Source organism: Anopheles stephensi (genome assembly GCF_013141755.1).
Source record: "Anopheles stephensi strain Indian chromosome Y unlocalized genomic scaffold, UCI_ANSTEP_V1.0 chrY22, whole genome shotgun sequence".
Lineage (NCBI taxonomy): Eukaryota > Metazoa > Arthropoda > Insecta > Diptera > Culicidae > Anopheles > Anopheles stephensi.
The window spans coordinates 40,928-113,016 of NW_023404994.1; the positions used below are offsets into that span (position 1 = coordinate 40,928).

The window sequence follows — 72,089 nt, forward strand, 5'->3', positions numbered from 1 at the left end:
GGTACTGGCTGCCAACCGGTCATACTACAGCCTGAAGAAACTTCTCCACTCTAAATACCTGTTGCGACGGATGAAGCTGGGACTGTACCGAGCATTTATAGTCCCAGTACTCACATACGACTCTGAGATATGGACTCTGTCCAAAACTGACGAAACCCTCTGAGCCGCGTTCGAGAGGAAGATGCTATACGAGCTGTACGATGATCTCACCATCGGGGAGCGGATCAGACTCGCCAGGCTGCGGTGGGCTGGTCATGCCATGAGAATGACACTTGACGACCCAACCCGTAAAGTGCTTTTAGGATTTTTGCCCCAAGCCGAGTAAGTAAGTAAGTAGTAAATAACAAGCTAAAACTAGCATTTATACAATCGAAATTGATGGCAGAACCTGTGTAGGGATACTAGAACCTGGAAATTCTCCTTTTGCAGATATTCGAACAACATAATAAATCGAATCGTACTAGTAAAGCTCCAGAGACTGATATACAGATATTACAGGGTGTTAGCGTTTATATAAAGTGTAACAATTCAGCCGGCGTTGGTAGCACTAGCATGCCATTTACCTTGGACTCATCCGCCTCTTTGTTGATGGAAGATTCACGCTGTAACTTTCGCGTCCTCGGTGAGCCGGGATTGGATACGACGCGCACAGGCTTGATTACCCGACTCGTCGCCACCGTCGTCGTCGTCGTTGCCGTCGCCGTTGCCGTCACAACCGCGGTCATTGTCGTGGTTGTCGTATAGGCGCAAGCGAGATGCAATCGATTGAATTAAGCACGACCTGGATGTGCTGCACAAATCAATCCCACCCGCGGATCACCGTGCAGACGATCGTTCAGCGCCAAGGCAACCGTTCCACCCGGCCCCGTTGTTACCTTTTCGCCTATCTTGAACTGTACGCCGGTAACGATCGAACTGCATTCCTCCGGGTTAGTACGCACGTGCCGTTCTTCCAACTGGGACACCAGCTCCTGCGTAAGCCGTTCGACCGACTGAAGCATTCGTTCGGGGTTTTTGTGTTTCGCGTACGTACCCCCATTGATAGTCTCGCTCACGGCCGGTTGCTCCATCATCAGTTCGTCAGACCTGATCAGTATCAGCCTAACGTCGTCATCTGTTGCCATCCGGTGTTGCTGGTAAACGCTTCCACGAAGTCTTCATCCGGTGTCGAGAGTCAACTTCCATTTCTGAAAATCAAACCCACGCACTATCGTCCGGTGCCGCCTATTCGTCGCATTTTTCAGATTCCACAGGTGAAAGATGACTGCCTTGTCTACGCCACTTCCGTGCGTGAACCATGAGTTGATGCCTACGTGCGTCCAACGTCCGTTCAGTTTTCCATATATATTCGCACATGGCCGTAGTGTTCGCGTAATGTGATGCTACCCTTTGCTGAACAGCTCCAAATCAAACCAAGCAGAAAGCGTCAGCTTGTAGTAATGTACCCAAGAAGAACACGCAACAACGCGCAACAATGTTCATATGCTGCAGACTAACATCTACAAACAATGATTGATGTATTTTTGTTAATTAACGAAACGCGAACAAATAAGAACTGATAGTTCGTTCGGAATCTAAGATTTAACTTCGAGCCCCGTCATTACTCGTCATCCTTGTTGGCATCCTTTGTGGGTGTTGGTGGGCGCCGTTTCTGCAGCCCCGATGGCCCCGGCTCGGGAGATTTTGGCTACTTCTGTCTGCGACGGAAGCACGACCAGAAAGAACTATTGTCATCATCGGACGAATCCGAAGATTGGCCCGGTGGGGGAGGATGTTTTACCGGTCCATCATCGAACGATACTTGACGCCTTTGCTTGGATGTATTTGGCGGCCATTTGTCGGCCGGGGTGTCCTCATCACTAACGCGTATCATCGATTTCGAGATCATGCCCAGAGTGCTACCTGAAATAGCAGGGCGTCTTGATTTCCATGATTGGTTGAGCATTCAAGACAGCTCATCATCAAGTGAATCTTTCACCAGCGTATCGTCTGCCGGAGCGTCGTCCATTTCCATGCCGTCATCCACTAAAGCAGACACAGCACCTTTCAAGAAAAAGCCGAAGAAGACTAGCGAGCTAGCATCGGTATTACCGGACCGCGCACACATTTCGCCATTCTAGCTACCAGCAGCCTGGTCCGGTTGAGCCGGTGCATTTCCCTCAGGCACGACGATTGCCTTCAGCGTGGAGTTGTCCTCTAGCGGGGCGCGCCGTGAACGAAAGGAACGAAAAAACCGAACGACATTATTGCATCCTTCATCACTTCACGTTCCACTTACCAGTAGCCTCCAGTTTTTCGTCCGTTTCCACGGGCACCACGGGCACCACGACCGTTGCCTGCAGCGGGGGTGTATCCTCCCCCGTTGAACTGTCCTACAGGACGGCCGTGCGTTCCATTTGGGCCGGATTTTCTATGGATTTTATCGGCGTGGAGGTCCGTGCGTTCAGCTTCTCGAAAGGCTCGATTACGTAATATAGTTTCAGTTCGGCGGGGCTCACCGTCTACGGCATACAATTTCCATGCCTACTAAGATTTTTCGAAATGTGACACTTCACAAATCCGCATGGCAAACGGTTCCATTTGACAGCTCGCGTTGACATCCCAACTGACATTTTATAGCAGGCTTATGGCGTTTTTCGAGTTCTTTTACCTAAATCTCGATACTAAATCTTGCCTTAGAGAGCAGCAGATTTAGCTAATTATAACAGTTCGAACGCGTGGTTTCACGTAGTTTTTTTCACCCATTTCCTTCGGATCCAAGCTGTCATAGGCCAGAGGCGCTATGGCAGCGCAAATGAAAACATATAAACAATAACACTCGGATTAGATTGTGATATTACGCTAAATTATTTTTTTAATTAACAAACCCGTTCAATGTTTCTCACTATTCCGTTGCACTCCTCGTGTTCGCCAGTGTTCCTTTAGGGGGAAAAACAAGACGGTGAGTTGAGAAATGGTGCTGTTCGTCGTACATGAGATGCTGAACCATACCTCATCTCTCGCAGAAAACATGTTACGGGAAGCGGCAAACACGAATTGATCATCACCGAGTGAAACTCCAGGCTACCGCAGCTCACCTACACGCAAAACACGAACAATCCATCTGCATTCAAACACCCGGTCATGCGCTTCGGCTTATCCGTGCGCGTGCGGCATCCTCCCTCCATCACATTCAGAACACGACTGTCGCTCAGCGTGCTCATGCCAGAGCGAATAAAGAAAGAGAGAAGCAAAAATTTGCAGGGATTTCCAGACGGTTTTATAATGCGCGCTGCATATCAGTACCAAAACGGGGCGCGAGAAACAGTTCGAGCGACCCTGCACACGTGTGTTCGCTCTCTCGCACTCAGGGGCTCTTAAACGAAAGATCATGGTTCGAGCAGTGCACGGCACATTGCGGAAAGCGAGAAAATGTTTGAGCGCCACTGCACGCGAGAGCGAACGGGTGTGTGCTGTGCTGCTCGTTCCAACGGCAAACTGGCATGGTGCTGAGCTGCTCTAAGAGCGTAACGAGCATTCGCGCATGAAGCGAGCAGTTATGGCGAGGATCGGGCAATTTTTTTTTGAAATTTAGCCTTTTTTGTATAACAGATGTCAGTTGGGATACCTTCAAACCGGTTCCGTTACAATGTAACTGCGCGACCAGGCAAAAAATATTCCGGCACAAACGGAGTACACCTTGCCGCCATGAGTTCTTCTTTTACGTCGCCATTTTGTTTTTTTTTTTCTTCCAGGGATAAATCCTTTTCCTTTGCGAAACGTTTCAAACATTTCAACACGGACTCCACTGGTGGTGTTACATGCACATTGTTGTCAAATGCTTATGGGAAAACAATCCGTCCGGTGGGGGGTGTGGATTCCAAGCTTTCACGGTGCTTACTAGTGAATTTTTCGTAATTAGTGGAAGGAAATTAATATCCGGCAAAAAATGTTCCGGTAAATGTCAAACAGATAATTAGTTTCTTCTTCTTTTTCTTCTTTTAGGCCCACATTTCTTGGCACGCAGCATCACCGGTTGTAACGGTTCTCTGGTAGGTGATTCCTTCCCATGTTCCACCACATCTTGAACGTAAACACGGGCTAGGGCAAGTCCTTGGCAGAACTCCGTGAGATTAACACTTTCTAACAGATAAACTGCTTCCAGAGAACGGTCTCTATTGCTGGTCATTACAACGGCCCGGTATTCAACGCATTCAACCTCAATTTAAATCCTAACAGCTGTGGGTCGTAGGTGTGAGACTCGCATACAATGTACGCAAACGATGACGAAGCTTTTGACTGTCGACAGCACACAAGTAGCATGGCAATTTTCCCGGAAGCGATGTTGAATAGGGAAAAGTTGGGATTTGTCTAGGGCAAGGGGGCAAGGGTCCGTGCTTACCACCAGTACTGCAGACGGTTAACAGTGGTTCCTCACAGTTGTACCAGCTAGATTCACATGGTATCTATGCTGCTGCATACAGGCCACCTTAAACACTGGGGCTAATAGTCGCCTGCATTTGTGAAGAATCGTTGGCGCTAAACTAGCTGCCTGCGTTTGTTGAGCAGGATCCATCAATCTACGTCCGTAAAAAGTGGTTTGGTAGGCCTGTAAGATGGAGAAAATTCTTTAAATTTTCTGGACGCTTACCATCTCCAGGAGTTGAACCGTACCATCATACCCTACCACACACAAGATCCAATTGAGCAGGCTGATTCACAAAAAAGATTTTAACCCAGTTTTGGGGGGAAATAGGACACGTATAGAGCATATTTGTTGCATAGATTTGAAGCTATAGGGTTTATTATTTTTCTTAAACCGTACGGCAAGGTCCATTAATAGATGTATATATATATATATATATATATATATATATATATATATATATATATATATATATATATATATATATATATATATATATATATATATATATTGTTTACGCGTAAATGTTTGTTTACGCTTAGACGTCAACCCATACTTGACGAAAGCTAGTTTCGTCAAGTTTATGAAAAATGAAAAATTTCAAGGATACAGTGATTAGGGATGAGTGTCGCTCGCGTGGGGAAAGTTTATAAATAGGGCAGAAAACACAATTATAACTCTCTTTGAATTTGGAATCTGAACACGACACTTGGTAAATATTGCAACACACATCGATCCGAAACTCCGCGAATTCTTCATGGTGCCGTGACCAGGATATATAGCTCGAATTTCTGGTGCTTTCGCGAGTTTGATCGACCCATCGTTCACCGTTTTCTCTGTCGTACCACATTTCGTTTGGATTTTAGTGCACCGTACAGCTGTTTTTGCCGCATCACGCATTACACTGCCGGTCACCCACTCACACACACACAGACGAGGGCACAATGCCCGTACCACCCGTCGTTTTGGCGTCCCGCCGGACAATTTTGTTGGCGTTCCTTACGCGGTACGAGAAGTTTTTGGATGATTTCGTTCACGCACGGGATGAAGTAGAGGTGGAGGTTCGTTTAAGGAAATTCGAAATATTATGCAAGGATCTGGAGAGTGTTCAACAAGGGTTGGAGGATTCCGCTTCCACGCTGGAAGAAACAACGCAGAATGCTGCATTACGAGAGAATTTCGAGGATAGATTGATTCACGTCCAATCTCAACTGCAGGCAAAGCTAGCTTCTACCGCGCACCCGAGCACTGGATCGAACCCACTTAAGGGCATCAAGCTTCCCACCATCGCGCTGCCAGAATTCACAGGCGACTATATGCAATGGTTGACTTTCCGCGACACATTTGAGTGCTTGATTCATAACAACGCCGATCTACCAGCGATACAAAAGTTTCATTATTTGCGCGCCGCAGTGAAGGAAGAAGCGGCTCAGGTGATTGAATCAATCACCATAAGCGCAGCTAATTATGAGTTAGCCTGGAACACTTTGGCGGAGCGATACTCTAATGAGTATTTGCTGAAAAAACGCCATTTGCAAGCAATGTTTGCCATTCCGGCTGCTCAAAAGGAGAGCGTTACAACACTGCACCATCTTGTGGATGAATTGGAGAGGCACAAAAAGATATTGCAACACTTAGGAGAAGAAACGGACTCTTGGGGCAGTATACTTGAGCCCCTACTATGCACTAAATTGCCAACTATAACATTACGCGATTGGGAAGAGCACGCATCTAGCAACACAGATCCTAGTTACGACAATTTGATTACATTCCTGCACCGTCGTATGCGTGTATTGGAGACGTTGTTAGTAAACAACCATCATACGTCACAGGGTCATGAACTGAATCACTCACGGCAAATAACCTTTCCGCGTCTAACTAGTTTTGGTACCACGTCACATGAAACGCCAAATTGCATTTTATGCAATTCCTCGCATTCATTGTTAAAATGCCCACGATTTGAAGGAATGGAGCCTAAGGATCGTTTCGCATCGCTATCGTTTCGCGATGACCGCGCGTTTATGCATTAATTGCTTACGCGAGAATCATATTGCTCGTGATTGTCCGTCGCACTACAAATGCCGGCATTGTAATTTGGCACACCACACAAAACTGCACTTCACACCGAATAGCCCTAGTTACACCGCTCCGCCACATCCCACACACAACACCGCTAACGATCACACGGCCACCGATAACACACAACGCACATTTGCAGCAGCACTACAGCAAGCACCCGAGCAGGTATTGCTCCAAACTGCTTTGGTGAATATCATTGATAATTTCGGAATTGCTCATCCTGCGCGCGCGCTGTTGGACAGCGCATCGCAGCCGAATCTAATTAGCGATCGACTCGCTAAACGGCTGAATTTGAAGAAGAGTAACGTACACGTTACCATTGTTGGAGCAGGACAATCTACGAAGACAGTACGGTAATCCGTACACGCCCAGATTGCCTCTCGGGTGACAGCGTTTACGATCAATACTGAGTTTTTGATGGTCGACAATTTGATAGCGAATCTTCCAACGCGCGATGTTTGCACCAAGAACTGGAAGATACCGCCTGGCATCAATTTAGCAGATCCGATGTTCGACAAATCTGCTCCCGTTGATATCATTCTCGGCGCTCGTCATTACCATGCATTATTTGAGAATGCCACTCAGCTTCGTCCCGCACCTCATCAACCCGTCATGATTTATAGTGCTTTCGGTTGGGTAGTGACCGGTACCACAGCTGATCAGAATGTGTCATCTAAAACCCATCCTACCACTTCCTATTCAATCGTCTGCATGGCATCATTGGAAGAATCCCTACAACGATTTTGGCAACTAGAAAATTTAACGGTTAATGATGCATACTCACCTGATGATCGGCATTGCGAATCATTTTATAAAGCAAGGTAGATATATTGTCCGTCTACCAAAACAGCCCGACTTCGGAGAAAAACTCGGCCTGTCCAGAGCTCAAGCCATCCGTCGGTTTGAACTTCTTGAGCGAAGACTAGAACGCGATCCAGCACTTAGAGAAGCATACCAAGCATTCATGAAGGAGTACTTAGAACTGGGACACATGTCTCCTATAAGCACTGATACCACTGATGATACAGCTGCTTATTATTTACCGCATCATCCTGTTTTCAAGGCTTCAAGCACCACTACAAAGGTTAGAGTAGTTTTCGATGGTTCGGCTTAACGTTGCGGGTTGGACCCATAGTTCAGGATGAACTAATAGACATCGTTCTACGTTTTTGCACATTTAAAATCGCTGTTGTTGCTGATATAGCAAAAATGTATCGCAAATCGTCCTGCACCCTGATGATCGACGTTTAGTTCGCATCTTTTTTCGATTCTCACCGGAATCGCCTATGGAATTGTACGAGCTGAATACCGTGACATACGGTTTGTCTCCATCATCGTTCTTGGCCACTCGTACTCTGTTGCAGCTTGCGGAAGATGAAGGTGCAGCTTATCCACTTGCCACACCTGCGCTTAAGCACAATTTCTACGTAGACGACTTCATTGGTGGAGCAAACAGCGTGGATGAAGCTCGTAGCCTTCGGCAGCAACTATCGGATCTGCTCTCCAAGGGCGGGTTCGAACTCCGAAAGTGGACTTCAAATTGTTTGGAAGTGCTCTCCGGTTTACCAGCGAAGCATATCGGTACACAATCCTCGCTGCAGTTTGTGCCAAACGAGAAGGTCAAGGCTCTTGGCATCATATGGAAACCCGAACTCGACGTGTTGTGTTTCGAATCACCAGCTGCAAACGATACAACCACCATCACCATGAGATCAATATTATCGAATATTGCTCGAATGTTCGATCCCCTTGGATTGATCGCTCCGGTCATCATACGTGCGAAGCTGCTCATGCAGGAATTGTGGCTGCAGAAGATCGGATGGGACGATCCGGTTCCCGCTCACATCTATAACAAATGGAAGGCTGTTAATGATGATTGGAAGGATTTGGCTAACTTCAAACGTGATAGGTATGTGCTCTTACCAAACTCTAAAATACAATTCCATACATTTGCAGACGCGTCAGAGGTAGCGTATGGTGCCTGTATTTACGCACGTTGTGAAGACCAGCAGGGGCACGTTCGAGTTAGTTTGCTCGCATCAAAATCTCGAGTGGCCCCACTGAAACGCGTCACGCTGCCAAGACTGGAACTGTGCGCAGCCGTGTTAGGAGCTCATCTGCATCATCGTGTTCGACAAGCAATGCAAATCGAAGTCACCGATTCGTTCTTCTGGTCGGATTCCACGGTCACGCTAAACTGGATTGCGTCACCACCCAACACCTGGAAAACCTTTGTGGCTAATCGTGTTGTTGAGATCCAGAACTATTCACATCCTCGTCAGTGGAAACACATTCCCGGCTCAACAAATCCCGCCGACCTGGTATCTCGTGGGATGTCAGCAGTGGACATGTTGAAAAGGTCGATATGGAGTTGTGGTCCCGAGTGGTTGGGGCTACCTGCTTTTGCTTGGCCAATATCGAATCCACTGCTGGCGGCCGAAGCTAATATGGAAATTCGTCAGGTGAGTGCTGTAGTCGCAAATGTACAGACCACTCACCCTTGGTTCGATTTGTGGTCGTCATACACCAAATTGTTACATGTAATCGCATATTGCACACGATTCATACACAATACCAAACACAAGACACGCACACAACAATCGTCACCAGTTACTTCATCCGCGATCACCCCTAAGTTCCTGGAAGCAGCTAAACTCGCATTATGCAAGCTGGCGCAACAAGACGAGTTTTCATCGGAGATCCGGCTGCTGAAAAAAGGAGAAACTGTAGGGCGGCGCTCACCTCTACGGCGCTTGAATCCATTCCTCGATGAGGAAGGAATAATGCGAGTGGGTGGCCGATTGAAGCTGGCACAGCTTCCCTACCAGTTCAAACACCCTATCCTACTTCCCAAGAAACATCCGTTTGCTCGTCTCATCGCATACCACTTTCATGAAAAGCTGATGCATGGCGGGGGAAGACTATTACTTTCCCAGATTCGAGAAGAATATTGGCCGTTCGACGGACGGAGATTAGTGAAAGGAGTAGTCCGTAATTGTTTTTGTTGCATACGACAGGATCCCGCCCTAGTGCAACAACAAACCGGCCAAATTCCGTATCAACGCATCACTCCGAGCCGGCCGTTTTCTGTTACTGGAGTGGATTACGCCGGCCCATTTTATCTTAAGCCGACGTACAAGAGAGCTGCCGCTGCCAAATGTTATTTGTGTGTGTTCGTTTGTTTTGCAACCAAGACGGGTCACCTGGAGTTGGTAAGCGATCTCACCACTGCAGGGTTCTTGGCCGCTTTACACCGCTTCACAGCCCGGCGCGGGCTACCGTCGGATATACACTCCGACAACGGGAAAAATTTCGAAGGTGCGTCACACGAGCTAAACGAATTATTTGAGTTATTTCAGAGTGAGCAACAACAAAACATCATCGCCACCAACTGCTCTGACATGGGGATTACCTGGCACTTTACCCCACCTAAGGCTCCACATTTCAGTGGATTGTGGGAGGCTGCGGTGAAGACAGCCAAACGACATCTCTACCGGCATCTGGGCAGCTCGAGGCTGTCTTATGAAGGGTACAGCACCGTTCTTCAGCAGATAGAAGCGGCGATGAACTCGCGTCCCTTGCTGCCGATGACGGATGACCCGAACGATTTGGCCGCGCTTACTCCTGCGCACTTTCTGATCGGTACTTCCATGTACGCCGTCCCCGTTCCCGACTACACGCGCCTGAAGACCTACACTTTGGATGAACTACAAACCTGGCAATTACTCGTGCAACGTTTCTGGAAGCATTGGACCACCGAGTATTTGCAGGAAATGCAGAAGGACAATAAGGTTGCGGTTCGATGCGAAATCGTTCCCGGCAGGCTGGTCATCCTTGTGGACGATTCCCTCCCCATCAACCGCTGGCCACTGGCGCGCATCATTGATGTACACCCTGGAGAGGATCAGCTTACTCGTGTAGTGAAGCTGAAAACGGCAAAGGGATTAGTCACGCGTCCTGTTACGAAAATTTGCGTTTTACCTGTTGCGAAACCGTCCTGTTAGTTACTTTGTTATGACATTCTGTCATGGGGGGGAGTATGTTTACGCGTAGATGTTTGTTTACGCTTAGACGTCAACCCATACTTGACGAAAGCTAGTTTCGTCAAGTTTATGAAAAATGAAAAATTTCAAGGATACAGTGAGTAGGGATGAGTGTCGCTCGCGTGGGGGGCACTCAGAAAGATTATAAATAGGGCAGAAAACACAATTATAACTCTCTTCTGGAATCTGGAATTGGAATCTGAACACGACGCTTGGTAAATATTGCAACACACATCGATCCGAAACTCCGCGAATTCTTCATATATATATATATATATATATATATATATATATATATATATATATATATATATATATATATATATATATATATATATATATATATATATATATATATATATATATTTAGAATTATTCGTCTACAGGGCCAGACCATTTTGCACGTATAATATTTAAATTACACAAGAGTATTATGCGCTGGTAAAGCGAAGTAAGGTAACTTAAATGATAAGTTAACTACTGATGTTCATAATATCGGTTTTCTTTATATTGTACGGCTACGTTTGCTCCTTCTTCTGGTATGTGTAAATCAATTCTTACTGGTTGCGTTGCGAGTACAAGTGAAAGCTCTACACCAGACTATGGGGTCGCGGTTAACTAAAAGCTTTAAAAAAAGCATATTCGTTCGTAAATTCGTACTATGCGATCAAAAAAGGGGATGGAGGGGGGGGGGCGGACTAGAATATATCGCTATAAGTATGATTATTTTATAATTCATTTCTATCCCTAACTCTATCAAGGTTTTGCAGGTTTGTGTGTGTCTGCTTGTTTCGGGTTAGTTGGTAATAGGTAACATGCGACGTAACAGAGACGAAAAGAAAGGAATCGAACACCCTCCGGGGCCCCGACTAACCGGCCAATGGATAAATCATCTGACCGATCCCGACCAGCAGCAAACGGTATCGCCTTCTATTAAGCAAGCCGGGCACATGTGTAAGATAGTAAAGTATTTGTTTCAATTGCTACCATCCATGAGATAAGCTAGCTAAGATTACGCGAAAGAGAGCGACAGAGAAAAGGAAGCTAGCTATGCGCCGTTACTTCTTAAGGGCACCATCAGGAGACGTTTTCAATGCACCGAGCTTTCCCGCCTGGAGTGTGGGCCGCTTCGGCGGTGGAATACGACTCGGTGGTGTGTTAGTTTTCTCACCCTTCGGTAGTGGGATTTTCGACATCGGTTTACCATCCGGCGGCTGCCACTGGCACCGCTGGTGGTTTGAGCTTCTGCTTGCTGCCGGGTGGCGTCACGTTGAAGCTTTTTCGTCGCCGAACGTTGAGCGTACGGTTTTGTGGCGAGTGGTTTCGCAACCGGACGATGGATGGGACTGCCGATGGAAGGTTTTGCCAGTGTTCTGCGGGTAGTAACGGCGCCACACTTTGGCACTACTGGTTGCCGAACGCTCGAAACCTTCGTAACGCTTTCTGGTTACGGTTTCTGGTTTGGTCTGTTGCTCTTTCTTCACACTTTTCACATCTTGGCTCTTTATGGGTTTAACCTAAAAATAAAAAAATAAACTAATTAATTAATAAATACAATCGGATAAATACTTCCGCGTCCGTGTGTGTGGGTGTAGTTTCTATAGAGTGAGTCTTAATTTTTAGAAGATTTCCCTGGTCTTTAACAATCTTTTTTAGCCAAAAAAGCTGTGTCCTTACGACTCGAAAGAAATTATAGTATCGAAAAAAAACTAAAAGTAAGTATTACAGTAACATTAAGGAAAATAGGTTTAAAACACATGTAAGTCAAAGGTTTCTAAATTGAAAACAAACCAATTATAAGTGTGTAAAAATTACACAAAAGCCTGACTTTTAATCAGTTAGATAACCCTTCTAATTTCGCATAAGTTCCTCAAATCTTTCCAACCTATCTTTCAACTATAGACGAGCAGAGACAGCCTCAATTTAGAAGGATTTACGAAAGGAAAGCAAAACATTTCAATCTGCAACTAAAGGTGAGACTGTTCTGTTTCTACCGGATAGCTAAAAACTAGATGGAAACTATCAGAGAGGATTTCCAAACGGAAAATCAACCACTTACAGGGTAAACCTCTCGACGCAATGAGCACTTTTGGAATGCCGGCCAAGCTTACCAGGCTTGTAAGTATGACAATGGCCAACATCACATGCCAGGTGAAGGTGGATGGAAAACTCTCAGGGCTCTTTGCTACCACCAGGAGAGATTTGCTTGCGCCAGGGAGATGGGCTTGCCTGCCTTCACTTCTATCTGGCGCTAGAGAGAGCAATCGGAGGTGGAAGCTTCGGGAACCATCTTGTATAAGTCAGTCCAGATCCACCGACAACCACATTGATATTGAGTTACGCGCAAGGGTACTGGCTGCCAACCGGTCATACTACAGCCTGAAGAAACTTCTCCACTCTAAATACCTGTTGCGACGGATGAAGCTGGGACTGTACCGAGCATTTATAGTCCCAGTACTCACATACGACTCTGAGATATGGACTCTGTCCAAAACTGACGAAACCCTCTGAGCCGCGTTCGAGAGGAAGATGCTATACGAGCTGTACGATGATCTCACCATCGGGGAGCGGATCAGACTCGCCAGGCTGCGGTGGGCTGGTCATGCCATGAGAATGACACTTGACGACCCAACCCGTAAAGTGCTTTTAGGATTTTTGCCCCAAGCCGAGTAAGTAAGTAAGTAGTAAATAACAAGCTAAAACTAGCATTTATACAATCGAAATTGATGGCAGAACCTGTGTAGGGATACTAGAACCTGGAAATTCTCCTTTTGCAGATATTCGAACAACATAATAAATCGAATCGTACTAGTAAAGCTCCAGAGACTGATATACAGATATTACAGGGTGTTAGCGTTTATATAAAGTGTAACAATTCAGCCGGCGTTGGTAGCACTAGCATGCCATTTACCTTGGACTCATCCGCCTCTTTGTTGATGGAAGATTCACGCTGTAACTTTCGCGTCCTCGGTGAGCCGGGATTGGATACGACGCGCACAGGCTTGATTACCCGACTCGTCGCCACCGTCGTCGTCGTCGTTGCCGTCGCCGTTGCCGTCACAACCGCGGTCATTGTCGTGGTTGTCGTATAGGCGCAAGCGAGATGCAATCGATTGAATTAAGCACGACCGGGATGTGCTGCACAAATCAATCCCACCCGCGGATCACCGTGCAGACGATCGTTCAGCGCCAAGGCAACCGTTCCACCCGGCCCCGTTGTTACCTTTTCGCCTATCTTGAACTGTACGCCGGTAACGATCGAACTGCATTCCTCCGGGTTAGTACGCACGTGCCGTTCTTCCAACTGGGACACCAGCTCCTGCGTAAGCCGTTCGACCGACTGAAGCATTCGTTCGGGGTTTTTGTGTTTCGCGTACGTACCCCCATTGATAGTCTCGCTCACGGCCGGTTGCTCCATCATCAGTTCGTCAGACCTGATCAGTATCAGCCTAACGTCGTCATCTGTTGCCATCCGGTGTTGCTGGTAAACGCTTCCACGAAGTCTTCATCCGGTGTCGAGAGTCAACTTCCATTTCTGAAAATCAAACCCACGCACTATCGTCCGGTGCCGCCTATTCGTCGCATTTTTCAGATTCCACAGGTGAAAGATGACTGCCTTGTCTACGCCACTTCCGTGCGTGAACCATGAGTTGATGCCTACGTGCGTCCAACGTCCGTTCAGTTTTCCATATATATTCGCACATGGCCGTAGTGTTCGCGTAATGTGATGCTACCCTTTGCTGAACAGCTCCAAATCAAACCAAGCAGAAAGCGTCAGCTTGTAGTAATGTACCCAAGAAGAACACGCAACAACGCGCAACAATGTTCATATGCTGCAGACTAACATCTACAAACAATGATTGATGTATTTTTGTTAATTAACGAAACGCGAACAAATAAGAACTGATAGTTCGTTCGGAATCTTAGATTTAACTTCGAGCCCCGTTGGCATCCTTTGCGGGTGTTGGTGGGCGCCGTTTCTGCAGCCCCGATGGCCCCGGCTCGGGAGATTTTGGCTACTTCTGTCTGCGACGGAAGCACGACCAGAAAGAACTATTGTCATCATCGGACGAATCCGACGATTGGCCCTGTGGGGGAGGATGTTTTACCGGTCCATCATCGAACGATACCTGACGCCTTTGCTTGGGTGTATTTGGCGGCCAATTGTCGGCCGGGGTGTCCTCATCACTAGCGCTTATCATCGATTTCGAGATCATGCCCAGAGTGCTACCCGAAATAGCAGGGAGCCTGGATTTCCATGATTGGTTGAGCATCCAAGACAGCTCATCATCAAGTGAATCGTTCACCAACGTATCGTCTGCCGGAGCGTCGTCCATTTCCATGCCGTCATCCACTAAAGCAGGCACAGCACCTTTCAAGAAAAAGCAGAAGAAGACGAGCGAGCTAGCATCGGTATTACCGGACCGCGCACACATTTCGCCATTCTAGCTACCAGCAGCCTGGTCCGGTTGAGCCGGTGCATTTCCCTCAGGCACGACGATTGCCTTCAGCGTGGAGTTGTCCTCTAGCGGGGCGCGCCGTGAAATAAAGGAACGAAAAAACCGAACGACATTATTGCATCCTTCATCACTTCACGTTCTACTTACCAGCAACCTCCAGTTTTTCGTCCGTTTCCACGGGCACCACGGGCACCACGACCGTTGCCTGCAGCGGGGGTGTATCCTCCCCCGTTGAACTGTCCTACAGGACGGCCGTGCGTTCCATTTGGGCCGGATTTTCTATGGATTTTATCGGCGTGGAGGTCCGTGCGTTCAGCTTCTCGAAAGGCTCGATTACGTAATATAGTTTCAGTTCGGCGGGGCTCACCGTCTACGGCATACAATTTCCATGCCTACTAAGATTTTTCGAAATGTGACACTTCAAAAATCCGCACGGCAAACGGTTCCATTTGACAGCTCGCGTTGACATACCTTCAAACCGGTTCCGTCACAATGTAACTGCGCGACCAGGCAAAAAATATTCCGGCGCAAACGGAGTACACCTTGCCGCCATGAGTTCTTCTTTTACGTCGCCATTTTGTTTTCTTTTTTCTGCCAGGGATAAATCCTTTTCCTTTGCAAAACGTTTCAAACATTTCAACACGGACTCCACTGGTTGTGTTACATGCACATTGTTGTCAAATGCATGTGGGAAAACAATCCGTCCGGTGGGGGGTGTTGATTCCAAGCTTTCACGGTGCTTACTAGTGAATTTTTCGTAATTAGTGGAAGGAAATGAATATCCGGAAAAAAATGTTCCGGTAATGGGGTTATTACACGAGGGATTTTTTGGTTGGTGATTTTCTGTCAAATAGGGCGTTTGACAGAAAAAAACCCGCTGTCCGTGTAATAACACAATATGCTGCACAGATTTTTTTTGCCATCATCCGAATTATTTTACTTTTGAATTGTCCGTTATTCTAAAATGGAATGAAATATTTATCATTAACACGTATCGTACCATGCCGGGCACCGAATGACGATGCCATTATGATAGGGATACTTTTTCGTGACCGACAGCGCTTTGGTCAGACGAACATTCGGTTAGAGATTTTTCGGTTCAAACTGGTCCCACATCACTTTCTAAGCATGATTGTTCAAATGTTTCAAAGAACATATACAGAACAATACAGTCTGGCGTGGTTTTCGTGCTTGTTCTATTCTCTTCGGTCACAGCGTAATGTTCCGCTGGTTACGAAGAATTGCGGGCCGAACGAAAAGCGAAATTGCTGTTTGAAAACGGAGGCACTGGTTGGAGCTGCCGCTGATGATAAATCTCAGTGTAGCACTGAGCCGCTCATGTGGTGACACAGCTGGTCTCATAATCGTGTCTTCCTTCACGATCTGCGGTGTGACCTTCTCCAAAAGCCACATATATGATTCCTCATCCATTCTGGCGTAATTTAGCCAATCCGTCGGCTCCAGCCTCAGCTCTTCCATCATGTTGAAATGCGATAGGGAACTTCTTTTCAAATACTTGGTTTTTACCCATTTCGATCGCGGCTTTATTTCGCTTTGTGTAGCAAATAACGCTCCTAGCATTAGCAAAACATGGTCTTCAATATTCATTTGAAATCACATGAACTAAACTGGACAATAATATTCAATAAAAATTGCGAGGCAAAACAACGCTTCCAAAATGTAAACAATCCTCACTTTGACAGAAAAAAACCAGCGCGATCCAGGAGTCGAACCGTACCACCATACCCTACCACACACAAGATCCAATTGAGCAGGCTGATTCACAAGAAAGATTTTAACCCAGTTTTGGGGGAAATAGGGCACGTATAGAGCATATTTGTTGCATAGATTTGAAGCTATAGAGTGAATTATTTTTCTTACAACATACGACCAGGTCCATTAATAGATGTATATATATATATATATATATATATATATATATATATATATATATATATATAAATATACATATATATATATATATACATCAATATATATATATATATATATATATATATATATATATATATATATATATATATATATATATATATATATATATATATATATATATATATATATATATATATATATATATATATATATATATATATATATTTAGAAATATTCGTCTACAGGGCCAGACCATTTTGCACGTATATTATTTAAATTACACAAGAGTATTATGCGCTGGTAAAGCGAAGTAAGGTAACTTAAATATCTATACTGATGTTCATAATATCGGTTTTCTTAATATTGTACGACTACGTTTGTTCCTTCTTCTGGTTTGTGTTAATAAATTCTTACAGGTTGCGTTGCGAAGACAAGCGAAAGCTCTCCACCAGACTATGGGGTCGCGTTTAACTAAAAGATTTAAAAAATGCATATTCGTTCGTAAATTCGTACTATGCGAGCAAAAAAGGGGAGGGGGGGGGGGGGGGGGGGGGGGGGGGGCGGACTAGAATGTATCGCTTTAAGTATGATTATTTTATAATTCATTTCTATCCCTAACTCTATCAAGGTTTTGCAGGTTTGTGTGTGTCTGCTTGTTTCGGCCTAGTTGGTAATAGGTAACATGCGACGTAACAGAGACGAAAAGAAAGGAATCGAACACCCTCCGGGGCCCCGACTAACCGGCCAATGGATAAATCATCTGACCGATCCCGACCAGCAGCAAACGGTATCGCCTTCTATTAAGCAAGCAGGGCACATGTGTAAGATAGTAAAGTATTTGTTTCAATTGCTACCATCCATGAGATAAGCTAGCTAAGATTACGCGAAAGAGAGCGACAGAGAAAAGGAAGCTAGCTATGCGCCGTTACTTAAGCGCACCACCGGGAGACGTTTTCAATGCACCGAGCTTGGATGACTGCTTTCCCGCCTGGAGTGTGGTCCGCTTCAGCGGTGGAATACGACTCGGTGGTGTGTTAGTTTTCTCACCCTTCGGTAGTGGGATTTTCGACACCGGTTTACCATCCGGCTGCGGATCGGTAGTCCCGCCAGTCGGTACAACCTTCGGCACGTGCACCGACAGCGTCGGTTTGTCCAGCACGAACGTATCCTGGCGTGCTATACCGATCCCGGCGGCTGCCACTGGCACCGCTGGTGGTTTGAGCTTCTCCTTGCTGCCGGGTGGCGTCACGTCCGGTTGAAGCTTTTTCGTCGCCGAACGTTGAGCGTACGGTTTTGTGGCGAGTGGTTTCGCAACCGGACGATGGATGGGACTGCCGATGGAAGGTTTTGCCAGTGTTCTGCGGGTAGTAACGGCGCCACACTTTGGCACTACTGGTTGCCGAACGCTCGAAACCTTCGTAACGCTTTCTGGTTACGGTTTCTGGTTTGGTCTGTTGCTCTTTCTTCACACTTTTCACATCTTGGCTCTTTATGGGTTTAACCTAAAAATAAAAAAATAAACTAATTAATTAATAAATACAATCGGATAAATACTTCCGCGTCCGTGTGTGTGGGTGTAGTTTCTATAGAGTGAGTCTTGATTTTTAGAAGATTTCCCTGGTCTTTAACAATCTTTTTTAGCCAAAAAAGCTGTGTCCTTACGACTCGAAAGAAATTATAGTATCGAAAAAAAACTAAAAGTAAGTATTACAGTAACATTAAGGAAAATAGGTTTAAAACACATGTAAGTCAAAGGTTTCTAAATTGAAAACAAACCAATTATAAGTGTGTGCTGGAACCGAAATTGACAGTGTAGAAGGAGAAATGTCATCGTGAGGCGGAGCCCTGTAAAGGTCCAAACAATTGAAGGGTTCCGTGGGAGGAAGAGAAAACGATGCACAAGCGAGCTATCAGGCAGTTATCGTTCAGTTGCCGCCAAGGAAGCACTATTTTGAAATTGTAAATCATTTATACGATCCGAATGTTTGCGTGAATAAAGTAGATTTACCGAACTTTGATTTGTAAAGAAAATGAGCGCGGCGGTGCCGCAACAAATTTTCAAAATAATTAGTGGCGCGTATTGAATGAAGTTGGACTCGTATGAAAAGTGCTAACATGGACAATCCTGCGAAGAATAGTCGGTGACTATAGAGAATCGAGGAAAGTGTTTATGTGCATAAGTTATGCGAGTAATTAGGAACATTTCGTTGATTGTAATCGGTGATTACAAGGATTCGCGGAAGAGTTGCATAATTGAGTTGACTAAATTGCGAGTGCAAGCCTGGTGGTGTAGCACGGTAAACTTCGCTAAAAGGAAAGAAACGGAAATTTGTGACTGCCTTCAGCACGCGCGTGCAAGAAATTCGGTGAATTTGCCTGATCTGGAAGTCGGTGCATGTGCGCGGCCGTGTGCGTGGACAGCTAGGAAGCAATTCCAGGAACTGTTTGCGTCGGTGGTCCGATCGTGGACATGTACTAACGTGTCCGTGTGTGTGTGCGTGCGCGTGGAAAGCTAAGAAGCAATTCCCGGAACTGTTTGCGTCGATGGTCCGATCGTGACATGCGCTAACGTGTCCGTGTGTGCGTGTGCGTGGAAAGCAAAGAAGCATTCCCAAGAACAGTTCGCATCGGTGGTCCTATCGAGGACATGTACTAACGTGTCCGTGCGTGCGTGTGTGTGTGTGTTCGTGTCGGTGGTCTGATCGAGGACATGTGCTAACGTGTCAGAGTGTGGAAAGCAAAGACGCATTTCCAAGAACAGTTCGTGTCGGTGATCCGATTGTGGACATGTGCTAATGTGATTGTGTGGGGATGTTAAGGGGTGGCATTGTTGTCCTCTGGCGTGGTACACAAGAGTACATTGTCTCCTGGAACAGCTAGCGTCGTGGTCCAATTGTGGACAAACGTTAACGTTTTGTGTTCGACCGTGTTCGAGTGAATACGAGTGTAAGAATATTGCACAATTTGGACTATAGTGCCGTGTTCTTGTAATTGTGTGAGTGTGCATGAGCATCAACAAACGCTACTTTTGGAAGCCAGCTTGGTGAAAGACGATCATATCAAGCGTGTGTGTGCAGTTCCGGCAATAAGCAGACGGACTGAAGAAAACATTGTCCAGAAACGAACTTCTGGGGAAGCGACAGCGACAAGTCAACAGCTTGGAATGCCGAATACACGCAGCAAGAAAATAAATGACGACGCTGAAGCCGGACCCAGCGGGTTACACATGAATCCTTCGTCAGAAAACAGCGATGAAGAGGGGCTCAGCTTAGATCAGACGGTCGTAAAAAACATGGCATTAGAAACGGCAGAAGAAATGTTACGACAGATTGCGGAGGAAAATGCTCGTCATAGTAAGGAAATAGCTCTACGGAAGGAACTTTATGAGCTGAAAAGGAAACATCAGAAAGAATTGGAAGAAATGGAACGAACATACCAGCAGCTTAATATCAGCCATCCTATTGTGGAAACTAAGCCAGCTTTGTCGAAGGCAGTGAGTATTACTCCCGAACAACATTTAGCTAGAAAATCCGTGAGTACAAGCTTGCCGAGGTTTAGCGGTAAGGCTGAAGATTGGCCGCTTTTCATAAGCAGCTATAATTACACAACGGAAGCCTGCGGATTCTCCAACCTAGAAAATCTCAAACGTCTACAAGATTGCTTAACTGGGGACGCTTTAGAACAAGTTCGAGGATCGCTTATGGTACCAGAAACCGTTCCAAGTGTCATTGAAGACTTGAAAAATCTTTTTGGAAGACCACAGAAACTATTGAAAGGGTTGCTCAAGAAAGTTCGCGAAACGAAAGCACCCACTGATGATCAGATTGATACATTCATAATGTTTGGAATGAAAGTTAAGCAACTCAACGAACATCTAGTAGCTTGCGATATGACTGAACATCTAGGAAATCCATTATTGGTCGAAGAATTAGTAGGAAAGCTTCCTACTAGCTATAAACGGGAATGGATTCGCTATAAGAACGGCAAAGCTGAGAGTGCCTTATGTTTGTTCAACAAATTCATCCAATCCGTGGTGAGCGAGCTAGTAGAAGTTGCCGAGTATGAAGCAGAGCCTCCAACGCGACGTGATAGTAACGAGTCTAATCATAAAGCATTTAACAAAAAGAAGCCAATGAACACCGGAAGATATAAGAAAGAATATTCCAATATCCACAATTCAAAGGATGCTGCTGTTACTACCAAGAACTCGAGCTGTTGGATTTGCAAGCAATTGGGACACACACTAAATAATTGCAACCAATTTCAAAAGATGACGGTGTCAGAGAGATTAGTTGCGGCAGAGAAAGAGAAGCTGTGTAAAACGTGTTTGAGCAAATTTTGTCGCGGAATATGTTCAAGATCTTTGCGGTGCGAAGTAGATGGCTGCGGAAAACAGCATCACACGTTGGTACATCGAACTGAAGAGCACGTTCAGCTACAGAAAGCTGATTCAAACGGAGACATGCAGCGATCACCAGTAGTGATCTATCGGACGATACCAATTACTCTTCATTCGGGCAGAAATAGTGTTGATATCACAGCATTTGTTGATGAAGGTTCATCTGCAACCTTGATAGACGAGAGTGTTGCGAAACAGCTGAAAGCGAATGGTCGAAACGAGCCGTTGCGAATTACATGGACCGGAAATATAAGTCGCATTGAAGACCGATCCAGGAAGTTGGATCTCTTAATATCAAGCCAAGGTTCATCAGAGAAATGGAAACTATTTGAAACTCGTACAGTTTCTGGACTAATGCTGCCGAATCAATCCTTGAGATTGGCTGATGTCGTGAAACGTTACAAACATCTGGAAAATATTCCAATAAGCGAAAATAGTCAACAAAAACCTTTGATGATAATAGGGCTTAATAACATTGAGTTGTTTGCTGCATTAGAAACCAGAGTTGGTAATTCTGGCGAACCGGTTGCGGTAAGATCCAAGATAGGCTGGACAGTTTACGGTGTAGACAACAGTGTTTCGGCTCCACATGTCATATTAAACTTTCATTGCATCACCACAATGACCAATCGAGAACTTCACGACGCGGTGGGCGACCAGTATAAATTGGAGCAAATGAGTGCTCCTGCCTTTGAAATGCCGATGGCTCCCGAGGAAAAACGGGCAACAGATATTCTCCGGAAAACAACTAGAAGAATAGGGAATCGATTCGAAACGGGGTTGCTTTGGCGAGAAGAGAATCGAGTTTTTCCTGATAGCTATCCTGCAGCAGAGAAGCGTATGCTGCAATTGGTGAGACGTCTGAAGAAGAATCCTGTGTTGGAGTCGAAAGTAGTTGACATGATAAAGGAATATGAACGAAAGGGCTATGCCCATAAGATTACCAAGGAAGAACTGTCCAAATTCTCCAAAGAAGAGGTGTGGTATCTACCCCTTAACGTGGTGCATAACGCGAAGAAACCAACAAAGATCCGTTTGGTTTGGGATGCAGCGTCAACAGTGGAAGGAGTCTCTTTGAATTCCCTGCTACTTAAAGGGCCAGATATGTTGGTTCCTTTGCCGAAAGTTGTTTGTAGATTTCGTGAACGAGCAATCGCATTCGGAGGCGATTTGAAAGAGATGTACCATCAACTGCGAATACGAGACGAAGATAAGCAGGCACAACGATTCTTGTTCGGCAGCAATATAGAGGGCAAGCCGCAGGTCTATGTAATGGACGTAGCCACGTTTGGGGCTACTTGCTCACCCTGTTCAGCTCAATTCATAAAGAACGTGAACGCCCTTGAATTCGTTAAGGAGTATCCCGAAGCTGCGCGAGCAATCATAGACAGGCACTATGTTGATGACTACTACGACAGCGTTGATACAGAAGCGGAAGCCATCAAACTGGCAAAGGAAGTTCGACACATCCACGCGCAAGGAGGTTTTCACATTCGAAACTGGATGTCTAATTCAGAGACATTCCTAGAGGAAATTGGAGAAAGAAGTGAGAAAACAGCGGTGCAGTTTTTGAGCGACACCACTTACGACCGTGTTCTGGGTATTGGCTGGAAATCAACGGATGATGTCTTTTGCTTCAGTGTGCTGACTGATGAGGATCATCGAAAGTTCATCGAAGAAGGATTTCAACCTACAAAACGGATTGTGTTGAGTGTGGTGATGACATCATTCGACCCGGTGGGTTTGATTACTCCAATCACTGTTCGAGGTAAAATGTTAATGCAGGACTTATGGCGAACCGGATGTGATTGGGACTCGAAGATTGATCCTGAGTCATTTGAAAAATGGAAGAGATGGCTGTTGCTGGTACAGGAGGTTGGGTCATGCCAGATCCCTCGCAGTTACTTCGGCGGAGTACTTTCAAGTGAGGTGGAACATATACAGCTGCATATATTTACAGATGCGAGTGAAACAGCGTTTGGTGCAGTTGCCTACTTTAGAGCGATCATCGGTGGAGCAGTAAAATGTACGTTGGTAATGAGCCGTGCCAAAGTGGCCCCTCTGAAACCAATGTCGATACCTCGTCTTGAACTTGAGGCGGCAGTTCTAGGTGTGCGGCTATCGACAAAGGTGTTGGAGACTCACTCTTTCAACATTTCTCGTACCTGTTACTGGACCGACGCAAGGGTAGTTTTATCTTGGCTATGCTCGGATACAAGACGCTATAAGCAGTTTGTTGGCCTACGAGTAGGAGAAATCCTACATACATCTAGCGTCGAGGATTGGAACTGGGTTCCCTCTAAATGCAACCCTGCTGACTTACTAACCAAGTGGGGAAATTCTGTAGACATGACACCGGATAGCCTTTGGTTAAAGGGACCTTCATATCTCTACAACGAAGAGGAATATTGGCCGCAACAGGAGATTCCACAGATGAATACAGCTGAGGATTTAAGAGTGCACCTCTTAATCCACGATGTGAACGTTCCTTGTGGTATTATTGATACTCATCGTTTTTCCAAATGGACAGTGCTAGTGCGTACTATGGCATGCGTATTTAGATTCATCTCTAACTGCAGACAAAAGGTAGAAGGAAAACCTTTAGAAATGTTGCAGGCCACTGATCGACAAAGGATATTGCTGCTCCAATTGAAGGTTGAGCAAAAACGAGTGCAGCTGCAACAACATGAATATGAAAAGGCAGAACGAGCTTTATTGAAGATGGCACAAGTTGATTGTTTCCTGGATGAGATGAAGATACTGATCAAGAACAGTGATCGCCCAACTGATCAATGGATTAGTTTTGATAAAAGCAGTGCTTTGTATAAACTGTCTCCGATGCTAGATGTGCATGGAATCATTCGGATGGAAGGTCGGATGGAACGAGCAGAATTTCTTCCTTTCAGTTTGAGATTCCCCGTAATATTACCGAACGATCATATGGTTACGCGATTGATAGTACGTCATCATCACGAGAAGAGTGGACATGGGTATCGTGAAGCAGTGAAGAATGACCTACGACAGCTCTACTACATCCTGCATCTCGACGCTACTGTGCGAAAAGAGGCAACAGCTTGTGTATGGTGTAAGGTGCGTCGTAATCATCCTAACGTACCCAGAATGGCGCCGTTGCCGGTGCAACGCCTTACACCCTATCTTCGGCCCTTCAGCTACACCGGAGTAGACTACATCGGTCCATTCGATGTAACCATTGGACGTCGTACTGAGAAGAGATGGATAGTTTTGTTTACGTGCCTGGTGGTTCGTGGAATCCATCTTGAGATTGCTCATGGCCTGACTACACAATCTTGTCTAATGGCACTGAAGCGATTCATCTGTCGACGAGGTTGGCCTGTTGAGTTCTTCTCCGATAACGGGACTAACTTCAGAGGAGCAAGCCGTGAAGTCACCGAAGCAGTTGGGAACATCCAGAACGAGTGTGCGGACCAGTTCACTAACGCGCGAACCAAATGGACCTTCAATCCTCCCATCACCCCTCACATGGGAGGAGTGTGGGAACGCTTGGTGCGATCGGTCAAAGGCGTCCTAGCAGCGATTGACGATGGAAGACGATTGACGGACGAGATTCTTCAAACGGTCATAGTAGAAGCTGAAGACATCATCAACGGTAGACCCTTGACTACGGTAACTCAAGATGGCAGCGATCAGGAGACCCTGACACCAAATCACTTCTTGCGTGGCGTGTCAGATGTAGATGCACGCACTTATCCACAGACGAACGTGAAAGAAGCTTTGCGTGATTCATATCGAAGGACTCAGCAATAGTCAGATGTACTGTGGGATAGATGGGTTAGGGAATACGCGCCCACTCTCAATCAAAGAACAAAATGGTTCGGGGAGACAAAACCGTTAGAGTGCGGAGATCTTGTTTACGTAGTAGATGGGAAGAATAGAAAATGTTGGGTGCGAGGAATTATCGATGAAGTAATAGTAGCAGGAGATGGTAGGATTCGTCAGGCTTGGGTCAAGACTAATAACGGAAGATTCAAACGTTCTACGAGCAATTTGGCGGTTCTTGAAGTAGAATAAGGTAACACCAGTTAGGAGATGGGGACTGGGTTACGCGCCGGGGATTGTTGGAACCGAAATTGACAGTGTAGAAGGAGAAATGTCATCGTGAGGCGGAGCCCTGTAAAGGTCCAAACAATTGAAGGGTTCCGTGGGAGGAAGAGAAAACGATGCACAAGCGAGCTATCAGGCAGTTATCGTTCAGTTGCCGCCAAGGAAGCACTATTTTGAAATTGTAAATCATTTATACGATCCGAATGTTTGCGTGAATAAAGTAGATTTACCGAACTTTGATTTGTAAAGAAAATGAGCGCGGCGGTGCCGCAACAGTGTGTAAAAATTACACAAAAGCCTGACTTTTAATCAGTTAGATAACCCTTCTAATTTCGCAAAAGTTCCTCAAATCTTTCCAACCTATCTTTCAACTATAGACGAGCAGAGACAGCCTCAATTTAGAAGGATTTACGAAAGGAAAGCAAAACATTTCAATCTGCAACTAAAGGTGAGACTGTTCTGTTTCTACCGGATAGCTAAAAACTAGATGGAAACTATCAGAGAGGATTTCCAAACGGAAAATCAACCACTGACCAGACCTTCACGATGCGGCAAATCTTGGAGAAGATGGCGGAGCAATAGATCCACTCCTATCGTCTCTTCATTGATTTTAAAGCCGCATATGACTGGATAGCCAGGGTAAACCTCTCGACGAAATGAGCTCTTTTGGAATGCCGGCCAAGCTTACCAGGCTTGTAAGTATGACAATGGCCAACTTCACATGCCAGGTGAAGGTGGATGGAAAACTCTCAGGGCTCTTTGCTACCACCAGGAGAGATTTGCTTGCGCCAGGGAGATGGGCTTGCCTGCCTTCACTTCTATCTGGCGCTAGAGAGAGCAATCGGAGGTGGAAGCTTCGGGAACCATCTTGTATAAGTCAGTCCAGATCCACCGACAACCACATTGATATTGAGTTACGCGCAAGGGTACTGGCTGCCAACCGGTCATACTACAACCTGAAGAAACTTCTCCACTCTAAATACCTGTTGCGACGGATGAAGCTGGGACTGTACAGAGCATTTATAGTCCCAGTACTCACATACGACTCTGAGATATGGACTCTGTCCAAAACTGACGAAACCCTCTGAGCCGCGTTCGAGAGGAAGATGCTATACGAGCTGTACGATGATCTCACCATCGGGGAGCGGATCAGACTCGCCAGGCTGCGGTGGGCTGGTCATGCCATGAGAATGACACTTGACGACCCAACCCGTAAAGTGCTTTTAGGATTTTTGCCCCAAGCCGAGTGTTGTGCGAGTTGCGCATTGCGTTTGCTGCTTGGGTAAATTGACATGTGTCACAGGGATTGGGTTGTTGCTTGGGTTTGCATATTTTTGTGACAGTAGAATTCGGAGTGCGACACGCACACATTGAAGTGATAATAAATGAACTTTAGTCTTGCATGCGACATCAACGAAGAAAGATCGTCTTTTCCGTGAGGGCTCCCGATTTATGGTGAAAGAAAACCTACTACCCCACCCCCTCAAGTTACAGTCCACCGCTAGAGACACAACATTGTGGTCCTTCGAACCGGATAAAGTTACCCAGTGTTGTGATAAGTGGTTTTTCTTTCTCGCGTAAAGTCGGTACAAAGGAACATCCGAGACCGGGTGTTAAGGGCTCTAGACGCCCTACAGTGACGTGACTTTTGGTGCGTTACTACTGACAAACAGATCGAACAGTATCCGTAAACGCGAGTGTTTTCGGTCAGTGCTGTTCGACGGAAGCTGCCTGAGGGCATTCCAGACAACAAGAAGGGAAAAGTGTTCTTTTCAGGAGAAGTGTTTGGCTTGGGTTTTAGCGGTTGCAAATGGCGTGCCGGTGCAAGTGAATGTGTGTTAGTGCGTTCAGCTTGGTATCGGTTCGTGTGCAATTGCGCAGTGGCGCAAGCGAATGTACGTGTACGTGTATGCGCGTGTGTGTGTGACAGCTTAGCTTGGCGCGGATTCTTGTGCAACGGCTCGATACGACGTTGATGGTGTGTGTGCATGTGTGACGAACGATGCCATCACCATTTACTCGATCGAAAAAGCTAAAACGAACACCAGTTAAGCGTGGGACGACATCACCGAAACCAACATCATCACAACAACAGCTAGTAGAAGACAATTCCGACGAAATGGAGGCACAGCTGAAAGTGTTGGAGAAGCAACGGGAAGCAGTGTGTGGAAAGCTTAGTCGTGTGTGTGCAGCTTTGTGTGACAGTGCAGAGCAGCCTAACCTCAACGTAAAAAACGTGCGCTTCCTTCAACTCCAGGAAAAGGCTTTAGAAAATATCTATAGCGAGTGCAACGAAATACAGAACAAAATCTACGAGTTAACGCTGCACGATGACCAAGACAAAGAGCAGAATGACAAATACATCGAATTTGAGACACGTTTCAATGACGTTTCGTTGAAACTGACCGCGTGTTTCGATGCCGTAACGAAAGTTGAAGTAGCCGTTCCACCTGCTCTCCCACTGACCCAGCAGCAGGCTCAGCCCTACCTCCCTCCGTTGCAAGTGCCCCTACCGACCTTTGATGGGTCATACGAAAAGTGGTATTCGTTCAAGGCGATGTTCACCACGGTGATGAACCGATACCAGCAAGAAGAACCGGCCCTGAAGCTTTTTCATTTGCGAAACTGCCTTGTCGGAAAGGCGGCTGGTATCATCGACGATGAGCTGGTAAACAACAACGACTACGAAGCTGCCTGGAAGGTTCTCACTCAGCGGTATGAAGACAAAAGAGTGGTTGTGGATAAGCACATTGAAAACCTTTTCAGCTTACCCAAGATCAACCAGGACAATGCTTCGAGCCTTCGTAAAGTGATTGACACCTGCACTAAAAACGTTGAGGCGTTGAAGAATCAGAACCTTCCGGTAGGTGGTCTCGGTGAGCAAATGTTGGTCAACCTTATAGCTGGTAAGTTAGACAAGAAGTTGCGAGTGGCTTGGGAGACGAAACAAAGGAAGAACTTACTTTCTTCCTACGCCGCTATGATGGAGTTTTTGGAGGAGCAGTGTCGAATTTCTGAGAAGCTCGATACCAGCGTGAAAACATCGACGGAAGGTACAAAGCCGAAAACAGTGGCAAGGAGCCTGGTAGTGAGTGAACCTAAACCGTTAGCGAAGTGTCCAGTATGCAGTGCTGCTCATGAACTCCGAGCTTGTGAACTTTTCAGGGCTAAAGGTGTTAAGGAAAGGTTCGAGATTGCAAAACGGTGCGGTGTTTGCTTCAATTGTCTCTCCAAAGGCCATCAATTGCGAGCATGTTTATCCAGTTCTTGCCGTCGTTGCGGTAAGAAACATCATAGCTTACTCCATGAAGATTCCCCAAGTCAGGTTGCAACTAACGTAGGTCAAACGACATCTAGTGAATCAGTGATAGAAGAATCCCAAACAGCCAACGTACAAACTGAAACACCGACAACCCTGTGCGCGAGTGACGTGGAACCGGAGAAGCAGACAGTCCTTTCGACTGCCATTGTTTTAGTGGATGGTTTGTGCGATTCTCCCTACCCTTGTAGAGTGGTATTAGACTCTGCTTCGCAGATGAACTTTGTCACCGAGCGATTTGCAAACCTTCTCTCCCTTAAGACAAAACCCGCTGACGTCACGGTCAGTGGTCTGAACGGCAATAGAACTCGTCTTTGCCGTAAACTGCGCACGACGATCAGGTCTCGTGCCAGTGACTTTACAGCTGAGTTAGACTTCCTAGTGACACCACGAAGCACTGGGGAACTTCCGACGAAGTCTTTCGACATATCACAGTGGCCCATCTCGAGCGAACAGGTGCTGGCCGACCCTACCTTCAACAGAAGAGGACCTGTCGATATGCTGATTGGCGCTGGAAGTTTTTGGAACCTGATGCTTGACGGCCGATGTGAACTCGGTCCGAACCGACCTGCGCTGCGATACACAAAGCTGGGTTGGATCGCTGGAGGTGTGATCGCGAGCGACACGACGGTCGTTGCGCGTACACTTTGCCAAACTGCTGACGATCAGCCGCTCATCGAACTGCTGAGGAACTTCTACAAGGTAGAATCCTGCGACGAGCTCCGCCCTTCCCCGAAGGCGGATGACGAAGCGTGCCTGGAACACTTCCGGCGCACACACGAGCGAACTGAGGAGGGACGGTATGTAGTACGATATCCGTTCAACGAACGTAAACGCGAGCTTGGCGGCTCGCGAGACACAGCGCTGCGACGTTTTCTGGCTTTGGAGCGAAAACTTGACAAGCAGCCGGACTTAAAGGAGCAATATTCGCGGTTCATCCGAGAATATGAGGATCTCGGACACATGCGCGAGATTGTGGAAACACCGAATGACGACCCAGGATCGGTGTTTTATCTACCGCACCACTGCGTGCTGCGGCCAACGAGTACGACAACCAAGCTGCGAGTCGTGTTTGATGGATCAGCGAAGACGTCAACCGGCGTCTCGATCAACGACGTTTTGATGACTGGACCGACGGTTCAGAACGATCTTACTGCAATTTTGCTTCGTTTCAGAGGATTTCAGTACGTCTTCACACTCGACATTCCGAAGATGTTTCGTCAAGTGGTGGTCCATCCGGATGACACAAGGTACCAGCGAATCTTTTGGAGGTACAATCGGAACGACCCACTTACGGTGCGAGAGCTGCTGACAGTTACGTATGGCTTGGGACCTTCCCCGTTTCAAGCAACCATGGCTCTGAAGCAAGCTGCAGAAGATCATCACGATGAGTTCCCAAGGGCCGCAGAGGTGGTCAACAGAGACATACATGGATGATATCCTGACTGGTGCCGATACCCTTGCTGAGGCTTGCCAACTACAGCGAGATGTGACAGGACTACTGGCGAAAGCCTGCTTCAGCGCTCACAAGTGGTGCGCCAACCATTCAGATATCGTTTTAGGTGTAGCTGAAGAACAACGAGGAGACACTTTCGAGGTTACGGACGACACCTCGAAGACCATCGTTAAGACACTGGGCGTGACATGGAACCCGTTGGAGGACTGGTTCTCGGTGTCCGTTCCTGACTTTGACAACCCAGAAGGAATGACTCGAAGGAAACTTCTGAGTCAACTGGCCAAAATATTCGACCCACTTGGATTCTTTGGCCCAGTAATCACCTACGCGAAGCTGATCTTGCGAGAAGTAGGTGAACTACAAATCGATTGGGACGACTCCATCCCAACCGAAATCGACGAGAAGTGGCGAAACTTTCGGACCGAGATGACATCACTGAGGGAAATCCGAGTTCCGAGATGGATTTCCTGGAAGGATGTGTTCCAGCTGAGACTACATGGGTTCGCTGACGCATCCGACCAAGCCTACGGTGCCTGCTTGTACGTGCAGGGCACTTTCACCGACGAGGAGTCCAAGATGCAGCTTGTTTGCAGCAAGTCGCGGATCCTACCGAAAAAACGAAGTCCGAAGGAGAAGGCCATCACGACCCCTCGAGCCGAACTGTTAGCGGCACTGTTACTGGCTCGAATGGTCGTGAAGTTCCTGAACGCTACGGAGCTTAAGTTTGAATCAGTACATCTTTGGAGCGACTCAAAAATCGTCTTGGCTTGGGTCAAGAAAACGCCAGAACTACTGCAGACATACGTATCAAATCGGGTAAGCGAGATCCAGCAGCTTAGCCAATCCTTCCATTGGCATTACATTTCCACACATGACAACCCGGCCGATTTGATTTCACGTGGAGTTACACCGAGGAAATTGATTGGTTCAACTATTTGGTGGCGGCCCCAACCAACACAACACCTCATCGAGGATGAGGACGAAGTGGAAATTCCGGATAGTGAGCTACCGGAAATGCGAGCTGGAGTGGCTTTAGCCATGACTGTTCCGATCGAACGTTTTCCGATCTTTGACAGGTTGAGCAGTTACACACAGATTGTAAGGAGTATGGCCTACTTGGTGCGACTAGCTAGGTTCATCAAGTCACGCAAAAGGGAGGTAGTAAAGGGCCGACTGACAGCGAAGGAAGTGCGTACAGCGACGCTCTTAATAGTACGACTGGTTCAACGCGAGACTTTCCAGCCCGAAATCATCGCACTTATGGACGGTGCGAATACAAAACATCGACTTAATGGACTACAAGCGTTTTTGGATCCTGACGATGGGATCATACGAGTTGGAGGCAGGATCAAGCGAGCCTTCATACCTTACGACAGTCGACATCAGATGCTGTTGCCGGCTAAGCATCCAATCACTGAAGCTCTCGTTCGCGAACTACACATCGACAACCTACACATCGGGCAAAGAGGTTTGCTTGCAGTTGTACGTCAACGGTACTGGCCACTGAATGTGAAGAATACTATTCGAAAGGTGATACGGAAGTGCATCGTGTGCTTCAAGGCAAACCCGTTGAAGACGACGCAACTGATGGGTGACCTACCGTCGTATCGCGTCCAGCCAGCCCCCGTCTTTTCGAATACCGGTGTGGACTACGCCGGTCCCTTCTGGATAAAATCAACGACTTCTCGCAAACCGCAAATCACCAAGGCGTACGTGTGCTTGTTTGTGTGTTTGCAGACTCGGGCGGTTCACTTGGAATTGGTTTCAGACTTGACGACAGACGCCTTTCTAGCGAGTTTGAGACGGTTCATCAGTCGACGTGGATGCCCGAAAACGATACGCTCTGACAACGCGACTAACTTTGTCGGAGCTAAAACCGAGCTACATGAACTTTGGCGTATGTTCGAGAACGATTGCGCTACGAAAAGGATCACCAACTATTGTGTCGACAAGGGTATTGACTGGTCGTTCATACCACCACGAAGCCCACACTTTGGTGGCATTTGGGAGGCTGGTGTGAAGCAGGTCAAATACCACCTAAAACGTATTGTTGGCGATAGGAAGCTGTCTTACGAGGAGCTTTACACGACATTGACCCAGATAGAAGCAGTACTGAACTCTCGTCCCTTGGTACCGAGTTCAGATGACCCATCCGACTACACTGCGATCACGCCTGCACATTTCCTGATCGGACGTGAGATGCAGACGGTTCCTAAACCTGACTACTCTACCTTGAAGGAAAATCATCTCTCACGATGGCAGTTAGTGCAGTCCATGCTGCAACACTTTTGGAAACGATGAACCGCCGAGTACCTGCCGGAGCTGCAGAATCGATCGAAATGGCTGAAGCGGAAGGTGATTAAAGTAGGATCACTTGTGCTACTAGCTGACCAGAATGCGCCACTACTGCAATGGCCACTTGCCAGAATCGTTGCCGCACACCCTGGAGATGATGGTACAATTCGTGTCGTTACCGTTAAGACAGCGAATGGAGCGGAATTCAAGCGTGCGGTAACTGAGGTCTGTTTTCTACCGTTAGACGAGGATGAAAATTGAAATGACATTTCAACGCCGGGGAGCATGTTGTGCGAGTTGCGCATTGCGTTTGCTGCTTGGGCAAATTGACATGTCCCGGCAAACAATTCGGGTCAGTTTGTAGGTGAGGGGTATGTAGAAATCGTGCGAAAATGGGTGAAACTCGTGGGGGGGCAATCTCGCTCGGGCGAACTAGCCGTTTTGCTCGTTGCAGCGCATGCGCTGTGCTGTCTTTGAATGTGTGCGTGCGTAAAAGCGAGCGAAACGCCGCTGTGTCAAAAAATGTGTAAACAAACTCAGTTGGAGTTCAGAAAGTAAACATGCGCAAACCGCTTGATTATGTGCAAAAATTCGTGAAATAATCTAAATATTCTTTATTTTGAACAGATCTTACTTATTACCGATATGTGCAGTGCCGTGGAAAAACAAAAATTGCTTCAAAAAAGCTGTGTGTGTGGCTGATACTCCAGCATCTTCCCAATATGTGTGTAAACAACGCCAAGAGTATTACTGTTTTGTGATCATCATATTTCATTCGAATTGCACATTACCGGGCAGAAAAAGGTAACGTATTGTTTTCCATACTACCGTGTTCATAGCAACGCCTACTGTTATTTCATTTGCGCTAATATTACACCTTGTTTAACCTATTTTTTTCCTACCTCCACCCATAGCTTCAAGCAACCAATTTTGTTTCGGCTGTCTTCTTTCTTGCACGGCTAGGTCAACATATATTATACATATCGAAGAGGTAAGATTATACAACTCATATCTATGTATATACGCGTTACTAGCTGTTGCTAACATTTGTTGTTGTAGAACTTTCCTTCTACCTACCATAATGTCAATTGGTAAGGAGGGAAACATGTACCTAAATCATGTACCTAAATTACACAACAAATAAATGTAAACAATTCTTCATCCGATACCTACGATAGCATATACCAAATTCTACTATTCTATTCGTTGGTCGTTGGTTATATACATATGCAAATGTCGTTTTCGTGTTCATTCGGTTCGAGTTATCGCTACAATCGGTGTCTTTATCTGCGCGCGTGACAGTGTTACAAACTTCCTGAGTGAAAAAAATAGTGAACAAGTGTGTAGAGAATTTGTTCTAGCTTTGCGTTAACTATCAAGCAACTTACATACGTTTGCGATTAAGTGACGCAAATTGCTTACATTTCTCAAGTGCATTCCTTGTAGTAGTGTTCGAAGTGTAACAATGTCGGTCAAAAGAATGCGTCGAACCGGCCAAACCAGCAAGATTATCAAAGCTAATAACGCTAAACTAGAGGCAGAATTATTTGGCGAGAGCAGTTCATTCGGTGCTAACATAATTCCTGCAGCAACCACGTATGAAGGTAAGAACAAGATTGACTACATGAAAGCATATTTAATTGCAATATTAATATCCATCTTTTGCATTCCAGATCCGGAACCAATTAGCCATCATTCGTCATAGCCGATAAGTTCATCCAAATACGCGTTAGAGCTATCATCGCAGATTCACCAGCGCGTGCGTTCATAAAAGGTAAGTTAGAGAAGCATTTACATAATGTAATTTTCGCATAACTAGCACAGTATATTAATTATCTTTTTTCTTTTAGGTGTTGCATACTTCAATCATAAACATGGGTGCCAAAAATGTACAGTAGAAGGAAAACATCACAGTGCGGCACGTGTTTCCTATTTTCTGGATATCGACGTAGTGGAGTAACATTGCATGTAAATTATAATATGCGTCTATATCCATGTACTCAAGGTAATTGGTTTTTAACTAAGGATTTATATATTGCTAAATATTGTAAGGCAGAAAAAATAGGATCAACGATTAACATTTATGGGACAGCATTTAACAAAATGACAGAAACTCATACATTCTTTTGTTCGCCTATGATGAAAGACATATATGAGGCAAATACAAGCGACCTTACCATAGAATCGATAGTTTTTTCATCAACAGATATCAAGTGTAAATTAGTAGCTATTAAAACGGACGACACGAACTATGTATTTGTACCTCTCATACAGACATTAGTTGAATGAATAACTGTAATATTTTGAATTATCAATTGTTATGTTATAATAAAAAGTAATATTGTAATTGTTTTCGAAAAAATAAATAATAATCACATATAATCTGGTGTATATTACATTGTATTTGCGGCAATCAGTATACTGATGAACCTTTCAATATTAAATATTTACTTTTATCACATACATAATTGACTTAGTTGTTTACGTGATTGTTTCAGGTTTTAGTCAGTGTTTAATTTATCACAGCTTGTGTTACTTTCGTATCACATTTTTTGTCATAATTTTATATGACAGCAGTCTTTCACGTGGCCGGATCGAACAACGTATCCCATTTGGATCGTTTTGCTATACGCAGGACGCAGCTACGAATAAAATTAAGATAGTCAGAATTAAATATATACACTACTTAAACCTATGTTTGGTAAATATGAAAAAGGCAATACGACCGTTCTAATTAAAAAAAAAAAACAAAAATTAAAACGTTAAGAGACTACAAAAGGAAATATAAAAACTAAATAAAACTTAAACTAAATAATAACTTAAATATAAATTTACATAGTGCGTCTTGTGCGACTGAAAGTTTTTCTAATGCCTTGCATTGCTACTCTTTTAGGAGCATATGCAAGCTTTTTTTTTATGTACATTTCTACGAAGTTTATATCTACTTCTACGCCCATGTGGTTTGTGGCTACATTTTTTAAAAATTGCATAGTATGTACATAGTTTTTGAAGGCTATTTTTCTTCCACCCGATCCGAGCCAGCTACACTTGGCTAAAAATTGTTTGTCGAACATTATATCCAACACTTCATGCAGTCGGCTTTTCGCGTTTTGGCTGGATAATTCAGCATCCGCACGCTGTATGAAGGTGTAAAACAAATTTTCATCTGTAAGATGCTCTTCAAACCTGTCCAGTGACTCTTCGTTGCTTATATATTGTATCGGGATGGTTTGAGCATTGCGTCGCACGCCTTTCATCGGGTGTATTGTGGCCGAAATTTCATTCACTATCGCAGCCGTTTGGGCGGTTCGGGCATCCAGTTTTAATAATAAACAGTGTGAACAAAAATCGTGCCCAGGACAAGTTGTTTTTGCTTGAACTAACTCTGTGTTCTTATTTACATTAATAGATACCGTGGACGGATGAATGCTGCTTGCTGACGACTGCTCTTCTTGAAATGTTGATCCCGGTGATGATGAAACACACGGTTCCGGTGTCATGCTTGGTGACGGCTGACGGAATCCTTGATGCACGACAGTCGTTTTTGCCGGTCGCGCAAAGTCATGCACGCATGAACCAGCAGCTGAAGCAACAGACGATTTCGGCGTCACACTTGTGGTCGCTAGTGGAACAACACGCACGGAACTAGCAGGCACAAGAATCATCCCACGTATCGCTTTCGTTGAGGGCTGCGATCCTCGCTTTTGTGCCATCGATCCTGCCGGACGCGTAGCGATATCCACGGAACCAGCATTGAGAGCAGTAGAAGATTCCGACGTCGCAGACGATCCTGCCGGCCGCGGAATGACACGCATGGAACCTGCAGCGGGAACAAATGCCGGTGCCGGCGTCGCACTAGTGGACGGCTGCGATCCTCGCTTTTGTTCCACCGATCCTGCCGGTCGCGTAGCGATATCCATGGAACCAGCATCGGGGGCAAAAGACGGTTCCGGCGTCGGTCTTGATGACGTTCGCGGTCCAAAAACACGGACAATTGCCCCTGTGGAGCATAATACAGCCGAAGGCAGTTGTTGCAGTGCAAAAAGGCACCCTTTCTTTGGTGGTTCCGACATTATATTTTGGCTGAAATAATCAATCGTTTTATTATTTTTTATGTAAGTATGATAATAATTTGATTCATTGTCATGCACTTAATCTTACTTACTTTTATTTATTTATTTTCCAGGTGAAACTGCTGAGTCGAATTTGAATGCTGCTTTGCGCCTTGAAATCTGAATGTTTATGTTTTCAGCTGTGACTTTGAATAAAGGGTAACAATCACACGCACAATGCCACATTCATGCTAGATGACACGCACACACTGAAAGAAATCGCGGCGAAACAGCCAAGGGGCGAAATGGAAGAAATGGGCGAAAAGCTGTCGAAATTTGAAAATCGTCATAAAACGCGTCTAAGTGATGGCTTTTATGACGGATTTTTGCTTCGGGATTTTTCCCCCATTTCGCTCGATTTCTACATACCCCTGGCCTTCAGTCGTGCTAGCCGGGGTGTCACAGGGATTGGGTTGTTGCTTGGGTTTGCATATTTTTGTGACAGTAGAATTCGGAGTGCGACACGCACACATTGAAGTGATAATAAATGAACTTTAGTCTTGCATGCGACATCAACGAAGAAAGATCGTCTTTTCCGTGAGGGCTCCCGATTTATGGTGAAAGAAAACCTACTACCCCACCCCCTCAAGTTACAGTCCACCGCTAGAGACACAACACCGAGTAAGTAAGTAAGTAGTAAATAACAAGCTAAAACTAGCATTTATACAATCGAAATTGATGGCAGAACCTGTGTAGGGATACTAGAACCTGGAAATTCTCCTTTTGCAGATATTCGAACAACATAATAAATCGAATCGTACTAGTAAAGCTCCAGAGACAGATATACAGATATTACAGGGTGTTAGCGTTTATATAAAGTGTAACAATTCAGCCGGCGTTGGTAGCACTAGCATGCCATTTACCTTGGACTCATCCGCCTCTTTGTTGATGGAAGATTCACGCTGTAACTTTCGCGTCCTCGGTGAGCCGGGATTGGATACGACGCGCACAGGCTTGATTACCCGACTCGTCGCCACCGTCGTCGTCGTCGTTGCCGTCGCCGTTGCCGTCACCACCGTAGTCATTGTCGTGGTTCTCGTGGTCGTCACCACCGGCGTCGTCCGGTCTTCTAAAGGCGCAAGCGAGATGCAATCGATTGAATTAAGCACGACCGGGATGTGCTGCACAAACGGCATCGACATTTGATACAGAATGGATGGTGGTTCTTCGCTCTCCCGATTGCCTTCATCGTCCACAATCAATCCCACCCGCGGATCACCGTGCAGACGATCGTTCAGCGCCAAGGCAACCGTTCCACCCGGCCCCGTTGTTACCTTTTCGCCTATCTTGAACTGTACGCCGGTAACGATCGAACTGCATTCCTCCGGGTTAGTACGCACGTGCCGTTCTTCCAACTGGGACACCAGCTCCTGCGTAAGCCGTTCGACCGACCGAGCATTCGTTCGGGGTTTTTGTGTTTCGCGTACGTACCCCCATCGATAGTCTCGCTCACGGCCGGTCCATCATCAGCTCGTCAGACCTGATCAGTATCAACCTAACGTCGTCATCTGTTGCCATCCGGTGTTGCTGGTAAACGCTTCCACGAAGTCTTCATCCGGTCTCGAGAGTCATCTTCCGTTTCTGAAAATCAAACCCACGCACTATCGTCCGGTGCTGCCTATTCGCCGCATTCGTCAGATTCCACAGAGTAAACATGAGTGTCTTGTCTACGCCACTTCCGTGCGTGAACCATGAGATGATGCCTACGTGCGTCCAACGTCCGTTCAGTTTTTCGTATATATTCGCACATGGCCGTAGTGTTCGCGTAATGTGATGCTACCCTTTGCTGAACAGCTCCAAATCAAACCAAGCAGAAAGCGTCAGCTTGTAGTAATGTACCCAAGAAGAACACGCAACAACGCGCAACAATGTTCATATGCTGCAGACTAACATCTACAAACAATGATTGATGTATTTTTGTTAATTAACGAAACGCGAACAAATAAGAACTGATAGTTCGTTCGGAATCTAAGATTTAACTTCGAGCCCCGTCATTACTCGTCATCCTTGTTGGCATCCTTTGTGGGTGTTGGTGGGCGCCGTTTCTGCAGCCCCGATGGCCCCGGCTCGGGAGATTTCGGCTACTTCTGTCTGCGACGGAAGCACGACCAGAAAGAACTATTGTCATCATCGGACGAATCCGACGATTGGCCCTGTGGGGGAGGATGTTTTACCGGTCCATCATCGAACGATACTTGACGCCTTTGCTTGGATGTATTTGGCGGCCATTTGTCGGCCGGGGTGTCCTCATCACTAACGCATATCATCGATTTCGAGATCATGCCCAGAGTGCTACCTGAAATAGCAGGGCGTCTTGATTTCCATGATTGGTTGAGCATTCAAGACAGCTCATCATCAAGTGAATCGTTCACCAACGTATCGTCTGCCGGAGCGTCGTCCATTTCCATGCCGTCATCCACTACAGCAGACACAGCACCTTTCAAGAAAAAGCCGAAGAAGACTAGCGAGCTAGCATCGGTATTACCGGACCGCGCACACATTTCGCCATTCTAGCTACCAGCAGCCTGGTCCGGTTGAGCCGGTGCATTTCCCTCAGGCACGACGATTGCCTTCAGCGTGGAGTTGTTCTCTAGCGGGGCGCGCCGTAAACGAAAGGAACGAAAGAACCGAACGACATTATTGCATCCTTCATCACTTCACGTTCCACTTACCAGTAGCCTCCAGTTTTTCGTCCGTTTCCACGGGCACCACGGGCACCACGACCGTTGCCTGCAGCGGGGGTGTATCCTCCCCCGTTGAACTGTCCTACAGGACGGCCGTGCGTTCCATTTGGGCCGGATTTTCTATGGATTTTATCGGCGTGGAGGTCCGTGCGTTCAGCTTCTCGAAAGGCTCGATTACGTAATATAGTTTCAGTTCGGCGGGGCTCACCGTCTACGGCATACAATTTCCATGCCTACTAAAATTTTTCGAAATGTGACACTTCACAAATCCGCATGGCAAACGGTTCCATTTGACAGCTCGCGTTGACATCCCAACTGACATTTTATAGCAGGCTTATGGCGTTTTTCGAGTTCTTTTACCTAAATCTCGATACTAAATCTTGCCTTAGAGAGCAGCAGATTTAGCTAATTATAACAGTTCGAACGCGTGGTTTCACGTAGTTTTTTCACCCATTTCCTTCGGATCCAAGCTGTCATAGGCCAGAGGCGCTATGGCAGCGCAAATGAAAACATATAAACAATAACACTCGGATTAGATTGTGATATTACGCTAAATTATTTTTTTAATTAACAAACCCGTTCAATGTTTCTCACTATTCCGTTGCACTCCTCGTGTTCGCCAGTGTTCCTTTAGGGGGAAAAACAAGACGGTGAGTTGAGAAATGGTGCTGTTCGTCGTACATGAGATGCTGAACCATACCTCATCTCTCGCAGAAAACATGTTACGGGAAGCGGCAAACACGAATTGATCATCACCGAGTGAAACTCCAGGCTACCGCAGCTCACCTACACGCAAAACACGAACAATCCATCTGCATTCAAACACCCGGTCATGCGCCTCGGCTTATCCGTGCGCATGGGACGTCCTCTCCCCATCACATTCAGAACACGACTGTCGCTCAGCGTGCTCATGCCAGAGCGAATAAAGAAAGAGAGAAACAAAAATTTGCAGGGATTTCCAGACGGTTTTATAATGCGCGCTGCATATCAGTACCAAAACGGGGCGCGAGAAACAGTTCGAGCGACCCTGCACACGTGTGTTCGCTCTCTCGCACTCAGGGGCTCTTAAACGGAAGATCATGGTTCGAGCAGTGCACGGCACATTGCGGAAAGCGAGAAAATGTTTGAGCGCCACTGCACGCGAGAGCGAACGGGTGTGTGCTGTGCTGCTCGTTCCAACGACAAACTGGCATGGTGCTGAGCTGCTCTAAGAGCGTAACGAGCATTCGCGCATGAAGCGAGCAGTTATGGCGAGGATCGGGCAATTTTTTTTTTAATTTAGCCTTTTTTGTATAACAGATGTCAGTTGGGATACCTTCAAACCGGTTCCGTTACAATGTAACTGCGCGACCAGGCAAAAAATATTCCGGCGCAAACGGAGTACACCTTGCCGCCATGAGTTCTTCTTTTACGTCGCCATTTTGTTTTCTTTTTTCTGCCAGGGATAAATCCTTTTCCTTTGCGAAACGTTTCAAACATTTCAACACGGACTCCACTGGTTGTGTTACATGCACATTGTTGTCAAATGCTTGTGGGAAAACAATCCGTCCGGTGTGGGGTGTTGATTCCAAGCTTTCACGGTGCTTACTAGTTAATTTTTCGTAATTAGTGGAAGGAAATGAATATCCGGAAAAAAATGTTCCGGTAAATGTCAAACAGATAATTAGTAAGAGGGAGAAAATGCTGTAAATTTTCTGGACGCTTACCATCTCCAGGAGTCGGCATATTTGTTGCATAGATTTGAAGCTATAGGGTTTATTATTTTTCTTAAACCGTACGACAAGGTCCATTAATAGATGTATATATATATATATATATATATATATATATATATATATACATATATATATATATATATATATATATATATATATATATATATATATATATATATATATATATATATATAGACCATTTTGCACGTATAATATTTAAATTACACAAGAGTATTATGCGCTGGTAAAGCGAAGTAAGGTAACTTAAATATGTAAACTGATGTTCATAATATCGGTTTTCTTAATATTGTACGGCTACGTTTGCTCCTTCTTCTGGTATGTGTAAATCAATTCTTACTGGTTGCGTTGCGAGTACAAGCGAAAGCTCTCCACCAGACTATGGGGTCGCGTTTAACTAAAAGCTTTAAAAAAAGCATATTCGTTCGTCAATTCGTACTATGCGAGCAAAAAAGGGGTTGGAGGGGGAGGGGGGGCGGACTAGAATATATCGCTATAAGTATGATTATTTTATAATTCATTTCTATCCCTAACTCTATCAAGGTTTTGCAGGTTTGTGTGTGTCTGCTTGTTTCGGGCTAGTTGGTAATAGGTAACATGCGACGTAACAGAGACGAAAAGAAAGGAATCGAACACCCTCCGGGGCCCCGACTAACCGGCCAATGGATAAATCATCTGACCGATCCCGACCAGCAGCAAACGGTATCGCCTTCTATTAAGCAAGCCGGGCACGTGTGTAAGATAGTAAAGTATTTGTTTCAATTGCTACCATCCATGAGATAAGCTAGCTAAGATTACGCGAAAGAGAGCGACAGAGAAAAGGAAGCTAGCTATGCGCCGTTACTTCTTAAGGGCACCATCAGGAGACGTTTTCAATGCACCGAGCTTGGATGACTGCTTTCCCGCCTGGAGTGTGGTCCGCTTCGGCGGTGGAATACGACTCGGTGGTGTGTTAGTTTTCTCACCCTTCGGTAGTGGGATTTTCGACATCGGTTTACCATCCGGCGGCTGCCACTGGCACCGCTGGTGGTTTGAGCTTCTGCTTGCTGCCGGGTGGCGTCACGTTGAAGCTTTTTCGTCGCCGAACGTTGAGCGTACGGTTTTGTGGCGAGTGGTTTCGCAACCGGACGATGGATGGGACTGCCGATGGAAGGTTTTGCCGGTGTTCTGCCGGTAATAATGGCGCCACCCTTTGGCAATACTGGTTGCCGAACGCGGGAAACCTTCGTAACGGTTTCCACTACCGGTTTGGCGATTTTGGTCTGTTGCTCTTTCTTCACACTTTTCACATCTTGGATTTTTATGGGTTTAACCTAAAAATAAAAAAAAAGTAAATTAATTAATTAATACAATCAGATAAATACTTCCGCGTGCGTGTGTGTGGGTTGGGGTTGTGTGTGGGTTGTGGGATCAGGTAGATAACCCTTCTAATTTCGCATAAGTTCCTGAAATCTTTCTAACCTATCTTTCAACTATAGACGAGCAGAGACAGCCTCAATTTAGAAGGATTTACGAAAGGAAAGCAAAACATTTCAATCTGCAACTAAAGGTGAGACTGTTCTGTTTCTACCGGATAGCTAAAAACTAGATGGAAACTATCAGAGAGGATTTCCAAACGGAAAATCAACCACTGACCAGATCTTCACGATGCGGCAAATCTTGGAGAAGATGGCGGAGCAATAGATCCACTCCTATCGTCTCTTCATTGATTTTAAAGCCGCATATGACTGGATAGCCAGGGTAAACCTCTCGACGAAATGAGCTCTTTTGGAATGCCGGCCAAGCTTACCAGGCTTGTAAGTATGACAATGGCCAACTTCACATGCCAGGTGAAGGTGGATGGAAAACTCTCAGGGCTCTTTGCTACCACCAGGAGAGATTTGCTTGCGCCAGGGAGATGGGCTTGCCTGCCTTCACTTCTATCTGGCGCTAGAGAGAGCAATCGGAGGTGGAAGCTTCGGGAACCATCTTGTATAAGTCAGTCCAGATCCACCGACAACCACATTGATATTGAGTTACGCGCAAGGGTACTGGCTGCCAACCGGTCATACTACAGCCTGAAGAAACTTCTCCACTCTAAATACCTGTTGCGACGGATGAAGCTGGGACTGTACCGAGCATTTATAGTCCCAGTACTCACATACGACTCTGAGATATGGACTCTGTCCAAAACTGACGAAACCCTCTGAGCCGCGTTCGAGAGGAAGATGCTATACGAGCTGTACGATGATCTCACCATCGGGGAGCGGATCAGACTCGCCAGGCTGCGGTGGGCTGGTCATGCCATGAGAATGACACTTGACGACCCAACCCGTAAAGTGCTTTTAGGATTTTTGCCATAAGCCGAGCAAGTAAGTAAGTAGTAAATAACAAGCTAAAACTAGCATTTATACAATCGAAATTGATGGCAGAACCTGTGTAGGGATACTAGAACCTGGAAATTCTCCTTTTGCAGATATTCGAACAACATAATAAATCGAATCGTACTAGTAAAGCTCCAGAGACTGATATACAGATATTACAGGGTGTTAGCGTTTATATAAAGTGTAACAATTCAGCCGGCGTTGGTAGCACTAGCATGCCATTTACCTTGGACTCATCCGCCTCTTTGTTGATGGAAGATTCACGCTGTAACTTTCGCGTCCTCGGTGAGCCGGACGCGTCGTAGTCATTGTCACCACCGTAGTCATTGTCGTGGTTCTCGCGGTCGTCACCACCGGCGTCGTCCGCTCTTCTAAAGGCGCAAGCGAGATGCAATCGATTGAATTAAGCACGACCGGGATGTGCTGCACAAACGGCATCGACATTTGATACAGAATGGATGGTGGTTCTTCGCTCTCCCGATTGCCTTCATCGTCCACAATCAATCCCACCCGCGGATCACCGTGCAGACGATCGTTCAGCGCCAAGGCAACCGTTCCACCCGGCCCCGTTGTTACCTTTTCGCCTATCTTGAACTGTACGCCGGTAACGATCGAACTGCATTCCTCCGGGTTAGTACGCACGTGCCGTTCTTCCAACTGGGACACCAGCTCCTGCGTAAGCCGTTCGACCGACTGAAGCATTCGTTCGGGGTTTTTGTGTTTCGCGTACGTACCCCCATTGATAGTCTCGCTCACGGCCGGTTGCTCCATCATCAGCTCGTCAGACCTGATCAGTATCAGCCTAACGTCGTCATCTGTTGCCATCTGGTGTTGCTGGTAAACGCTTCCACGAAGTCTTCATCCGGTGTCGAGAGTCAACTTCCATTTCTGAAAATCAAACCCACGCACTATCGTCCGGTGCCGCCTATTCGTCGCATTTTTCAGATTCCACAGGTGAAACATGACTGCCTTGTCTACGCCACTTCCGTGCGTGAACCATGAGTTGATGCCTACGTGCGTCCAACGTCCGTTCAGTTTTCCATATATATTCGCACATGGCCGTAGTGTTCGCGTAATGTGATGCTACTCTTTGCAGAACAGCTCCAAATCAAACCAAACAGAAAGCGTCAGCTTGTAGTAATGTGCCCAAGAAGAACACGTAACAACGCGCAACAATGTTCATATGCTGCAGATCAACATCTACAAACAATGATTGATGTATTTTTGTTAATTGACGAAACGCGAACAAATAAGAACTGATAGTTCGTTCGGAATCTTAGATTTAACTTCGAGCCCCGTTGGCATCCTTTGCGGGTGTTGGTGGGCGCCGTTTCTGCAGCCCCGATGGTCCCGGCTCGGGAGATTTTGGCTACTTCTGTCTGCGACGGAAGCACGACCAGAAAGAACTATTGTCATCATCGGACGAATCCGAAGATTGGCCCGGTGGGGGAGGATGTTTTACCGGTCCATCATTGAACGATACTTGACGCCTTTGCTTGGATGTATTTGGCGGCCATTTGTCGGCCGGGGTGTCCTCATCACTAACGCGTATCATCGATTTCGAGATCATGCCCAGAGTGCTACCTGAAATAGCAGGGCGTCTTGATTTCCATGATTGGTTGAGCATTCAAGACAGCTCATCATCAAGTGAATCGTTCACCAACGTATCGTCTGCCGGAGCGTCGTCCATTTCCATGCCGTCATCCACTAAAGCAGACACAGCACCTTTCAAGAAAAAGCCGAAGAAGACTAGCGAGCTAGCATCGGTATTACCGGACCGCGCACACATTTCGCCATTCTAGCTACCAGCAGCCTGGTCCGGTTGAGCCGGTGCATTTCCCTCAGGCACGACGATTGCCTTCAGCGTGGAGTTGTTCTCTAGCGGGGCGCGCCGTAAACGAAAGGAACGAAAGAACCGAACGACATTATTGCATCCTTCATCACTTCACGTTCCACTTACCAGTAGCCTCCAGTTTTTCGTCCGTTTCCACGGGCACCACGGGCACCACGACCGTTGCCTGCAGCGGGGGTGTATCCTCCCCCGTTGAACTGTCCTACAGGACGGCCGTGCGTTCCATTTGGGCCGGATTTTCTATGGATTTTATCGGCGTGGAGGTCCGTGCGTTCAGCTTCTCGAAAGGCTCGATTACGTAATATAGTTTCAGTTCGGCGGGGCTCACCGTCTACGGCATACAATTTCCATGCCTACTAAAATTTTTCGAAATGTGACACTTCACAAATCCGCATGGCAAACGGTTCCATTTGACAGCTCGCGTTGACATCCCAACTGACATTTTATAGCAGGCTTATGGCGTTTTTCGAGTTCTTTTACCTAAATCTCGATACTAAATCTTGCCTTAGAGAGCAGCAGATTTAGCTAATTATAACAGTTCGAACGCGTGGTTTCACGTAGTTTTTTCACCCATTTCCTTCGGATCCAAGCTGTCATAGGCCAGAGGCGCTATGGCAGCGCAAATGAAAACATATAAACAATAACACTCGGATTAGATTGTGATATTACGCTAAATTATTTTTTTAATTAACAAACCCGTTCAATGTTTCTCACTATTCCGTTGCACTCCTCGTGTTCGCCAGTGTTCCTTTAGGGGGAAAAACAAGACGGTGAGTTGAGAAATGGTGCTGTTCGTCGTACATGAGATGCTGAACCATACCTCATCTCTCGCAGAAAACATGTTACGGGAAGCGGCAAACACGAATTGATCATCACCGAGTGAAACTCCAGGCTACCGCAGCTCACCTACACGCAAAACACGAACAATCCATCTGCATTCAAACACCCGGTCATGCGCCTCGGCTTATCCGTGCGCATGGGACGTCCTCTCCCCATCACATTCAGAACACGACTGTCGCTCAGCGTGCTCATGCCAGAGCGAATAAAGAAAGAGAGAAACAAAAATTTGCAGGGATTTCCAGACGGTTTTATAATGCGCGCTGCATATCAGTACCAAAACGGGGCGCGAGAAACAGTTCGAGCGACCCTGCACACGTGTGTTCGCTCTCTCGCACTCAGGGGCTCTTAAACGGAAGATCATGGTTCGAGCAGTGCACGGCACATTGCGGAAAGCGAGAAAATGTTTGAGCGCCACTGCACGCGAGAGCGAACGGGTGTGTGCTGTGCTGCTCGTTCCAACGACAAACTGGCATGGTGCTGAGCTGCTCTAAGAGCGTAACGAGCATTCGCGCATGAAGCGAGCAGTTATGGCGAGGATCGGGCAATTTTTTTTTTAATTTAGCCTTTTTTGTATAACAGATGTCAGTTGGGATACCTTCAAACCGGTTCCGTTACAATGTAACTGCGCGACCAGGCAAAAAATATTCCGGCGCAAACGGAGTACACCTTGCCGCCATGAGTTCTTCTTTTACGTCGCCATTTTGTTTTCTTTTTTCTGCCAGGGATAAATCCTTTTCCTTTGCGAAACGTTTCAAACATTTCAACACGGACTCCACTGGTTGTGTTACATGCACATTGTTGTCAAATGCTTGTGGGAAAACAATCCGTCCGGTGTGGGGTGTTGATTCCAAGCTTTCACGGTGCTTACTAGTTAATTTTTCGTAATTAGTGGAAGGAAATGAATATCCGGAAAAAAATGTTCCGGTAAATGTCAAACAGATAATTAGTAAGAGGGAGAAAATGCTGTAAATTTTCTGGACGCTTACCATCTCCAGGAGTCGGCATATTTGTTGCATAGATTTGAAGCTATAGGGTTTATTATTTTTCTTAAACCGTACGACAAGGTCCATTAATAGATGTATATATATATATATATATATATATATATATATATACATATATATATATATATATATATATATATATATATATATATATATATATATATATATATATATATATATATATATATATATATATATATATATATATATATAGACCATTTTGCACGTATAATATTTAAATTACACAAGAGTATTATGCGCTGGTAAAGCGAAGTAAGGTAACTTAAATATGTAAACTGATGTTCATAATATCGGTTTTCTTAATATTGTACGGCTACGTTTGCTCCTTCTTCTGGTATGTGTAAATCAATTCTTACTGGTTGCGTTGCGAGTACAAGCGAAAGCTCTCCACCAGACTATGGGGTCGCGTTTAACTAAAAGCTTTAAAAAAAGCATATTCGTTCGTAAATTCGTACTATGCGAGCAAAAAAGGGGTTGGAGGGGGAGGGGGGGCGGACTAGAATATATCGCTATAAGTATGATTATTTTATAATTCATTTCTATCCCTAACTCTATCAAGGTTTTGCAGGTTTGTGTGTGTCTGCTTGTTTCGGCCTAGTTGGTAATAGGTAACATGCGACGTAACAGAGACGAAAAGAAAGGAATCGAACACCCTCCGGGGCCCCGACTAACCGGCCAATGGATAAATCATCTGACCGATCCCGACCAGCAGCAAACGGTATCGCCTTCTATTAAGCAAGCCGGGCACATGTGTAAGATAGTAAAGTATTTGTTTCAATTGCTACCATCCATGAGATAAGCTAGCTAAGATTACGCGAAAGAGAGCGACAGAGAAAAGGAAGCTAGCTATGCGCCGTTACTTCTTAAGGGCACCATCAGGAGACGTTTTCAATGCACCGAGCTTGGATGACTGCTTTCCCGCCTGGAGTGTGGTCCGCTTCGGCGGTGGAATACGACTCGGTGGTGTGTTAGTTTTCTCACCCTTCGGTAGTGGGATTTTCGACATCGGTTTACCATCCGGCGGCTGCCACTGGCACCGCTGGTGGTTTGAGCTTCTGCTTGCTGCCGGGTGGCGTCACGTTGAAGCTTTTTCGTCACCGAACGTTGAGCGTACGGTTTTGTGGCGAGTGGTTTCGCAACCGGACGATGGATGGGACTGCCGATGGAAGGTTTTGCCGGTGTTCTGCCGGTAATAATGGAGCCACCCTTTGGCACTACTGGTTGCCGAACGCGGGAAACCTTCGTAACGGTTTCCACTACCGGTTTGGCGATTTTGGTCTGTTGCTCTTTCTTCACACTTTTCACATCTTGGATTTTTATGGGTTTAACCTAAAAATAAAAAAAGTAAATTAATTAATTAATACAATCAGATAAATACTTCCGCGTGCGTGTGTGTGGGTTGGGATTGTGTGTGGGTTGGGGTTATGTGTGGGTTGGGGTTGTGTGTGGGTTGTGGGATCAGGTAGATAACCCTTCTAATTTCGCATAAGTTCCTGAAATCTTTCTAACCTATCTTTCAACTATAGACGAGCAGAGACAGCCTCAATTTAGAAGGATTTACGAAAGGAAAGCAAAACATTTCAATCTGCAACTAAAGGTGAGACTGTTCTGTTTCTACCGGATAGCTAAAAACTAGATGGAAACTATCAGAGAGGATTTCCAAACGGAAAATCAACCACTGACCAGATCTTCACGATGCGGCAAATCTTGGAGAAGATGGCGGAGCAGTAGATCCACTCCTATCATCTCTTCATTGATTTTAAAGCCGCATATGACAGCATAGCAAGGGTAAACTTCTCGACGCAATGAGCTCTTTTGGAATGCCGGCCAAGCTTACCAGGCTTGTAAGTATGACAATGGCCAACTTCACATGCCAGGTGAAGGTGGATGGAAAACTCTCAGGGCTCTTTGCTACCACCAGGAGAGATTTGCTTGCGCCAGGGAGATGGGCTTGCCTGCCTTCACTTCTATCTGGCGCTAGAGAGAGCAATCGGAGGTGGAAGCTTCGGGAACCATCTTGTATAAGTCAGTCCAGATCCACCGACAACCACATTGATATTGAGTTACGCGCAAGGGTACTGGCTGCCAACCGGTCATACTACAGCCTGAAGAAACTTCTCCACTCTATATACCTGTTGCGACGGATGAAGCTGGGACTGTACAGAGCATTTATAGTCCCAGTACTCACATACGACTCTGAGATATGGACTCTGTCCAAAACTGACGAAACCCTCTGAGCCGCGTTCGAGAAGAAGATGCTATACGAGCTGTACGATGATCTCACCATCGGGGAGCGGATCAGACTCGCCAGGCTGCGGTGGGCTGGTCATGCCATGAGAATGACACTTGACGACCCAACCCGTAAAGTGCTTTTAGGATTTTTGCCCCAAGCCGAGTAAGTAAGTAAGTAGTAAATAACAAGCTAAAACTAGCATTTATACAATCGAAATTGATGGCAGAACCTGTGTAGGGATACTAGAACCTGGAAATTCTCCTTTTGCAGATATTCGAACAACATAATAAATCGAATCGTGCTAGTAAAGCTCCAGAGACAGATATACAGATATTACAGGGTGTTAGCGTTTATATAAAGTGTAACAATTCAGCCGGCGTTGGTAGCACTAGCATGCCATTTACCTTGGACTCATCCGCCTCTTTGTTGATGGAAGATTCACGCTGTAACTTTCGCGTCCTCGGTGAGCCGGGATTGGATACGACGCGCACAGGCTTTATTACCCGACTCGTCGCCACCGTTGTCGTCGTCGTTGCCGTCGCCGTTGCCGCCACCACCGTGGTCATTGTCGTGGTTGTCGTGGTCGTCACCACCGGCGTCGTCCGCTCTTCTAAAGGCGCAAGCGAGATGCAATCGATTGAATTAAGCACGACCGGGATGTGCTGCACAAACGGCATCGACATTTGATACAGAATGGATGGTGGTTCTTCGCTCTCCCGATTGCCTTCATCGTCCACAATCAATCCCACCCGCGGATCACCGTGCAGACGATCGTTCAGCGCCAAGGCAACCGTTCCACCCGGCCCCGTTGTTACCTTTTCGCCTATCTTGAACTGTACGCCGGTAACGATCGAACTGCATTCCTCCGGGTTAGTACGCACGTGCCGTTCTTCCAACTGGGACACCAGCTCCTGCGTAAGCCGTTCGACCGACTGAAGCATTCGTTCGGGGTTTTTGTGTTTCGCGTACGTACCCCCATTGATAGTCTCGCTCACGGCCGGTTGCTCCATCATCAGCTCGTCAGACCTGATCAGTATCAGCCTAACGTCGTCATCTGTTGCCATCTGGTGTTGCTGGTAAACGCTTCCACGAAGTCTTCATCCGGTGTCGAGAGTCAACTTCCATTTCTGAAAATCAAACCCACGCACTATCGTCCGGTGCCGCCTATTCGTCGCATTTTTCAGATTCCACAGGTGAAACATGACTGCCTTGTCTACGCCACTTCCGTGCGTGAACCATGAGTTGATGCCTACGTGCGTCCAACGTCCGTTCAGTTTTCCATATATATTCGCACATGGCCGTAGTGTTCGCGTAATGTGATGCTACTCTTTGCAGAACAGCTCCAAATCAAACCAAACAGAAAGCGTCAGCTTGTAGTAATGTGCCCAAGAAGAACACGTAACAACGCGCAACAATGTTCATATGCTGCAGATCAACATCTACAAACAATGATTGATGTATTTTTGTTAATTGACGAAACGCGAACAAATAAGAACTGATAGTTCGTTCGGAATCTTAGATTTAACTTCGAGCCCCGTTGGCATCCTTTGCGGGTGTTGGTGGGCGCCGTTTCTGCAGCCCCGATGGTCCCGGCTCGGGAGATTTTGGCTACTTCTGTCTGCGACGGAAGCACGACCAGAAAGAACTATTGTCATCATCGGACGAATCCGAAGATTGGCCCGGTGGGGGAGGATGTTTTACCGGTCCATCATTGAACGATACTTGACGCCTTTGCTTGGATGTATTTGGCGGCCATTTGTCGGCCGGGGTGTCCTCATCACTAACGCGTATCATCGATTTCGAGATCATGCCCAGAGTGCTACCTGAAATAGCAGGGCGTCTTGATTTCCATGATTGGTTGAGCATTCAAGACAGCTCATCATCAAGTGAATCGTTCACCAACGTATCGTCTGCCGGAGCGTCGTCCATTTCCATGCCGTCATCCACTAAAGCAGACACAGCACCTTTCAAGAAAAAGCCGAAGAAGACTAGCGAGCTAGCATCGGTATTACCGGACCGCGCACACATTTCGCCATTCTAGCTACCAGCAGCCTGGTCCGGTTGAGCCGGTGCATTTCCCTCAGGCACGACGATTGCCTTCAGCGTGGAGTTGTTCTCTAGCGGGGCGCGCCGTAAACGAAAGGAACGAAAGAACCGAACGACATTATTGCATCCTTCATCACTTCACGTTCCACTTACCAGTAGCCTCCAGTTTTTCGTCCGTTTCCACGGGCACCACGGGCACCACGACCGTTGCCTGCAGCGGGGGTGTATCCTCCCCCGTTGAACTGTCCTACAGGACGGCCGTGCGTTCCATTTGGGCCGGATTTTCTATGGATTTTATCGGCGTGGAGGTCCGTGCGTTCAGCTTCTCGAAAGGCTCGATTACGTAATATAGTTTCAGTTCGGCGGGGCTCACCGTCTACGGCATACAATTTCCATGCCTACTAAGATTTTTCGAAATGTGACACTTCACAAATCCGCATGGCAAACGGTTCCATTTGACAGCTCGCGTTGACATCCCAACTGACATTTTATAGCAGGCTTATGGCGTTTTTCGAGTTCTTTTACCTAAATCTCGATACTAAATCTTGCCTTAGAGAGCAGCAGATTTAGCTAATTATAACAGTTCGAACGCGTGGTTTCACGTAGTTTTTTCACCCATTTCCTTCGGATCCAAGCTGTCATAGGCCAGAGGCGCTATGGCAGCGCAAATGAAAACATATAAACAATAACACTCGGATTAGATTGTGATATTACGCTAAATTATTTTTTTAATTAACAAACCCGTTCAATGTTTCTCACTATTCCGTTGCACTCCTCGTGTTCGCCAGTGTTCCTTTAGGGGGAAAAACAAGACGGTGAGTTGAGAAATGGTGCTGTTCGTCGTACATGAGATGCTGAACCATACCTCATCTCTCGCAGAAAACATGTTACGGGAAGCGGCAAACACGAATTGATCATCACCGAGTGAAACTCCAGGCTACCGCAGCTCACCTACACGCAAAACACGAACAATCCATCTGCATTCAAACACCCGGTCATGCGCTTCGGCTTATCCGTGCGCGTGCGGCATCCTCCCTCCATCACATTCAGAACACGACTGTCGCTCAGCGTGCTCATGCCAGAGCGAATAAAGAAAGAGAGAAACAAAAATTTGCAGGGATTTCCAGACGGTTTTATAATGCGCGCTGCATATCAGTACCAAAACGGGGCGCGAGAAACAGTTCGAGCGACCCTGCACACGTGTGTTCGCTCTCTCGCACTCAGGGGCTCTTAAACGGAAGATCATGGTTCGAGCAGTGCACGGCACATTGCGGAAAGCGAGAAAATGTTTGAGCGCCACTGCACGCGAGAGCGAACGGGTGTGTGCTGTGCTGCTCGTTCCAACGACAAACTGGCATGGTGCTGAGCTGCTCTAAGAGCGTAACGAGCATTCGCGCATGAAGCGAGCAGTTATGGCGAGGATCGGGCAATTTTTTTTTTTAATTTAGCCTTTTTTGTATAACAGATGTCAGTTGGGATCCCAACTGACATTTTATAGCAGGCTTATAGCGGTTTTCGAGTTCTTTTAGCTAAATCTCGATGCTTAATCTTGCCTTAGAGAGCAGCAGATTTAGCTAATTATAACAGTTCGAACGCGTGGTTTCACGTAGTTTTTTCACCTATTTCCTTCGGATCCAAGCTGTCATAGGCCAGAGGCGCTATGGCAGCGCAAATGAAAACATATAAACAATAACACTCGGATTAGATTGTGATATTACGCTAAATTATTTTTTTAATTAACAAACCCGTTCAATGTTTCTCACTATTCCGTTGCACTCCTCGTGTTCGCCAGTGTTCCTTTAGGGGGAAAAAACAAGACTGTGAGTTGAGAAATGGTGCTCTTCGCCGTACATGAGATGCTGAACCATACCTCATCTCTCGCAGAAAACATGTTTCGGGAAGCGGCAAACACGAATCGATCGTCAACTGAACTGAATCTCCAGGCTACCGCAGCTCACATACACGCAAATACACGATTAATCCTAACACCATCTGCATTGAAACACCGGGTCATGCGCCTCGGCTTATCCGTGCGCATGGGACGTCCTCTCCCCATCACATTCAGAACACGACTGTCGCTCAGCGTGCTCAGGGCAGAGCGAATAAAGAAAGAGAGAAGCAAAAATTTGCAGGGGTGTCCAGACGGTTTTAAAATGCGCACTGCATGCCAGTACCAAAACGGCGCGCGAGAAACAGTTCGAGCGCCCCTGCACACGTGTGTTCGCTCTCTCGCACTCAGGGGCTCTCAAGCGGAGGATCATGGTTCGAGCAGTGCACGGCACATTGCGGAAAGCGAGAAACTGTTTGAGCGCCTCTGCACGCGAGAGCGAACGGGTGTGTGCTGTGCTGCTCGTTCCAACGGCAAACTGGCATGGTGCTGAGCTGCTCTAAGAGCGTAACGAGCATTCGCGCATGAAGCGAGCAGTTATGGCGAGGATCGGGCAATTTTTTTTTTGAAATTTAGCCTTTTTTTATAACAGATGAAAGTTGGGATACCTTCAAACCGGTTCCGTTACAATGTAACTGCGCGACCAGGTAAAAAATATTCCGGCGCAAACGGAGTACACCTTGCCGCCATGAGTTCTTCTTTTACGTCGCCATTTTGTTTTCTTTTTTCTTCCAGGGATAAATCCTTTTCCTTTGCGAAACGTTTCAAACATTTCAACACGGACTCCACTGGTTGTGTTACATGCACATTGTTGTCAAATGCTTGTGGGAAAACAATCCGTCCGGTGGGGGGTGTTGATTCCAAGCTTTCACGGTGCTTACTAGTTAATTTTTCGTAATTAGTGGAAGGAAATGAATATCCGGAAAAAAATGTTCCGGTAAATGTCAAACAGATAATTAGTAAGAGGGAGAAAATGCTGTAAATTTTCTGGACGCTTACCATCTCCAGGAGTCGAACCGTACCACCATACCCTACCACACACAAGATCCAATTGAGCAGGCTGATTCACAAGAAAGATTTTAACCCAGTTTTGGGGGGAAATAGGGCACGTATAGAGCATATTTGTTGCATAGATTTGAAGCTATAGAGTGAATTATTTTTCTTACAACATACGACCAGGTCCATTAATAGATGTATATATATATATATATATATATATATATATATATATATATATATATATATAAATATACATATATATATATATATACATCAATATATATATATATATATATATATATATATATATATATATATATATATATATATATATATATATATATATATATATATATATATATATATATATATATATATTTAGAAATATTCGTCTACAGGGCCAGACCATTTTGCACGTATATTATTTAAATTACACAAGAGTATTATGCGCTGGTAAAGCGAAGTAAGGTAACTTAAATATCTATACTGATGTTCATAATACCGGTTTTCTTAATATTGTACGACTACGTTTGTTCCTTCTTCTGGTTTGTGTTAATAAATTCTTACAGGTTGCGTTGCGAAGACAAGCGAAAGCTCTCCACCAGACTATGGGGTCGCGTTTAACTAAAAGATTTAAAAAATGCATATTCGTTCGTAAATTCGTACTATGCGAGCAAAAAAGGGGATGGGCCGGGGGGGGCGGGGGGGGGGGGCGGACTAGAATGTATCGCTTTAAGTATGATTATTTTATAATTCATTTCTATCCCTAACTCTATCAAGGTTTTGCAGGTTTGTGTGTGTCTGCTTGTTTCGGCTTAGTTGGTAATAGGTAACATGCGACGTAACAGAGACGAAAAGAAAGGAATCGAACACCCTCCGGGGCCCCGACTAACCGGCCAATGGATAAATCATCTGACCGATCCCGACCAGCAGCAAACGGTATCGCCTTCTATTAAGCAAGCAGGGCACATGTGTAAGATAGTAAAGTATTTGTTTCAATTGCTACCATCCATGAGATAAGCTAGCTAAGATTACGCGAATGAGAGCGACAGAGAAAAGGAAGCTAGCTATGCGCCGTTACTTAAGCGCACCACCGGGAGACGTTTTCAATGCACCGAGCTTGGATGACTGCTTTCCCGCCTGGAGTGTGGTCCGCTTCAGCGGTGGAATACGACTCGGTGGTGTGTTAGTTTTCTCACCCTTCGGTAGTGGGATTTTCGACACCGGTTTACCATCCGGCTGCGGATCGGTAGTCCCGCCAGTCGGTACAACCTTCGGCACGTGCACCGACAGCGTCAGTTTGTCCAGCACGAACGTATCCTGGCGTGCTATACCGATCCCGGCGGCTGCCACTGGCACCGCTGGTGGTTTGAGCTTCTCCTTGCTGCCGGGTGGCGTCACGTCCGGTTGAAGCTTTTTCGTCGCCGAACGTTGAGCGTACGGTTTTGTGGCGAGTGGTTTCGCAACCGGACGATGGATGGGACTGCCGATGGAAGGTTTTGCCAGTGTTCTGCGGGTAGTAACGGCGCCACACTTTGGCACTACTGGTTGCCGAACGCTCGAAACCTTCGTAACGCTTTCTGGTTACGGTTTCTGGTTTGGTCTGTTGCTCTTTCTTCACACTTTTCACATCTTGGCTCTTTATGGGTTTAACCTAAAAATAAAAAAATAAACTAATTAATTAATAAATACAATCGGATAAATACTTCCGCGTCCGTGTGTGTGGGTGTAGTTTCTATAGAGTGAGTCTTGATTTTTAGAAGATTTCCCTGGTCTTTAACAATCTTTTTTAGCCAAAAAAGCTGTGTCCTTACGACTCGAAAGAAATTATAGTATCGAAAAAAAACTAAAAGTAAGTATTACAGTAACATTAAGGAAAATAGGTTTAAAACACATGTAAGTCAAAGGTTTCTAAATTGAAAACAAACCAATTATAAGTGTGTAAAAATTACACAAAAGCCTGACTTTTAATCAGTTAGATAACCCTTCTAATTTCGCAAAAGTTCCTCAAATCTTTCCAACCTATCTTTCAACTATAGACGAGCAGAGACAGCCTCAATTTAGAAGGATTTACGAAAGGAAAGCAAAACATTTCAATCTGCAACTAAAGGTGAGACTGTTCTGTTTCTACCGGATAGCTAAAAACTAGATGGAAACTATCAGAGAGGATTTCCAAACGGAAAATCAACCACTGACCAGACCTTCACGATGCGGCAAATCTTGGAGAAGATGGCGGAGCAATAGATCCACTCCTATCGTCTCTTCATTGATTTTAAAGCCGCATATGACTGGATAGCCAGGGTAAACCTCTCGACGAAATGAGCTCTTTTGGAATGCCGGCCAAGCTTACCAGGCTTGTAAGTATGACAATGGCCAACTTCACATGCCAGGTGAAGGTGGATGGAAAACTCTCAGGGCTCTTTGCTACCACCAGGAGAGATTTGCTTGCGCCAGGGAGATGGGCTTGCCTGCCTTCACTTCTATCTGGCGCTAGAGAGAGCAATCGGAGGTGGAAGCTTCGGGAACCATCTTGTATAAGTCAGTCCAGATCCACCGACAACCACATTGATATTGAGTTACGCGCAAGGGTACTGGCTGCCAACCGGTCATACTACAACCTGAAGAAACTTCTCCACTCTAAATACCTGTTGCGACGGATGAAGCTGGGACTGTACAGAGCATTTATAGTCCCAGTACTCACATACGACTCTGAGATATGGACTCTGTCCAAAACTGACGAAACCCTCTGAGCCGCGTTCGAGAGGAAGATGCTATACGAGCTGTACGATGATCTCACCATCGGGGAGCGGATCAGACTCGCCAGGCTGCGGTGGGCTGGTCATGCCATGAGAATGACACTTGACGACCCAACCCGTAAAGTGCTTTTAGGATTTTTGCCCCAAGCCGAGTGTTGTGCGAGTTGCGCATTGCGTTTGCTGCTTGGGTAAATTGACATGTGTCACAGGGATTGGGTTGTTGCTTGGGTTTGCATATTTTTGTGACAGTAGAATTCGGAGTGCGACACGCACACATTGAAGTGATAATAAATGAACTTTAGTCTTGCATGCGACATCAACGAAGAAAGATCGTCTTTTCCGTGAGGGCTCCCGATTTATGGTGAAAGAAAACCTACTACCCCACCCCCTCAAGTTACAGTCCACCGCTAGAGACACAACATTGTGGTCCTTCGAACCGGATAAAGTTACCCAGTGTTGTGATAAGTGGTTTTTCTTTCTCGCGTAAAGTCGGTACAAAGGAACATCCGAGACCGGGTGTTAAGGGCTCTAGACGCCCTACAGTGACGTGACTTTTGGTGCGTTACTACTGACAAACAGATCGAACAGTATCCGTAAACGCGAGTGTTTTCGGTCAGTGCTGTTCGACGGAAGCTGCCTGAGGGCATTCCAGACAACAAGAAGGGAAAAGTGTTCTTTTCAGGAGAAGTGTTTGGCTTGGGTTTTAGCGGTTGCAAATGGCGTGCCGGTGCAAGTGAATGTGTGTTAGTGCGTTCAGCTTGGTATCGGTTCGTGTGCAATTGCGCAGTGGCGCAAGCGAATGTACGTGTACGTGTATGCGCGTGTGTGTGTGACAGCTTAGCTTGGCGCGGATTCTTGTGCAACGGCTCGATACGACGTTGATGGTGTGTGTGCATGTGTGACGAACGATGCCATCACCATTTACTCGATCGAAAAAGCTAAAACGAACACCAGTTAAGCGTGGGACGACATCACCGAAACCAACATCATCACAACAACAGCTAGTAGAAGACAATTCCGACGAAATGGAGGCACAGCTGAAAGTGTTGGAGAAGCAACGGGAAGCAGTGTGTGGAAAGCTTAGTCGTGTGTGTGCAGCTTTGTGTGACAGTGCAGAGCAGCCTAACCTCAACGTAAAAACGTGCGCTTCCTTCAACTCCAGGAAAAGGCTTTAGAAAATATCTATAGCGAGTGCAACGAAATACAGAACAAAATCTACGAGTTAACGCTGCACGATGACCAAGACAAAGAGCAGAATGACAAATACATCGAATTTGAGACACGTTTCAATGACGTTTCGTTGAAACTGACCGCGTGTTTCGATGCCGTAACGAAAGTTGAAGTAGCCGTTCCACCTGCTCTCCCACTGACCCAGCAGCAGGCTCAGCCCTACCTCCCTCCGTTGCAAGTGCCCCTACCGACCTTTGATGGGTCATACGAAAAGTGGTATTCGTTCAAGGCGATGTTCACCACGGTGATGAACCGATACCAGCAAGAAGAACCGGCCCTGAAGCTTTTTCATTTGCGAAACTGCCTTGTCGGAAAGGCGGCTGGTATCATCGACGATGAGCTGGTAAACAACAACGACTACGAAGCTGCCTGGAAGGTTCTCACTCAGCGGTATGAAGACAAAAGAGTGGTTGTGGATAAGCACATTGAAAACCTTTTCAGCTTACCCAAGATCAACCAGGACAATGCTTCGAGCCTTCGTAAAGTGATTGACACCTGCACTAAAAACGTTGAGGCGTTGAAGAATCAGAACCTTCCGGTAGGTGGTCTCGGTGAGCAAATGTTGGTCAACCTTATAGCTGGTAAGTTAGACAAGAAGTTGCGAGTGGCTTGGGAGACGAAACAAAGGAAGAACTTACTTTCTTCCTACGCCGCTATGATGGAGTTTTTGGAGGAGCAGTGTCGAATTTCTGAGAAGCTCGATACCAGCGTGAAAACATCGACGGAAGGTACAAAGCCGAAAACAGTGGCAAGGAGCCTGGTAGTGAGTGAACCTAAACCGTTAGCGAAGTGTCCAGTATGCAGTGCTGCTCATGAACTCCGAGCTTGTGAACTTTTCAGGGCTAAAGGTGTTAAGGAAAGGTTCGAGATTGCAAAACGGTGCGGTGTTTGCTTCAATTGTCTCTCCAAAGGCCATCAATTGCGAGCATGTTTATCCAGTTCTTGCCGTCGTTGCGGTAAGAAACATCATAGCTTACTCCATGAAGATTCCCCAAGTCAGGTTGCAACTAACGTAGGTCAAACGACATCTAGTGAATCAGTGATAGAAGAATCCCAAACAGCCAACGTACAAACTGAAACACCGACAACCCTGTGCGCGAGTGACGTGGAACCGGAGAAGCAGACCGTCCTTTCGACTGCCATTGTTTTAGTGGATGGTTTGTGCGATTCTCCCTACCCTTGTAGAGTGGTATTAGACTCTGCTTCGCAGATGAACTTTGTCACCGAGCGATTTGCAAACCTTCTCTCCCTTAAGACAAAACCCGCTGACGTCACGGTCAGTGGTCTGAACGGCAATAGAACTCGTCTTTGCCGTAAACTGCGCACGACGATCAGGTCTCGTGCCAGTGACTTTACAGCTGAGTTAGACTTCCTAGTGACACCACGAATCACTGGGGAACTTCCGACGAAGTCTTTCGACATATCACAGTGGCCCATCTCGAGCGAACAGGTGCTGGCCGACCCTACCTTCAACAGAAGAGGACCTGTCGATATGCTGATTGGCGCTGGAAGTTTTTGGAACCTGATGCTTGACGGCCGATGTGAACTCGGTCCGAACCGACCTGCGCTGCGATACACAAAGCTGGGTTGGATCGCTGGAGGTGTGATCGCGAGCGACACGACGGTCGTTGCGCGTACACTTGCCAAACTGCTGACGATCAGCCGCTCATCGAACTGCTGAGGAACTTCTACAAGGTAGAATCCTGCGACGAGCTCCGCCCTTCCCCGAAGGCGGATGACGAAGCGTGACTGGAACACTTCCGGCGCACACACGAGCGAACTGAGGAGGGACGGTATGTAGTACGATATCCGTTCAACGAACGTAAACGCGAGCTTGGCGGCTCGCGAGACACAGCGCTGCGACGTTTTCTGGCTTTGGAGCGAAAACTTGACAAGCAGCCGGACTTAAAGGAGCAATATTCGCGGTTCATCCGAGAATATGAGGATCTCGGACACATGCGCGAGATTGTGGAAACACCGAATGACGACCCAGGATCGGTGTTTTATCTACCGCACCACTGCGTGCTGCGGCCAACGAGTACGACAACCAAGCTGCGAGTCGTGTTTGATGGATCAGCGAAGACGTCAACCGGCGTCTCGATCAACGACGTTTTGATGACTGGACCGACGGTTCAGAACGATCTTACTGCAATTTTGCTTCGTTTCAGAGGATTTCAGTACGTCTTCACACTCGACATTCCGAAGATGTTTCGTCAAGTGGTGGTCCATCCGGATGACACAAGGTACCAGCGAATCTTTTGGAGGTACAATCGGAACGACCCACTTACGGTGCGAGAGCTGCTGACAGTTACGTATGGCTTGGGACCTTCCCCGTTTCAAGCAACCATGGCTCTGAAGCAAGCTGCAGAAGATCATCACGATGAGTTCCCAAGGGCCGCAGAGGTGGTCAACAGAGACATACATGGATGATATCCTGACTGGTGCCGATACCCTTGCTGAGGCTTGCCAACTACAGCGAGATGTGACAGGACTACTGGCGAAAGCCTGCTTCAGCGCTCACAAGTGGTGCGCCAACCATTCAGATATCGTTTTAGGTGTAGCTGAAGAACAACGAGGAGACACTTTCGAGGTTACGGACGACACCTCGAAGACCATCGTTAAGACACTGGGCGTGACATGGAACCCGTTGGAGGACTGGTTCTCGGTGTCCGTTCCTGACTTTGACAACCCAGAAGGAATGACTCGAAGGAAACTTCTGAGTCAACTGGCCAAAATATTCGACCCACTTGGATTCTTTGGCCCAGTAATCACCTACGCGAAGCTGATCTTGCGAGAAGTAGGTGAACTACAAATCGATTGGGACGACTCCATCCCAACCGAAATCGACGAGAAGTGGCGAAACTTTCGGACCGAGATGACATCACTGAGGGAAATCCGAGTTCCGAGATGGATTTCCTGGAAGGATGTGTTCCAGCTGAGACTACATGGGTTCGCTGACGCATCCGACCAAGCCTACGGTGCCTGCTTGTACGTGCAGGGCACTTTCACCGACGAGGAGTCCAAGATGCAGCTTGTTTGCAGCAAGTCGCGGATCCTACCGAAAAAACGAAGTCCGAAGGAGAAGGCCATCACGACCCCTCGAGCCGAACTGTTAGCGGCACTGTTACTGGCTCGAATGGTCGTGAAGTTCCTGAACGCTACGGAGCTTAAGTTTGAATCAGTACATCTTTGGAGCGACTCAAAAATCGTCTTGGCTTGGGTCAAGAAAACGCCAGAACTACTGCAGACATACGTATCAAATCGGGTAAGCGAGATCCAGCAGCTTAGCCAATCCTTCCATTGGCATTACATTTCCACACATGACAACCCGGCCGATTTGATTTCACGTGGAGTTACACCGAGGAAATTGATTGGTTCAACTATTTGGTGGCGGCCCCAACCAACACAACACCTCATCGAGGATGAGGACGAAGTGGAAATTCCGGATAGTGAGCTACCGGAAATGCGAGCTGGAGTGGCTTTAGCCATGACTGTTCCGATCGAACGTTTTCCGATCTTTGACAGGTTGAGCAGTTACACACAGATTGTAAGGAGTATGGCCTACTTGGTGCGACTAGCTAGGTTCATCAAGTCACGCAAAAGGGAGGTGGTAAAGGGCCGACTGACAGCGAAGGAAGTGCGTACAGCGACGCTCTTAATAGTACGACTGGTTCAACGCGAGACTTTCCAGCCCGAAATCATCGCACTTATGGACGGTGCGAATACAAAACATCGACTTAATGGACTACAAGCGTTTTGGATCCTGACGATGGGATCATACGAGTTGGAGGCAGGATCAAGCGAGCCTTCATACCTTACGACAGTCGACATCAGATGCTGTTGCCGGCTAAGCATCCAATCACTGAAGCTCTCGTTCGCGAACTACACATCGACAACCTACACATCGGGCAAAGAGGTTTGCTTGCAGTTGTACGTCAACGGTACTGGCCACTGAATGTGAAGAATACTATTCGAAAGGTGATACGGAAGTGCATCGTGTGCTTCAAGGCAAACCCGTTGAAGACGACGCAACTGATGGGTGACCTACCGTCGTATCGCGTCCAGCCAGCCCCCGTCTTTTCGAATACCGGTGTGGACTACGCCGGTCCCTTCTGGATAAAATCAACGACTTCTCGCAAACCGCAAATCACCAAGGCGTACGTGTGCTTGTTTGTGTGTTTGCAGACTCGGGCGGTTCACTTGGAATTGGTTTCAGACTTGACGACAGACGCCTTTCTAGCGAGTTTGAGACGGTTCATCAGTCGACGTGGATGCCCGAAAACGATACGCTCTGACAACGCGACTAACTTTGTCGGAGCTAAAACCGAGCTACATGAACTTTGGCGTATGTTCGAGAACGATTGCGCTACGAAAAGGATCACCAACTATTGTGTCGACAAGGGTATTGACTGGTCGTTCATACCACCACGAAGCCCACACTTTGGTGGCATTTGGGAGGCTGGTGTGAAGCAGGTCAAATACCACCTAAAACGTATTGTTGGCGATAGGAAGCTGTCTTACGAGGAGCTTTACACGACATTGACCCAGATAGAAGCAGTACTGAACTCTCGTCCCTTGGTACCGAGTTCAGATGACCCATCCGACTACACTGCGATCACGCCTGCACATTTCCTGATCGGACGTGAGATGCAGACGGTTCCTAAACCTGACTACTCTACCTTGAAGGAAAATCATCTCTCACGATGGCAGTTAGTGCAGTCCATGCTGCAACACTTTTGGAAACGATGGACCGCCGAGTACCTGCCGGAGCTGCAGAATCGATCGAAATGGCTGAAGCGGAAGGTGATTAAAGTAGGATCACTTGTGCTACTAGCTGACCAGAATGCGCCACTACTGCAATGGCCACTTGCCAGAATCGTTGCCGCACACCCTGGAGATGATGGTACAATTCGTGTCGTTACCGTTAAGACAGCGAATGGAGCGGAATTCAAGCGTGCGGTAACTGAGGTCTGTTTTCTACCGTTAGACGAGGATGAAAATTGAAATGACATTTCAACGCCGGGGAGGATGTTGTGCGAGTTGCGCATTGCGTTTGCTGCTTGGGCAAATTGACATGTGTCACAGGGATTGGGTTGTTGCTTGGGTTTGCATATTTTTGTGACAGTAGAATTCGGAGTGCGACACGCACACATTGAAGTGATAATAAATGAACTTTAGTCTTGCATGCGACATCAACGAAGAAAGATCGTCTTTTCCGTGAGGGCTCCCGATTTATGGTGAAAGAAAACCTACTACCCCACCCCCTCAAGTTACAGTCCACCGCTAGAGACACAACACCGAGTAAGTAAGTAAGTAGTAAATAACAAGCTAAAACTAGCATTTATACAATCGAAATTGATGGCAGAACCTGTGTAGGGATACTAGAACCTGGAAATTCTCCTTTTGCAGATATTCGAACAACATAATAAATCGAATCGTACTAGTAAAGCTCCAGAGACAGATATACAGATATTACAGGGTGTTAGCGTTTATATAAAGTGTAACAATTCAGCCGGCGTTGGTAGCACTAGCATGCCATTTACCTTGGACTCATCCGCCTCTTTGTTGATGGAAGATTCACGCTGTAACTTTCGTGTCCTCGGTGAGCCGGGATTGGATACGACGCGCACAGGCTTGATTACCCGACTCGTCGCCACCGTCGTCGTCGTCGTTGCCGTCGCCGTTGCCGTCACCACCGTAGTCATTGTCGTGGTTCTCGTGGTCGTCACCACCGGCGTCGTCCGGTCTTCTAAAGGCGCAAGCGAGATGCAATCGATTGAATTAAGCACGACCGGGATGTGCTGCACAAACGGCATCGACATTTGATACAGAATGGATGGTGGTTCTTCGCTCTCCCGATTGCCTTCATCGTCCATAATCAATCCCACCCGCGGATCACCGTGCAGACGATCGTTCAGCGCCAAGGCAACCGTTCCACCCGGCCCCGTTGTTACCTTTTCGCCTATCTTGAACTGTACGCCGGTAACGATCGAACTGCATTCCTCCGGGTTAGTACGCACGTGCCGTTCTTCCAACTGGGACACCAGCTCCTGCGTAAGCCGTTCGACCGACCGAGCATTCGTTCGGGGTTTTTGTGTTTCGCGTACGTACCCCCATCGATAGTCTCGCTCACGGCCGGTCCATCATCAGCTCGTCAGACCTGATCAGTATCAACCTAACGTCGTCATCTGTTGCCATCCGGTGTTGCTGGTAAACGCTTCCACGAAGTCTTCATCCGGTCTCGAGAGTCATCTTCCGTTTCTGAAAATCAAACCCACGCACTATCGTCCGGTGCTGCCTATTCGCCGCATTCGTCAGATTCCACAGAGTAAACATGAGTGTCTTGTCTACGCCACTTCCGTGCGTGAACCATGAGATGATGCCTACGTGCGTCCAACGTCCGTTCAGTTTTTCGTATATATTCGCACATGGCCGTAGTGTTCGCGTAATGTGATGCTACCCTTTGCTGAACAGCTCCAAATCAAACCAAGCAGAAAGCGTCAGCTTGTAGTAATGTACCCAAGAAGAACACGCAACAACGCGCAACAATGTTCATATGCTGCAGACTAACATCTACAAACAATGATTGATGTATTTTTGTTAATTAACGAAACGCGAACAAATAAGAACTGATAGTTCGTTCGGAATCTAAGATTTAACTTCGAGCCCCGTCATTACTCGTCATCCTTGTTGGCATCCTTTGTGGGTGTTGGTGGGCGCCGTTTCTGCAGCCCCGATGGCCCCGACTCGGGAGATTTCGGCTACTTCTGTCTGCGACGGAAGCACGACCAGAAAGAACTATTGTCATCATCGGACGAATCCGACGATTGGCCCGGTGGGGGAGGATGTTTTACCGGTCCATCATCGAACGATACTTGACGCCTTTGCTTGGATGTATTTGGCGGCCATTTGTCGGCCGGGGTGTCCTCATCACTAACGCATATCATCGATTTCGAGATCATGCCCAGAGTGCTACCTGAAATAGCAGGGCGTCTTGATTTCCATGATTGGTTGAGCATTCAAGACAGCTCATCATCAAGTGAATCGTTCACCAGCGTATCGTCTGCCGGAGCGTCGTCCATTTCCATGCCGTCATCCACTAAAGCAGACACAGCACCTTTCAAGAAAAAGCCGAAGAAGACTAGCGAGCTAGCATCGGTATTACCGGACCGCGCACACATTTCGCCATTCTAGCTACCAGCAGCCTGGTCCGGTTGAGCCGGTGCATTTCCCTCAGGCACGACGATTGCCTTCAGCGTGGAGTTGTTCTCTAGCGGGGCGCGCCGTAAACGAAAGGAACGAAAGAACCGAACGACATTATTGCATCCTTCATCACTTCACGTTCCACTTACCAGTAGCCTCCAGTTTTTCGTCCGTTTCCACGGGCACCACGGGCACCACGACCGTTGCCTGCAGCGGGGGTGTATCCTCCCCCGTTGAACTGTCCTACAGGACGGCCGTGCGTTCCATTTGGGCCGGATTTTCTATGGATTTTATCGGCGTGGAGGTCCGTGCGTTCAGCTTCTCGAAAGGCTCGATTACGTAATATAGTTTCAGTTCGGCGGGGCTCACCGTCTACGGCATACAATTTCCATGCCTACTAAGATTTTTCGAAATGTGACACTTCACAAATCCGCATGGCAAACGGTTCCATTTGACAGCTCGCGTTGACATCCCAACTGACATTTTATAGCAGGCTTATGGCGTTTTTCGAGTTCTTTTACCTAAATCTCGATACTAAATCTTGCCTTAGAGAGATTTAGCTAATTATAACAGTTCGAACGCGTGGTTTCACGTAGTTTTTTCACCCATTTCCTTCGGATCCAAGCTGTCATAGGCCAGAGGCGCTATGGCAGCGCAAATGAAAACATATAAACAATAACACTCGGATTAGATTGTGATATTACGCTAAATTATTTTTTAATTAACAAACCCGTTCAATGTTTCTCACTATTCCGTTGCACTCCTCGTGTTCGCCAGTGTTCCTTTAGGGGGAAAAACAAGACGGTGAGTTGAGAAATGGTGCTGTTCGTCGTACATGAGATGCTGAACCATACCTCATCTCTCGCAGAAAACATGTTACGGGAAGCGGCAAACACGAATTGATCATCACCGAGTGAAACTCCAGGCTACCGCAGCTCACCTACACGCAAAACACGAACAATCCATCTGCATTCAAACACCCGGTCATGCGCTTCGGCTTATCCGTGCGCGTGCGGCATCCTCCCTCCATCACATTCAGAACACGACTGTCGCTCAGCGTGCTCATGCCAGAGCGAATAAAGAAAGAGAGAAACAAAAATTTGCAGGGATTTCCAGACGGTTTTATAATGCGCGCTGCATATCAGTACCAAAACGGGGCGCGAGAAACAGTTCGAGCGACCCTGCACACGTGTGTTCGCTCTCTCGCACTCAGGGGCTCTTAAACGGAAGATCATGGTTCGAGCAGTGCACGGCACATTGCGGAAAGCGAGAAAATGTTTGAGCGCCACTGCACGCGAGAGCGAACGGGTGTGTGCTGTGCTGCTCGTTCCAACGACAAACTGGCATGGTGCTGAGCTGCTCTAAGAGCGTAACGAGCATTCGCGCATGAAGCGAGCAGTTATGGCGAGGATCGGGCAATTTTTTTTTGAAATTTAGCCTTTTTTGTATAACAGATGTCAGTTGGGATACCTTCAAACCGGTTCCGTTACAATGTAACTGCGCGACCAGGCAAAAAATATTCCGGCGCAAACGGAGTACACCTTGCCGCCATGAGTTCTTCTTTTACGTCGCCATTTTGTTTTCTTTTTTCTGCCAGGGATAAATCCTTTTCCTTTGCGAAACGTTTCAAACATTTCAACACGGACTCCTCTGGTTGTGTTACATGCACATTGTTGTCAAATGCTTGTGGGAAAACAATCCGTCCGGTGGGGGGTGTTGATTCCAAGCTTTCACGGTGCTTACTAGTTAATTTTTCGTAATTAGTGGAAGGAAATGAATATCCGGAAAAAAATGTTCCGGTAAATGTCAAACAGATAATTAGTAAGAGGGAGAAAATGCTGTAAATTTTCTGGACGCTTACCATCTCCAGGAGTCGGCATATTTGTTGCATAGATTGAAGCTATAGTTTTCTTAATATTGTACGGCTACGTTTGCTCCTTCTTCTGGTATGTGTAAATCAATTCTTACTGGTTGCGTTGCGAGTACAAGCGAAAGCTCTCCACCAGACTATGGGGTCGCGTTTAACTAAAAGCTTTAAAAAAAGCATATTCGTTCGTCAATTCGTACTATGCGAGCAAAAAGGGGATGGAGGGGGAGGGGGGGCGGACTAGAATATATCGCTATAAGTATGATTATTTATAATTCATTTCTATCCCTAACTCTATCAAGGTTTTGCAGGTTTGTGTGTGTCTGCTTGTTTCGGGCTAGTTGGTAATAGGTAACATGCGACGTAACAGAGACGAAAAGAAAGGAATCGAACACCCTCCGGGGCCCCGACTAACCGGCCAATGGATAAATCATCTGACCGATCCCGACCAGCAGCAAACGGTATCGCCTTCTATTAAGCAAGCCGGGCACGTGTGTAAGATAGTAAAGTATTTGTTTCAATTGCTACCATCCATGAGATAAGCTAGCTAAGATTACGCGAAAGAGAGCGACAGAGAAAAGGAAGCTAGCTATGCGCCGTTACTTCTTAAGGGCACCATCAGGAGACGTTTTCAATGCACCGAGCTTGGATGACTGCTTTCCCGCCTGGAGTGTGGTCCGCTTCGGCGGTGGAATACGACTCGGTGGTGTGTTAGTTTTCTCACCCTTCGGTAGTGGGATTTTCGACATCGGTTTACCATCCGGCGGCTGCCACTGGCACCGCTGGTGGTTTGAGCTTCTGCTTGCTGCCGGGTGGCGTCACGTTGAAGCTTTTTCGTCGCCGAACGTTGAGCGTACGGTTTTGTGGCGAGTGGTTTCGCAACCGGACGATGGATGGGACTGCCGATGGAAGGTTTTGCCGGTGTTCTGCCGGTAATAATGGCGCCACCCTTTGGCAATACTGGTTGCCGAACGCGGGAAACCTTCGTAACGGTTTCCACTACCGGTTTTGGCGATTTTGGTCTGTTGCTCTTTCTTCACACTTTTCACATCTTGGATTTTTATGGGTTTAACCTAAAAATAAAAAAAGTAAATTAATTAATTAATACAATCAGATAAATACTTCCGCGTGCGTGTGTGTGGGTTGGGGTTGTGTGTGGGTTGTGGGATCAGGTAGATAACCCTTCTAATTTCGCATAAGTTCCTGAAATCTTTCTAACCTATCTTTCAACTATAGACGAGCAGAGACAGCCTCAATTTAGAAGGATTTACGAAAGGAAAGCAAAAACATTTCAATCTGCAACTAAAGGTGAGACTGTTCTGTTTCTACCGGATAGCTAAAAACTAGATGGAAACTATCAGAGAGGATTTCCAAACGGAAAATCAACCACTGACCAGATCTTCACGATGCGGCAAATCTTGGAGAAGATGGCGGAGCAATAGATCCACTCCTATCATCTCTTCATTGATTTTAAAGCCCCATATGACAGCATAGCAAGGGTAAACTTCTCGACGCAATGAGCTCTTTTGGAATGCCGGCCAAGCTTACCAGGCTTGTAAGTATGACAATGGCCAACTTCACATGCCAGGTGAAGGTGGATGGAAAACTCTCAGGGCTCTTTGCTACCACCAGGAGAGATTTGCTTGCGCCAGGGAGATGGGCTTGCCTGCCTTCACTTCTATCTGGCGCTAGAGAGAGCAATCGGAGGTGGAAGCTTCGGGAACCATCTTGTATAAGTCAGTCCAGATCCACCGACAACCACATTGATATTGAGTTACGCGAGTTAGCAACGAGCGTCGGTAATCGCTAAATCAGCATTGGGAGTGTCGTGTTGTATCCAACGCGACGAGTTATGCTGATGCGGCGATCGCTGCTGGGCCGTTTATGGGCCGATAACGGAATCGGCTGAATTCAATAAAATAGTTAATTTCAAGACACCGAACTGTAAAAGACTCTTTCTATCTATTCAGAAAGAAAAGTTTTAACTGGCGCCCGAATAGGGACCTGACAAAAAAATCAGCGGGAAGTGTATAAGTTAAAAAAAAATCCTATAAAGTTAGCCATTTAAAAATTGTGGCTAATCTCGTGGTTGAAGGAGCCATCATAATAACGAAGCGAACTTTGGGACACCGTGGTTAATTCCCGATTGCTGCCAGCGAGCCCCCAGTCATCAGAAGGATAAAAAGGAACATCTTGCTGTAGCTGCCCAATTTTCCCCCGAAGAAAAAGAAGTCAGATGCCCATGGAAATTAACTCAACCATACTGTAAGTAAAAACCTAAAAAATCCGAAATCAGTGAAATTTTGGTGTTTAATTAAATAGCTTCTGCTGTAATTTGTTAGTGGTGAATCGTGATCGTGACAAGTGTTAAGTGAAGTGAGCATTTAAAACACAAAAATGACCAATCCCAACACTGAAATGGTTCTACGATCTTTCGTGGAGATGGGAAAAACCCCTGACTTTTTGAGGGATGTTCCTATTTTTGATGGAAACCCAAATGAGTTGATGAATTGGATTTCGGATGTGGAAGATGTTTTTATCATGTATAGAGATCTTCCTGACGACTCTGTGCAGTTCCATCTGATCGAACGAACAATCAGAAGGAAAGTCCGTGGAGAAGCTTCCGATGTGTTAAATGCAAATAATGCAACATGTAGTTGGCATCAGATAAAATCTATCCTAATGCTTTACTATAAAGATAAGCGTGACGTGAAGACCCTGGATTATGAATTGACGTGTATTCGTAAGGGTAATTCGGAAAGCCTCGCCGGATATTATAGCAGGGTTAACCAATTGTTAGCCGCTATAATAGCACAAGTTCAAACTGACAGTAAGTACTCTCTGCATGCAAATGTCCACATAAACTATTTCAGAGAGAAAGCTTTGGATTCGTTTATTAGAGGTTTAGAAAAACCATTATCCACTTTATTAAAAACTGCTGACCCGAAGACCCTTAGCAAAGCATATCAATTTTGCATTGATTACTTTAATATGGACGTTCGATCAGCACCTTTTAAAAATCAATATGGAAATCAAAATTCTCTTAATATTCCCAAGCCAACAGATTTAGGCTTCGAGCCTCAACCCCCTAGGGTAGCACCCAGAAAAATTGTTTATCAACCAGTACCCCCTCCTAGAGCAGCGCCTCGTCCAGCTCCACGATACAATTCCCATTACCTGCCTAATCAGCAATATACCCCACAGAGGCAACAGCCCGAGCCAATGGAGGTAGATAGAAGTATAAATTCACGTCATATTGACTATGGTAACAGACCCACATATGGCGAAAAAAGACCAAGACCACCATCAAGTCAAGAAGCGTGGGTAAAGAGGCAAGCTCACCCATTATATGCTCATCAAATGAATAAAAATGCCAACGACGCAAGGTATTGTCACGGACAAACAATAAATGAATTTGAGCTCACAGAGCAAAACAATCTTGTTGACAAATTACAAAACATAAATTTGCAACACGAGCATGATCCGTTGGAGGGATCAAGTCGCGATGGTCAGAACCATTTTTTAGAGTGGAAGATGAGTTGGTAGTTCCCAGCCTTCCTTTTATTTATCTTAAAACTACCATTGGAAACTTTCCGTTTTTAATAGACACAGGTGCTAATATTAATTTAATACATCCACAATTGGCACGTGCATATGAAATCAGTAAACCGTACGAATTTTCAGTAGGTCAAATAAGTTGTGCAAATAGTACATTTGCTCCTACTAGTGCAATTAATATAAATTTTTTCCATCCCAAAATTGATTTTGAAGATCGCTTTTTGTTACACAAATTTCACAATTTTTTTTATGGAATCATTGGAAATAGCATGTTGAAAACATTGAAAGCTAAAATTGATCTAGAAAATGACCAAATCACATTGAGTAGAAACTCTAAAAGATTCGTCATCCCAATCTCATACTATTCTCCACATAATCGGTCATCCCACAATTTGATCCGAACATCTCATCTATCCAAATTAGAGCTAGAAAAACTAAACCAGGTTTTAGATAAAAACAGAGATGCATTTTACAAACCAGACAGTAAACTAACATGTACAACCAAAGTGGAATGTGCAATACACACTTCAGACGATACACCTATCCATCAAAGAGTGTATCCATATCCTGCAGCATATGCTGACGAAGTAAATAAGCAAGTTGACAAGCTATTAGCGGATGGAATAATCAGACCGTCTCGCTCAGCTTGGACTTCACCGGTATGGATTGTGCCAAAAAAACCGGATGCATCAGGACAAAAGAAATTTAGAATGGTTATCGATTATCGAATGTTAAATGCTAAAACCATCTCCGAAAAATATCCAATGCCCGAGATAAATTATGTGATAGACCAATTAAAAGGAAAAAAATATTTCTCGACTTTAGATTTAGCTTCGGGATTCCATCAAATTAAGATGAAAGCATCAGATATTGAAAAAACGGCTTTTGCTATTAATAACGGTAAATACGAATTTACTAGGATGCCGTTTGGTTTAAAAAACGCACCGGCTATATTTCAAAGGGCTATCGATGATGTACTTCGAAATTTTATTGGAAAAATATGTTACGTTTATATAGACGACGTAATAGTTTTTGGCGATGATTTAGAAAATCATTTGAAAAATTTGGACACAATTTTGACAACATTAAATAATGCAGGACTAAAAATTCAATTAGACAAATCAGAATTCCTTCGCCAAGAAGTTGAATTTCTTGGTTTCATTATTTGCACAGAGGGAATAAAACCCAACCATAAAAAAATAGAAGTTATAAATAAATACCCTGTGCCCAAAACCATTAAAGATTTGCGTGCCTTCCTAGGATTAATG

At 46.2% G+C, this 72,089-nt stretch overlaps 5 protein-coding genes and 1 long non-coding RNA gene across 10 annotated transcripts in view; 4 read left to right on the plus strand and 2 right to left on the minus strand.

Annotated features, from left to right (window-relative positions):
* LOC118515161 overlaps positions 1–725 on the minus strand; it is a 2,113-nt gene extending 1,388 nt beyond the window's left edge. The window contains exon 1 of the mRNA XM_036061867.1: positions 564–725. Within this exon, the coding sequence (XP_035917760.1) occupies positions 564–725 (162 nt within the window). The remainder of the gene's footprint in view (positions 1–563) is intronic.
* Positions 726–24,289: 23,564 nt separating this feature from the next.
* On the plus strand, positions 24,290–25,065 carry LOC118515162. Its single transcript, XM_036061868.1, has 2 exons — positions 24,290–24,369; positions 24,450–25,065. The coding sequence occupies exons 1-2, from the start codon at positions 24,290–24,292 to the stop codon at positions 25,063–25,065; spliced, it is 696 nt and encodes a 231-aa protein (XP_035917761.1).
* Positions 25,066–27,364: 2,299 nt separating this feature from the next.
* Positions 27,365–32,500, plus strand: LOC118515163. The gene is made up of 4 exons (XM_036061869.1): positions 27,365–28,268; positions 28,704–29,931; positions 30,047–32,331; positions 32,376–32,500. Exons 1-4 carry the CDS (start codon positions 27,365–27,367, stop codon positions 32,498–32,500), a joined length of 4,542 nt encoding a protein of 1,513 aa, XP_035917762.1.
* Positions 32,501–32,759: 259 nt separating this feature from the next.
* LOC118515169 lies at positions 32,760–36,719 on the plus strand. 5 transcript variants are annotated; one of them, XR_004906966.1, is made up of 5 exons: positions 32,760–32,796; positions 33,060–33,236; positions 33,347–33,423; positions 35,842–36,547; positions 36,619–36,719. It is a non-coding gene; the product is annotated as an uncharacterized LOC118515169 (long non-coding RNA). The 5 variants fall into 5 exon arrangements; XR_004906967.1 differs by having other exon boundaries at positions 32,762–32,784; XR_004906965.1 differs by having other exon boundaries at positions 32,772–32,803.
* An 11,178-nt stretch (positions 36,720–47,897) lies between these two features.
* On the minus strand, positions 47,898–50,338 carry LOC118515165. Its single transcript, XM_036061870.1, has 3 exons — positions 49,679–50,338; positions 48,199–48,370; positions 47,898–48,103 (listed from the first exon to the last, which is right to left on the minus strand). The coding sequence occupies exons 1-3, from the start codon at positions 50,336–50,338 to the stop codon at positions 47,898–47,900; spliced, it is 1,038 nt and encodes a 345-aa protein (XP_035917763.1).
* Positions 50,339–61,826: 11,488 nt separating this feature from the next.
* Positions 61,827–72,089, plus strand: part of LOC118515168 — a 14,351-nt gene continuing 4,088 nt past the window's right edge. Inside the window, exon 1 of the mRNA XM_036061874.1 lies at positions 61,827–63,269. Coding sequence (XP_035917767.1) covers positions 62,028–63,197 — 1,170 coding nt within the window. The 5' untranslated portion in view covers positions 61,827–62,027 and the 3' untranslated portion in view covers positions 63,198–63,269. The remainder of the gene's footprint in view (positions 63,270–72,089) is intronic.

Coding starts and splice junctions, on each gene's coding strand:
- LOC118515163 (XM_036061869.1), top strand. CDS start 27,365: ATGCCATCACCATTTACTCGATCGAAAAAGCTAAAACGAACACCAGTT. Junction 28,269..28,703: donor GTTGGTCAACCTTATAGCTG/GTAAGTTAGACA, acceptor CAACTAACGTAG/GTCAAACGACATCTAGTGAA. Junction 29,932..30,046: donor GTCCATCCGGATGACACAAG/GTACCAGCGAAT, acceptor ATGGCTCTGAAG/CAAGCTGCAGAAGATCATCA.
- LOC118515162 (XM_036061868.1), top strand. CDS start 24,290: ATGACCTACGACAGCTCTACTACATCCTGCATCTCGACGCTACTGTGC. Junction 24,370..24,449: donor CAGCTTGTGTATGGTGTAAG/GTGCGTCGTAAT, acceptor TCGGCCCTTCAG/CTACACCGGAGTAGACTACA.
- LOC118515165 (XM_036061870.1), bottom strand. CDS start 50,338: ATGGCAACAGATGACGACGTTAGGCTGATACTGATCAGGTCTGACGAG. Junction 48,371..49,678: donor AAGAGGCGGATGAGTCCAAG/GTAAATGGCATG, acceptor TTTTATTTTTAG/GTTAAACCCATAAAAATCCA. Junction 48,104..48,198: donor GGCAAAACCTTCCATCGGCA/GTCCCATCCATC, acceptor GCCACCCGGCAG/CAAGCAGAAGCTCAAACCAC.